The sequence below is a fragment of the Triticum dicoccoides genome, chromosome 3B (genome assembly GCF_002162155.2).
Source record: "Triticum dicoccoides isolate Atlit2015 ecotype Zavitan chromosome 3B, WEW_v2.0, whole genome shotgun sequence".
NCBI classification, from domain to species: domain Eukaryota; kingdom Viridiplantae; phylum Streptophyta; class Magnoliopsida; order Poales; family Poaceae; genus Triticum; species Triticum dicoccoides.
Window position 1 is genome coordinate 341961360 of NC_041385.1, and position 72089 is coordinate 342033448.

General features: G+C 43.6%; 1 long non-coding RNA gene across 1 annotated transcript in view; it reads left to right on the forward strand.

The window, feature by feature from the left end:
* Window positions 1-123, forward strand: part of LOC119281276 — a 1618-nt gene extending 1495 nt beyond the window's left edge. The window contains exon 4 of the long non-coding RNA XR_005138349.1: window positions 54-123. This is a non-coding gene — a long non-coding RNA (uncharacterized LOC119281276). The remainder of the gene's footprint in view (window positions 1-53) is intronic.
* The last annotated feature ends 71966 nt before the right edge of the window (window positions 124-72089 follow it).

Below are 72089 nucleotides of genomic sequence, written 5' to 3' on the forward strand. Positions count from 1 at the left end.
TATGTGTGTGTGTGCATATGTGTTAACTGGTGGCCGGTGGTGTGTGTGTGCAGGGTACTGCCGGAGATAAGTAGTAGGCGGCAAAGTGTTTTGAAGTAGCACCAAGACGGGGCATAAAGATGGCGAGCAGGTATGAGCAGCGAGCTGCTACTGCACTTGTGCGGCTACTTCTGCGAATGAATCTGGCTAGTTATAGCTATTGGTACTAAACTTGTGTGCGTTTGTTATCTTTGGTAGCTAATTTTTGCCGTGTGCAACTACTGAACCTGGTGTCCTCCTACTATTGAACTGTTTTGATGCAAATGTCGCTGATGAACATACTTTGTGTAGAAAAAGCTACAAAAAATCACTTTTTCTGGTTGTAAAAATTTCTAAACTTGCTCTGGTCTAGCAGTTCAACAAATATTGATGTTTGGTTAATATTTTTTATGATCCATTTGGCAGAAAAGATTCATTTGATTTCTGAAGCTTATATACAACACTTCTGTCATAAAATCGTTTTTCATGTCAATGGTTGAGGTGCAAAAAAGAAGTACATGTACATATACTGAATCTAAATGGGGTAAACATGAACAAGTACATGTACATATACATTGTGATGAGTTGAAATCATGCTAGTACCTTTTTTCCGGTCAGTTTAATAAAAACAAAATAACATTGTAGGATAGTACTCACTGTTGTTTGAATGGTGCACTGTTTAGCTACCGCAAATTGTGGGTAGCATTGGTATGTTCAGGGGAACTGTAATTATTTACTGTTTGTCATGCTCTTTAGTGTTTGTTTCTATTCCTGTTAGCACCAAATAATTTTTTGAAAATGTTTATTTTGTGCTCCCACATATTTGTTTTGGGCAGTACAAACACATCGACATAGTGAGTAAGGATGTGGCGCCTCCAATGCGCAAGCCCAAGATGACGACGCCGATCACTAGCATGAAGGACATCAGCAGGTTGAGGATGAAGTACACGACACAGGCAATGAGGATGACCAGAACGTGGAATCCGTACACATAGCAGCAGCTGCAAGTTCAAACTTTTTGTCTATGATGATTCGATTGCTACTTCTTAAAAGAAAGTGCACATGACAGTTAGATGTTTGTGTAAGAAAGGAAAAATGGTTTGAATTGAAAACATTGATTTGTACGAGTTGAAAACAGTGATTAGTTCGATGGTGCTCTCTCCTGCCTATTTTGGTTTATGTCCACGAATGGACACAAAATATATGGGAAATGTTCTATTATTACTAGCATATAAGTACAGAAAAAAGTTCAACACGATGTCCCAGATAAGTTTGAGAAAAAGCTCAAAAAAAACCATCCAAATTCAAAATGGTAAAATGAGATAAGTCCAGAATATCGTCGTAGAACAATGTTGAGTTCAAAAGAAAATAGGAAATTTATACCGAAAATACAGAGTAAAGTCTAGTATGTGAAAACACGCTCAGTACAAAACCCATACATACATCCGTTCAAGTACTCTTTCCCGAACATATATTGGTCCGTTCTACAAAGGGAATACCGGAACTGAGTTTTTCATTTCACATGTGTGGAAAATATTTCTGTTAGATGAAAGGAAAAATGGTTTAATCAAAAATATTGATCAATACGAGTTAAAAATGGTGGTCCGTTCAGAATAAAAGAAATGACAGAAATTCAAATTGTAAAAGTTCAAGCAAAAGGAAACCCCATGCAATTCAAATGGTAAAAAGTACAAGTCGTAAAATTAGAAAAGTTCAGAACATCGTTGTAAAAAAAATTGAGTTAAAAGAAAACATGCAAACCATTTTCTTTTTGAAAAGAATAGCATTCAGTTCAACGATATAAACCATGCAAGTTCGGAAACGATAATATAGTAAACCGTTGAAAAGTTACGAGCAAAACTCTAACGAAAAAACATAGTAAAGTCAAGTCTGTGAAAGCACACGTTCTAAGAGCAATTTTGAAAAAAAATCATTTTTTTAACATTGAGTCCAAAACACATTCAGCACAAAACCATACGGAGATCAGTTCGAGTACTATGTTTCCAAAATAGAAAAAAAAATAGCACAATCGGTAACACCGTATTCAAAACTACTCAATGGAAAATACCTCAGTACAAACATAGACTCAATGGAAAACACGATTAGTACAAACGCATACAAACATCAGTACAAGTACCCCTTTTCGGAATCATTCAAAATTACTCAAAAAATAGCTCAGTACAAACATACACATATATCAGTACGACTATTCTGTTTTTTAGATGAGAAAACAACAGGATCCGTCATGCCGTATTTCAAATTACTCTTAAATGATTGCGAAGTACAGGAAATGTTCAACATGACTAACTTTCGTATTTTCGATAGCTATCCAGCAATATATTATTTGCCCAATTTTGATAAACTTTTAAAAAAAGTCACATTCAAAATCAAATTTGACTGTATTTAAATTTGTTTTTAAACCGTAAGGAATTAGAAAAACTTTTCTATAGGAAAAAGTTGAGCATTTTCCATAGCTTTCCAACGCCATATCATTTGCGTCAATTCGACAAACCGTTTGCAAAAAACCACAAAAATACGTTTCGCCCAGAATTTCACCGTTTTTCAAATTACTTTTAAATTGTATATAATTTGAAAAAACAGTAGATATATGGAAGATGCGGATTTTTACCAGATTTCCAACGCCATCTTATTTGCTCAATTCCGATGAATCGTTTGAAAATTGAGTCCAAAATACGATTCACGTTTTCGGTTTTGAAAAAAACGGTTTTTTCAAACTCCTCTTTTACCGTGATGATTTTGCAAAAAATTCCTATATATTTGTAATGTAGATGTCAAGAGCTTTCCAATGATATGTTACACGTCCCATTCCGACGAAAAGATGATCAGTTCAATGAGATGAAAATTATCAGTACAACCGCGTGAAACCGTCAGTTCAAACAGGGTAACAGAATAATATTCTGTTACGCGTAACAGAATAGCCTAGATGTATATATATATATATATATGTGTGTGTGTGTGTGTGTGTGTATGTGTCATATATTTTCTATGAAAATGCTTTGATATAAGAAAAAATAGAATAAAAAGAGGCAACACAGGATCTTTGTCATCTGCCACCGACGGCAAAGGGCTCTTTGTCGTCTACCACAAACAGCAAAGTGGCCACATGGCAGCAACCTGTGCAACCTGGGAGTTGACCCATTTGGTCACTTGCCATCTATGGCAGACGGTAAAGGCTGGGGTGGTTTGCCATCTATGGCAGACGGCAAAGGGCGAGGGTTTGCCGTCGGTGGAAAATGGCAAAGAGCAGGGAGGAGTGACGCGTCTGTTGACGTCAGATGGCAGAAACAAAGGGGAGGGCATGTTTGCCGTCAGCTGGCAGACGACAAAGCCTCCGGTTTTCCACCTAACGTGGCTAATGTCTATTCTTTGTCGTCCACCTTATTTGTCATCTGCTTCCCTAGGAAAGTTGACGGCAAATGTCTTTACTGTCCGCTGCGCGAAAACAGACGGCAAAGAAGCTCATACCATAACTTATAGTGCCAGACATGTTTGCCATCAGCTTTGTAGTCCTTTGCTGTTTGCCATGGCAGACGACAAATCAGCTGATTCCTGTAGTGATTGCTTCGAATCATCTAAAAGTCCATATGTTCATGCTACAAAAGAAAATATTATTCGATGAACATATTAGGAAGCATTCCACATCAAAAATTCTGTTTTTTATCATTTACCTACTCGAGGACGAGTAGGAATTAAGCTTGGGGATGCTGATATGTCTCCAATGTATCTATAATTTTTGCTTGTTCCTTGCTGTTATATTATAAATTGTGGATGTTTTATATTCATTTTATAGGAACTTTATATCATTTTTTGGGACTAACCTATTGACATAGTGCCCAGTGCTAGTTGCTATTTTTTTACTTCGCAGAATATCCCTACGAAACAGAGTCCAAACACAGCAAAACTATTTGGAGATTTTTTTGGACCAAAAGACAACTTGGGGACAAGGAAGCACTTGGGGGGAGGCCCATGGGGACCACAAGACACCAGGGCGCGCCCAGGATCCCAGGCGCGCCCTGGTAGGTTGTGGGGCCCACGAGTGTATCCTGCACCGCCACTTCGCTCTATAAATACCCAAATATTCCAGAAACCCTAAGGGAGTCGACGAAACACAATTCCAGCCTCCGCAAGTTCCAGAACCACGAGATCTAATCTAGAGGCCCTTTCCGGAAGTTTACCGGAGGGGAACACGATCACATAGGGGTTCATCATCCTCATTAGTGCTCCTTCGATGATGCGTGAGTAGTTCACCATTGACCTATAGGTCCGTAGGCAGTAGCTAGATGGCTTCTTCTCTCTTTTTTTTCTCAATACAATGGTCTCTTGGAGATCTATTGATGTAATGACTTTTTGCAGTGTGTTTGTTGGGATTCGATTAAGTTCGAGTTTATGATCAGATTTTTATCCATGAATATTATTTGAGTCTTCTTTGATCTCTTATATGCATGATTATTCATAGCCTCGTATTTCTTCTCTCAATCTTTGGTTTAGTTAGGCCAACTAGATTGATTTTTCTTGAAATTGGAAGAGGTGCTTTGTGATGGGTTCGATCTTGCGGTATTCCCTCCTAGTTACAGAAGGAGCAGTGAGGCACGCATGTATTGTTGCTATTAAGGATAACAAGATGGGTCTCTTCCTACATGAATAGATCTTGTCTACATCATGTCATCGTTCTTATTGCATTACTCCGTTCCTCCATGAACTTAATACACTAGATGCATGCTGGATAGCGATCGATGTATGGAGTAATAGTAGTAGATGCAGGCAGGAGTCAGTCTACTGATCTTGGATGTGATTCCTATATATTGATCATTGCCTTGGATACCATCATAATTATTTATTCTTCTAACAATTGCCGAACAGTAATTTGTTTACCCACCATGTGTTATTTTATCGAGAGAAGCCACTAGTGAAATATACTCCCCCGGGGTCTATATTTTATCATATTTGCTTTCTGATATATTTTTTACCGCATTTGTTTTCAGATCTATTATCCCAAAAACCAAAAAATACCTTGTTGCACTCTTTCTTTACTTATTTTATTTTGTGTTATTGCGAGGACTATTTACTCAAACTCATACAAACCAATCTATCTTTTTCCCGAGGAGAGATTGACAACCCCTCTTAGGCGTCGGGTTGCAAGTATTTGTTCTTTGTGTATAGGTACCGTTTACATAGTGTAGCTTGGTTCTCCAACTAGATTGATACCTTGGTTTCACAACTGAGGGAAATACTTATCGTAGCTATGTTGCATCATCCCTTCGTCTTTTGGGAAATACTGATGCAGTCTACCCATGTCAGGGGGTCACCTAGCTGCCCACGAGGCACCAGGGCGCGCCCACCACCCTGGGTGCGCCCTGGTGGCTTGTGGGGCCCCTGGTCAGCCTCTGGTGCCAATTTTCTGGTATATAAGCCCATTTTCCCTAGAAAAACAATAAGGAGAGGAATTTTGGGATGGAGCGATGCCCTCTCGAGGCGGAACTTGGGCAGGAGCACTTTTGCTCTGTGACGGAGCGATTCTGCTAGGGAAACTTCCCTCCGGGATGGGGAAATCAGAGCCATACATCACCAAAAACCCTCTCATAATGGGAGGACCAATCTTCATCGACATCTTCACCAACACCATCTCATCTCAAACCCTAGTTCATCTCTTGTATTCAATCTTTGTATCAAAACCTCAGATTGGTACCTGTGGGTTGCTAGTAGCTAGTGTTGATTACATCTTGTAGTTGATGCTAGTTGGTTTATTTGGTGGAAGATTATATGTTCAGATCCATTATGCTATTCAATACCCCTCTGATATTGGACATGAATATGATATGTGAGTAGTTACTTTTGTTCATGAGGACAGGGGAGTAGTCTTGTCATAAGTAATCTTGTGAATTTGGTATTCGTTTGATATTTTGATGCTATTTATGTTGACGTTTCCCTTAGTAGTGTTATATGAACGTCGACTACATGACACTTCACCATCATTGGGCCTAAGGGAATGCATTGTTGATTAGTAATTAGAAGATGGGTTGCTAGAGTGACAGAAGCTTAAACCTTGTTTACGTGTTATTCCGTAAGGGGCTGATTTGGATTCTTCTTTCGTAGTTGTGGATTCTTGCGAGAGGGGTTAATCATCAGTGGGAGGCTTGTTCAAGTAAGAACAACCCCCAAGCACTGGTCCACCCACATATTAAATTATCAAAGTAAAGAACGTGAATCAAACAAACATGATGAAAGTGACTAGATGATATTCCCGTGTGTCCTCGAGAACGTTTTGTTTATTATAAGAGATTGTTCCGACCTATCATTTGCTACAAAAAGGATTGGGATACCTTGCTGCACCTTAGTTAATATTGCTACTTGTCACTTGATACAAATTCTCTTGCCATCAAACTACTTGTTACAGCTAATTTCAGTGCTTGCAGAAAATACCTTGCTAAAAACCGCTTGTCATTTCCTTCCCCTCCTGGTTGGGCTCGATACTCTGAATTATCAAAAGGACTACGATTGATCCCCTCTACTTGTGGGTCATCCGCACTCCATGTAGAAGCAATATTTCCCTTAAAAAGAGGTTTGCAACATGTGAAGCATCGTCTATCATATTACATGGAATAAAGTGTTTCATCTTAGAGAAAAGGTCCACAAACAACAAATACGGAATCTTTTCTATTTCTAGTTTTAGGCAAACCAAGCACAAAGTCCATACTAATATCTTCCCATGGGTGATACGAATAGGATGTGGAATATAGAGACCATGGGATTGAGCATTAGACTTAGCTTTGTGACATGCAGAGCATCAACTAGTGTAGCGGGAGATGTCACAAAACATCTTGGGCCAAAAGTAGTTCTTGGAGAACATAGTGAATGTCTTGTCATGTCCAAAATGTCCCATAAGTCCTCGGCCGTCAGTCTCTTGCAAAAGCAACAAATGAAGAGAAGACTCGAGTATACAAAGCTTGTTAGCTCTCATGAGATAATCATCCTTGATGTAATAGTCTTCCCAACTGTTATGTGTTAGACATTTTGCATAAAGAATGACAAATGAAACATCATGCGCATACAAATCTTGAATGTGCTCAAATCCAATGACATTCAATTGAAGCTGAGTTACAAGCATGCATTTGTGGGAGGGAGCGACTGCCACAACATTTTCCTTTCCTTTGATATACTTGATAACATAAGGAAATGACTCAATGAACTCACTCCATTTGGCATGTCGCTTATTTAATTTTGTTTGACCTTTAAGGTATTTAAGCGTCTCATGATCCGTATGGATGAAAAATTCACGTGGACGAAGATAATGCTCCCACACATGCAAAACTCTCACTAAAGCATATAACTCTTTGTCATAAATGGGGTAGTTAAGTTGCACTCCGGAAAGTTTTTCACTGAAGTATGCGATTGGGCGCTTCTCTTGCATTAACACACCTCCTATGCCATTACCACTAGCATCGCAATGCACTTCGAAAGTTTTATCAAAATTGGGCAATGCAAGTAATGGACCATGTGTAAGCAAATTGTTAAGCTCATGAAATGCGGTATGCTGGGATGGTCCCCAAACAAGTAATGCATTCTTCTTACGTAATGCGTCCAATGGTGATGTAATAGTGCTAAAGTCCTTAACAAATCTATGATAGAAACCAGCTAGACTAAGGAAGTAACACACTTATTGCAAGTTGGTTGGTTGTGCTCAAGTTTTAATAGCATCAATTTTAGCTTCATCGACATGAACATCCTTAGAAGACACAACCAAATCCAGGAAAACAAGCTTGTCAACACCAAATGTGCATTTCTCCATATTAGCATAAAGTCACTCATTTCTAAGAGTTTGCAAAACGGTTCTAAGATGCGTGACATGATCTTCAAGAGATTCACTAAACACAAGTATATCATCATAGTAGACCACAACAAATATGCCAATGTATTTACGAAGAACGTAATGCATCACACGCATGAAAGTGCTAGGTGCTTCAGATAAACCCACAGGCATGACCAATCACTCATACAAGCCAAACTTGGTTTTGAAAGCGGTTTTCCATTCATCACCCTCTTGAATGCGAATTTTGTAATAGCCACTTTTAAGATCAACTTTTAAGAAAATGGTGGATTCGCTAAGCTCAACTAGCATATCGTCAACGCGTGGAATGGAATGCCTATAGAGTGAAGTGATAGCATTTATGGGACGTAAATCAGAACACGTGCGAAAACTATGATCCCTCTTAGGCACAAGAATAACTAGAATGGCACAAGGACTTAGGCTCTCACAGACATGTCCATTCTCAATGAGGTGTTGTACTTGCCTTTGTATTTTCTTGGCTTCTTCAGGGTGGACGCTATATGGTTCCTTGTTTGGTAAAGGTGCGCCATGATGAGGTCGATGCGGTGTTCAATGCCTTGTACTGGAGGTAGTCTCAAAGGTAGCTCATCAGGGAAGACATCCACGAACTCCTGCAATAGATTAGAGAAAACTAAAGGTAGATTCTGAGAGGTGTTAGTTTTTGCCGCTTCATCTTTGCACACTAGGACATAGTGTATAACACTTGATGGGTTCTCACACACTTCTCTCATGTCTCTTTTGGTAGCTAAAAGAACTAAGGTTTTCTTGTCGCTCATCATGGAGGTACTAATTTTTGGCTTGTGGTGCTCCCTCTCTTTTTGTGCTCACTCTCTTACTATTCTCTCCATGATGGGTGGATGCTTGCTTGTCGATGATCACTTGACCTGGCGACATAGGTCCTAACACGTACTCCTTGACCTTCATCTAGAAGCTGTAGTGATTGGTTCGCCCATTGTGGATGACACCGCGGTCAAATTTCCAAGGTCATCCAAGTAGGAGGTTTTCGGGGAAACAACACCTATGGGATCACGAGGATCCCTTCTACGGTTGGCGGGGAGAGAGTTGTGCAAAGAGCAGGTCTAGTGATCAGCGCGAGGGGATTTTTTCCCAGGTTCAGGCCGCAATGGTGCGTAAAACCCTAGTCCTGCTTTTGTGTATATTTAGTGTTCTTGAGTTCTTCAACTAGCTGGAGTGCATGCCCAGTCCAAAAAGTCAAATCCTCCCTCAGTATCCCTCGGGCCTCCTTTTATATGTCAAAGGGGTCGCTACAGTGGCACACAGGAGCTGGAAAGTATCAACAGTGCTTAAGCTTATCGCTACGTGCCCTCTTACTTTATGCGAGGTGGAAATGGAAGTCGTCCTGTTCGTCGCTGCCTCTCCTTGCCCTGACACGCGTCTAGGCTGACGAGGCATGCAATACTAGGATGGTTGGCCAGCTGCTATGCTAGCACGGTGGTAGAGCCTCCACAAAGATCTGCATGCCACCACGCAGGCGCTTGCTTAGTTGTCTTAGGACCTGCATGTCGCCACGCAGGCGTCTGCTTAGTTGGCAGGCTGGTCGTCGCGCTGGAACGGCAGCGAAGTGGTGAAACCTTGTCAGGTGCGGGCCTGGCTGTGGCCCCGCAATTGTCCCCAGCAAGGATCTTGCTGGGGGGCTCATGGTCGTCCCCGGCACGGGTCTTGCCGGGGGTCTTCGCTTCTCTGGTCTCAGTGTAGACTGGCATGCCACCAGTCTTCACAAAGATCTGCATGCTACTACGCATGCGTCCCCGAGCCTTGGCCTTGACGTTGTCGATGGTGTCAAAGCTCTCAGCCTCAACGGTGATGATCTTGCTCGTGCTTCGCCGGCTGCCCTGGCAAGGGCCTTGCCGGGGCTACGAAAGCCACCCCGGTAAGGGTGTTGCTGGGGAAGGTCCAGCTTGCCTTCTGCTCTCTATTCATTAGCTTGAACACTTGTCTTGGTAGCCTTGTGTCCTATCCTTCCGGTGCTCCGCCAAGATTTGCCGCAGGCGTGGCTACGACTGCCCGTGCACAAGTAAGGGGTACAGAAAAGGCCCATACTTTTGTGCACCGACAGGAGCCCCCAGGCCTGGGCCACACATAAGCGCAAAGCATAGTTGGGCCAGGCCCGAAGCAGTGCACGGGCACGCATGGCAGACATTTAACCATTGTAATCTCTTTGTTAGTTGTGCTTCCCCACGATCTGCATTGTGTACGTGACGTGGGGGTCGTGCGTGGAACGGTCACAGAACGCTTGTGTCACCTCATAGTGAATAGTAAAGAGGCAGCCCGCACCTTCCCCATAAAAAGAGGAATTTGCAGAGGCGTTGCTCATTTACCATTACTGCCTTTCCCAATCTAGGAACCGTCATTCCCTTCTTCTTCTTCGAGCGCAAACCAGAGTTCTAGCCCCCTGCTCGCCGCCACCGTGCTTCCATTGCTTCTTGATTCCTCGCCCCTTCTCAGCCGCCATGGCGCCCAAGGCAAGAAAGTTCAAGGGAGCGGCCAAGGCCGTCGAGGGGAAGGAGGTGTCGGAGAGCGAGCTGGTGAAGCTGCGGAAGAAGCACGCCCTCTTCGTCTCGACGGTCGATGCGCTCACCCTCAGGGAAAAATTCAAGTGCATGTGGGGGAGGGTGACGTCAGGGCATACCGCCATGCACATCATCCTTGCTCCCTTCGCCAAGCCAGGTCCAGATAGATATCATTTCTTCATCAATTACTTCTCCTACGGGATTTGCCCGCGCTTTCTACGACTTCTTCAATGATATCATGCATACCTACGGCTTCCACCTTCTGGATTTTACACTGAATGTCGTGGCGTGCATGGCCTTCTTCGCCCACCTTTGCGACGGCTTTGCTGGGGTGCCTCCCAACACGACACTCTTCCGCCACTACTTTGTCCCTCCTATCCAGGCAGGCGGCGCCATCTGCTGCTGTGTCACTTGATCCCAAGGGCTTTGACCAAGGGCACGTACCTGGAGGGTTCCTAGAAGGAGAAGTGGGATGAATGGCGGGGCCGGTGGTGCTGGATCGAGGAGAAGGATCCGCAGGAGTTCTGCCAGGTCCGTCGGAGGCTGCTGGTCCATGGCAATAACTGGGGCGAGCTCGACACCGACGACGAGAAGCTCACGGTCACCACCACCAAGATCCCTCGCCTCATCTCAGCCGGGCATACGCTCGAGATTATTGGGGCCGATTTCATCCACCGTCGTATTGCTCCTCTGCACAATAAGGGGAGGCCGACCTGGGACTTCAAGAATGCGGCACACATCATGAGGCTTCGCACAGGCCTGAATCATAACTTCACAGTGATGTAGCATGCACATCTCTACCAGAGGCTTTTCCAGCTCAAGGTCGATGATACCGGCAAGGCCGAGAAGACCACCAAGGCCGCAAGGCCGACAATCTGTTCAGGTTACTGGCGGGGGTGGTCCCGCTGAGCAACAACTCTTGCCTGACCACCATCATTGCCATGATGCCGGCTTTCAACGTGCATGACCTTGAATCGACCTGGGATGAGCCAAAAGTAGAGCTGGTGCGGAAATTTTTTGACAACTTGTCGGAGAAGTACGTTCATGCCGAGCCACAGCTCATCCTCCCTACCACTGAAGAAGAGGTGGCGTACATTGCAGCCAGGGCGGAGGAGGTAGAACTTGCCGAACAGGCCGGCGGCCTTGGCACCATGGAGGATGAGGCCGAAGAAGCCTAGAGGAGAAAAAGTTTGCTGAGTGGACGGGGTCTGCCGGGGAGCACAGCGGTGCTGGTGCCAGGGTTCCCCTTACTGAAGAAGCGGTCGAGGAGTCGGCCGAAGATATGACTAACGCGGATGACCCCTCAGCCCCAAGGAAGAAACGCGTCCTGCAGCGGGGTGGTTCTGGCAAGCCAGTCCGGCCCGGCAAGGCCACGCAGCGGCAAGAGGTCCATTCGTCAAACGAGGCACGCGGTCGCGGAAGCGGCAAAGGAAGCTGCGGCGGCAAAGAAAGCCGCGGCCGCTGCCTCCTCCTCGACCAAGGCATCACCGCCTGTTCCTTGACCAAGCGGCCCAGGACTCCATCTCCTCCTCCTCCCTTTGCGGACACCGTCCCAGTGGCTGATTTTGACCTTTGGTACTTTAGCCAGAAGAGGAACAGGAGGCCAAAAGAGGAAGATGAGTAAGCACCTTGCCTCCTCATCCATTTCCTGATCTTTTATTTAGATCATCTTATCTTGACTTGATCTTGTCTTCAGAGTGACACGGAGACGCTGGCTTAGCCGGTGGCAAAGAGAGCCATGGCTTCAATGGGCGACGAGCCCCCGGCAAGCACTTCACACGCGCCGGGGGTGATTGTGATCAGCCCGGATACCAGTCCTCAACGCAGCCCCCACTCCAGCCCCTAGCGTGAGTCTGTTACTCATTTTCCGCCGACGGACATTGGAGTGTGTATTTTCAGTGCTGATCTTGCCGGGTTTGCAAGAGGAGAGCGGCAACAGGAGGAGCCGCTGAGGGCCACCTCTCACATGCCGCCCCCGGCAACCACGCCACCCAGAGGTGTGTCCCCGGCAAGGGCATCCACCTATGAGCCCACACGCATGGAGGAAGAGGTGGTGGGCATAGGTGCTGGTGGCTCCGTCCTGGCAACGATCGTTGCCTAGGAGGGAACCACTTCTCCTCAGCTCGTCACAGGTAAGCTGCTTGCCCTCCGTCCCTTGCCATCTCTGCCATGCCATTTTCTTTCTTTTCTTTGTTTTGAACATTGATTTTTGGCTTCGCTTCATTATTCTTTTTGGTTTCCGGACCCACCCTCAACGGACCAGACGGACATCGACGCTGTTATCAAGGAGACCACCAAGGATGCCGAGGCTGAGGCCACCAAAATTGCTGCCGAGGAGGCCGCCAAGGCTGCCGCCAAGGAGCCCACCAAGGGGTCTGCCGGGGAGGCCGGCAGGGCTGCCGTCGAGGAGGCCGCCAAGGGGCCTACCGGGGAGGCCGGCAAGGCCGCTACCGAGGAGACCGCCAAGGGGCCTGCTGGGGAGGCCGGCAAGGCCGCCACTAAGGAGGCCACCAAGGAGCCTGCTGGGGAGGAGGTGGTCGATGACCAACCCTCTTCCTCTTCAACCCCCGCCCCGAGCAAGTACTTGAAGGTGGGCGACGATCTGTTCATCAGCCTCCCAGGGACGGCAAGCACCGGAGCGCCAGCCGAAGGGGAGGTGTTCGACGACGAGGTCCTCACTGCTGCTGCGCTCCAAGTTGTTGATGAACCGAGCGCCAGCAGGAGCAGCTCCAAGGAAGACCAGCTCCTCCAGGCCATGAGCGCCAATTTCCAAAAGCTCCAAGCGCTCTAACCCTACTCCAACCTCATTGAGCTCGTGCATCAAGATACCAAAGCGGAACTTCAAGTGCAAGATGACTTCAAGTACGCCAAGTACTCATCCAAGACCTACGGCTTCTCCAACAACCAAGATTCAACGACTCCTCCAACTTCTACCTCAACCAAGCCATCTACAAGCAACGACGACAAGTCATGTTACAAGAAAACTTCGACAACCTTAGCTCGTCCTCCTCCTACTACAAGCAACTTCAACTCGCGCGCTTAATCATCTACTCCAACCGATGAGACCGTCAAGACAAGCTCCTTCAAGTGTTTTACTTGCGGCGGTCGAGGCCACAAGTCCTTTCAATGTACAAACAAGCGCACCATGGTCCTAAATGACGACGGAACCTATGACTCCATGAGTGAAGAGGAGATGGAAGCCCTTGAGCAAGTGGCCATGCACCAGCGCGTGAACGAAGATGAAGATGATCAAGTCTTTTGTGATGAGGATTCGAGCCCCGCTTTCGTTGTCTCCAAGGTCTTGACTGTTCAACATCAACAAGATGAAGACCAAAGATTCCATATATTCCACACAAAAGCCGACATCAATGGAAGGTCCGTCAAGGTCATCATCGATGGAGGTAGTTGTCACAACTTGGCAAGTGAAGAACTATGCTCCAAGCTCCAATTGGTCAAGATGAAGCACCCGCACCCATACAAGGTCCAATGGCTAAGCGATGCCAAAACTATACGAGTTGAGCATACGGTCCAAGTCTCCTTCCAAATTGGCGCATATGAAGAAAATTTGGAGTGTGATGTCGTCCCGATGTCTGTTTGCCACCTCCTTCTTGGTCGACCATGGCAATTTGACCGCGGTTTCATCTACAACGGGCGTACCAATCACTATAGCTTCAAGATGAAAGGGAATGAATATGTGCTACGACCTATATCTCCTAGTTAAGTGATTGCCGACAAGCAAGCCACCCATCGTGGAGAAAAGAGTGAGAAAGTGATCGACCCAAAATAGAGTGAGAGCCACAAGCCAAAATCGAGTGCCTCCATGATGAGCGATAAGAAAAACTTCATCCTATTTGCCACAAAAAGTGAGATGAGTGAAGTGTGTGAGAACCCATTGAGTGTTATGCACTTTGTCCTTGTGTGCAAGGACGAGGCACCCAGAACTAACACCTCTCATGATCTACCTTTAGTGTTGTCTTCTCTTTTGTAGGAATTCCAAGATGTTTTCCTCGATGATCTACCTCCGGGTCTACCTCCACTACGAGGCATTGATCATTGAATCTACCTCATCCCCGGAGCACCTCTACCTAACAAAGCTCCATACCACGTCAACCCCGAAGAAACTAGGGAGATCCAACGGCAAGTACAACAACTCATCGACAATGGACATGTACGTGAAAGCTTAAGCCCTTGTGCCATTCTGGTTATACTTGTGCCCAAGCAAGATGGTAGTTTTCACATGTGCTCGGATTATAGACCCATCAATGATATTACCGTTCGTTATAGGCATCCCATTCCTCGCCTAGATGATATGCTTGATGAACTTAGCGGTGCCACCATTTTCTCCAAAATTGATCTTAAAAGTGGCTATTATCAAATCCGCATACAAGAAGGTGATGAATGGAAAATCTCTTTCAAAACCAAAATTTGGTTGTACAAGTGGTTAGTTATGCCTATGGGTTTATCGGAAGCTCCCAATACTTTCATGCATCTTATGCATTTTGTGCTTCTCCATTACATTGGAGTGTTTGTTGTGGTTTACTTCGATGACATTCTTGTATTTGGCAAATCCATGAAAGAGCATCTAAAGCATGTCAGGGCTGTTTTGCAAACTCTTCGCAAGGAACATCTTTATGCCAACATGAAAGAGTGCATGTTTGGTGTTGACAAACTTGTTTTATTTGGTTTCATTGTTTCTTTAAAGGGTGTCCATGTTGATGAATCTAAAATTGAAGCAATTAAAACTTGGCCCCAACCCACCAATTTGCAAAAAGTGCATAGCTTTCTTGGCCTTGCGGGTTTCTATCGTCGCTTTGTGAAAGACTTTAGCACCATTGCCGCACCTTTGCATGACTTGAGTAAGAAAATGATCCTTTTGTTTGGGGACCTTTGCAATCTACCAATTTTGATGAGCTCAAATCTTTGCTTACTCATGCTCTAATTCTTGCTTTACCCAACTTTGACAAAACTTTTGAGGTTCATTGCGATGCAAGTGGTGCCGGAATTGGCGGAGTTTTGATGCAAGAAAAATGAGCCATTGCATATTTTAGTGAAACACTCTCCGGTGCTCAACTTAACTATCCCGTCTATGACAAATAATTGTATGCTTTAGTACATGTGCTACATGTTTGGGAACATTATCTTAGACCTCATGAGTTTGTCATACATACCGATCATGAAACACTTAAGTACTTAAAAGGCTAGACTAAGTTGAACAAGCGTCATGCCAAATGGAGTGAATTTATAGAGTCTTTTCCTTATGTCATCAAGTACATTAAGGGTAAGGAAAATGTAGTGGCGGATGCCCTTTCACGCATATGCACGCTTGTCACTAAACTTGAGTTGAATGTTATTGGCTTTGAGCACATAAAAGACTTGTATGCGAATGATCCTACCTTTGCCACTCCTTATGCCAAGTGTTTGACGCATACTTCTTGGGAACGATATTACATCAAGGATGATTATCTTATGAGAGCTAATAAACTTTGCATTCCCGAGTCTTCTCTTCGTTTGCTCCTTTTGCAAGAGGCTCATGGAGCCGGACTCATGGGACACTTTGGACGCGACAATACATTCGCCACGCTCTCCAAGAACTACTTTTGGCCCAAGATGTTCCGCGATGTCTCACGCTTCACCAACCTTTGCTCTACATGTCGCAAAGCTAAGTCTAAAGCTCAATCCCATGGTGTTTACATGCCTCTTCCTATTCCTTATCAACCTTGGGAAGACATTGGCATGGATTTTGTACTTGGGTTGCCTAGAACTCAAAATGGAAAGGATTCCGTGTTTGTTGTTGTGGACCAATTTTCTAAGATGGCACATTTCATTCCATGAAACAAGATAGACGATGCTTCACATATTGCCAATCTTTTTTGTAGGGAAATCTTGCGACTCCATGGAGTACCAAAGACAATCGTCTCAGACCCTGACGTCAAGTTCTTGAGTTACTTTTGGAAGACGCTATGCGCAAGCTCAGGCAAGCTCTTGTTCTCTTCAGCATACCATCCTCAAACCGATAGCCAAACGGAGGTAACAAACCATACACTCTCCACTCTACTTCACGTGTTGATTAAGAGGAACATCAAGGAGTGGGAGGAGTGCCTACCCATCGCCGAGTATGCCTATAACCGTGCAATGCATTCGACTACCGACAAGTCCCCCTTCGAGGTTGTCTACGGCTTCAACCCGTTGTCCCCATTGGACATTTTACCTCTTCCACTACAAGAGCGCACCAACATGGACGCGAGTGCACGAGCAAGCTACCTCAAGAAGATGCATGAAGATACAAGGCACACCATCGAGCGCCAAGTACAACGACTCACGACCAAGCTCAACGTCAACAAGCAACCCGTGATATTCAACATTGGAGATCTCGTGTGGCTACACCTTCGCAAGGACTGCTTCCCCAACGAACGCAAGTCCAAACTTCTACCTCGAGCCGATGCACCCTTCAAGGTGCTCGCACGCTACAACAACAATGCCTACAAGATAGACCCCCCCACGAGACTAGTACAACGTGAGTGACATCTTCAACGTCAAAGACCTCTCGCCATACCATGGTGATGAAACTTTTGATCCGAGGTCAGATCTTTCCCAAGGGAGGGAGATGATGCAGAGCATCCCACGATCATCCCCATGGACCTGTATACATCTCCCACGACACCACTTGGACTCATGACAAGAGCTCGAGCAAAGGCTATTGCAGATAAGGTGAACTCGCTCCTCTCCGAACTCCCACTCTCTACTTATGAGACATGGCTACTACCTCATGCAGAGACTCTATGTGTGATCAGGTGTTTGGAGGAGAGCCACGGAACATCTATATTCGATGGCCAAGACAGCGAGAGCACCAAGCATGAAGGACAAGAAGAAGAGATTCCTCGGAAGCTACAGGATCCGGACGACCGGCCCAGCTCGGACGTCCGACCCGTGGAGGTCGCAACAGCCAAAGGAAAACAGGCCAGCAAAAGCTACAACAGTCAGACGTCCGACCAGGACCGGACGTCCGACAATTCCCAGCGCCCGGACGACCGGCACAACCTCTCCCTAGCCAAAACAGCGGATGACCCACCCCGACCGGATGATCGACAATTGTTGTCCAGAACCAAAACATCGGACGCTTGACAGGTACCGGATGTCCGAACCCTCGTGAGCCTTCGGACGACCGGTTACCGTCGGATCTCCGACATCTGTGCGGCCGCCCGAGTGTTGGGTCAATCCACTTACCTTTTCGTTCCCTTGGACTATAAATAGACTTCTCCCACCTCCTAGCTAGGGTTGGCGTTGATTTAGCTCATTTGTGAGATAGAGCCTCGCTCATCCATATGGATCTACTCCTCGTGAGGGACCGACACCTCTTCGGAGAAGATCCACTTGGATTCAAGACCTCCTTCTAGAGAAGACCATCTTCAAGACCTCCTCACGGAGAAGAACCAGTTACCCTGTGTATCGTCCCTTGTTGGATTTGGATCTTGTACCCTTTTGGTTTCGATGATCTAGCACATGTGTGACTTTATTCTTCTTGGTTGAGTGTTCTCTCGTGTTTTTCCCTCGTTCCCCTCCTCGTGTTCTTCGTGTTCCTCGTAGGGATCCGCTCCAAATATGAAATATCGGCCTCTAGGGTTCTACCCTACATCACACTTATATGATGATAATTGTGACAAAACCCGGTATCATCATAGATGTGGTGGGCTCCTACTTCTATGACAAAAATCATGATAGAGAATGGGCTTTTCATCCCGGGCGGGCCGGAGACGCAGCTGCATGACATTCTTTGGGCCGTCCATGAAGGAAAAAATCATGGTAGAAGCGAGGGTGAGGAAAATATCAGGGAGTTCCCTGTTACTATGGGTGGTCGGGGCCAAGCGATGCACTGTGGTTTGCGCCTTTCTCTTGTGTACGCACGTGTATGCGAGGCGTTGGGCACTAACTGAACCCGGGCAATCGCACTGCTAGCTATGTTACTGAACCCAAGTGATCGATCCCTTGGTTGTTAACTAAACCCGAGCAAATCATTCGCTATTGACTAAACCCGAGCGATTCCTTCGCTGCTACTGCTAACTGAACCCGAGCAATTCCTTCGCTGTTACTGCTAACTGAACCCGAGCGATCGATCACTTCTGCTGCTTACTGAAGCTGACCGAGCCCCGGTGTGAGATGTAGCCAGCCGGTGTTGGTTGCCTCTCAATGAACAGTGATCGTTGCTACCATGCACGTGGTACGTAGAATGAGTCAGGACGTGGTGAATCGAGCCGGTTGTTTTGCTATGGATGAACAGTTCCCGGTGGGGATTGAATGAACAGGACCCTGTGGTAGTAGGTCGTTGCCGCTGGATGAAACAGACCCCAAAGAGGCCGCCGCACCCTAGCTAGTTAGGGGTGGATGAACATGACCCCATGGAACATCTATGAATAGTAGCCAGTGGAGACTGGATGAACAGTAGCCCGTGGATGAACAGTAGCCCATGAAGGCTGGATGAGGTCGACGGTGGATGAACAGTAGCCCGTGGAGGCTGGATCGAGGTAGTAGATGGTGGATGAACAAGACCCTGTTTCAACCGTAGGCGCTCCAACACAAGTCCATTTCCTCTGTTTTGCAGTACACCACACCCCTCCTGATCAACAGGATCCCGTTTCGACCATAGGCACTCGAACACAAGTCCATTTCCTCCGTTTTGCGGTACGCCAGACCCTTCCCAATGAACAGGGCCCTGTTATAACCATACGCGGTTGAACAGAAGGGCCGTTTCCTCCATTTTGCGATACGCCAGACCTTGTTTCGGCTATTCCGTCCAAGCCGGTTGGCTTCCGATGAACACGACGTATTCCATTGCCTCCCGATGAACACGACGCATTACGTTGCCTCCCCATGAACATGACCCAGTTTCTCCATTCCGATCCAGCCGGTTGGCTTCCGATGAACAGGACATTGTTGTTGCCATTCATTGCCTCTCCATGCACACGAGCCTTGGTCGTACGTATGCACGAGTACGCGTTCGAGACCCCACCCGTATGTACGTAAGTGGCCATATTTTTTGGCATCTGGTTGTATGTATGCGTACACATTTTTTACTGGACTGCTTGAACTGTTGTCGCTCCTTACTCGGCCACGGTTCATCGTGGTAGACAAACTGATCGACCGGTATGTTCAAAGATAACGCTATGTATGCTTCGACCGGGTGGGTCCCAGCTGTCAGGGAGGACAAGAAGGCACTTCCTTGCGTGAAAATATATAACTGGCGGGTCCTAGCGGTCAGGGACGGAATCATATATATTTTGCCCATAATAAGGGGGCACTTCCTTGTGTGCAAAGATGTTGTCGATGGGTCCCAGCTGTTAGGGGAAGGCATAAGGAGGCACTTCCTTCCTTGCGAAGATATATGTGGTGGATCCCGGCTTTCAAGGGGAGGAATAATTTTATTTTCGCGTAATAAGGAGGCAATTGCATGCATGCGTCCATGGACCTGGTGTGTCCCCACTGTCAGCCTCTCCACGTACAGTCCTCTTCCGATGACTCTCGTTTGTTGACCACGCCGTGCCGAGCGCACCAAGGCGATGGACGATGGCGAAGCCCTGGATGGCAATGAGCCAGTGATGGGAAGACGCAGCAGTGGAGTTGCAGACGGAGAGGTGTACGAGGGTTAACTGGTTCTGGTGCAGTGTGGTTATGCAGTCGGTGGAGGTGTGGAGCTATGGAGGGATGGCTTGGTCGGTGCTGGGGTAGCTCTTCGTTGAGAAGCGTGCTAAGTAGAGCTGCTAGCAGCCGGAGGCGGGAGCAGGTGGTCCCGGCGGCATTGGAGGAAGAAGACGACATATTGAAGATGAATGCCAACCGTTGGATTATCCAACGGCTATTGATGTCAGAACCATGTGTTGACTAAGTTGACAACGCCTTGCGTGGGCTTCGACCTATTGGCCCACATTTCAGCCTCCAAAAATGTCGCACATATTCAACCCATTTTTTTAGAATTTACAGTCCATTTGCTGCAATGGGTGAAAAAAATAATGTACCATCCATGTGGCCCATTTATTTTTTTAAAACTACAACCCATTTGCACTCTCTAGAAATACATAAATTTGCTAGTCTGGGTGAACAAATAATGTAGCGTCCATGCGGCCCATTTATTTTTTTCTAAAAAAAACTACAGCCCATTTGCAATTTCTAGAAATACACGAATTTGCTGGCCTAGGTGAACAAATAATGTAGCATCCATGCAGCCCATTTATTTTTTCCTAAAAAATACAACTCATTTGCACTTTCTCGAAATACAAGATTTTGCTGGGCTGGTTCTAATTATAATGTTGGATTGGGCGCAACAGTGTTATCAAAAAATAAACACGGGCTAACCATTTTGTTATAAATATATTTAAATAATAAGTGCTTTATCTACATTGGTCCTTAAATCTTACCAAGCTTTTGTAGACAATCACCTGTATTTTCATTTACCTTTAGTAAAAAAACTAAGGATTTTATTGTTAAACGCTTATTTTTATAAGTTCATAAAACATGGGATATTTATTTTCTTATATATGTAAGTATCTGTTAAATATGTGATGATAATAACAATAATATATAATAACATATAAAATAATATAAATATATATAATATTTTTTTGAGAATTATATATATATATATATATATATATATATATATATATATATATATATATATATATATATAATATAGTTCGAAGGGAAACATAAGTTGGACCTGGTGTTCCTATACTTATAGAAAAATAGGACAGACTTGTAGCGACCCGACCTCAACCAGTCAAGCCTCTGTACTTAAATGTTATCCCTAGATTGGTATGCTGACACACACAGTACTCAAGGATTTACAACAGTGGTAAATCACATGTATAAAGTAACGTAAATACTATTACCTCAATCCATATAGAGGAAGTAACAACAAGGTTGTGGAGTTCCCAACAACACCAACGGCAAAGTTGAGTGTAGACAATGTAACCCTATCATTTCACTTACTCGTCATAAGATTCCTGCAACATGAGATGTTGCAGCCATGTAGGTCAGTACATTGAATGTACTGGCAAATTCACACCACAAAGCAATGACGAATAATAGCTATCACTACATGCATATTTGGCTGGTGGAGGCTCTAAGTTTATTTTTGCAGAAGCCAATTTTTTCCTACAACAAAGGAATAAATTTTATTTAACTACCAAGTGTATGTCGTTAAATGAGAAGGTTCCTCCAACTCAATCCCAAAGTAATAATTATAACCCAACAATTTCATTTAATAGAGTGATGAGATCAAATCAATAATTCAAGTACCAGATACTCAAGATGTCCATAACCGGGGACACGGCTAACCATGATTAGTTTGTACACCCTGCAGAGGTTTGCGCACTTTTCCCACAAGACTCGATCACCTCCCTTGAAGTCCCCGCACTGCCTGGTGTTTGAGAACGGGATGACCGAGACACAGTCTTTCAAAAGCATTTACTCTCTACTCCGGCCGGACCGGTACACCTACAACCCCCCTACATCTGCTAGTCCACCTCTTCAAGAGCTCACACAACTTACTCAACTATGCTAGAGCCCATAATGGCTTGTGGTTGCACACGGAAGTTTCTAGTTATGAAATATCATATGATCCCTTTGAGCCTGGGTGGTCTTCCCTAGGGTAATCACACGGGTACTCCGGGATTCCCTTGGGCAAGCACTGGGTTCTCCAGGTGCCCGGGCAAGCCACTGGGTTCTCCAGGGTGCCCCAACCATTCCACCCAGATGTGTGTTAATGTGGCCAGCTTAAGTTAAACCCTTCATTAACTAATCTCTCACATCTTTCATGAATTCTCTCAAACCAAACCACGTCTACTAGCACAGCATAGTAGTATAAGCATAACATAGTAACACCCAAGGGTTTGAATATAAGACAATAGGTTTCTACCTCATCAACTACTTCCCAGTACCCACATGTTATCAAACCTACTCATGCAATGTTTGAGGGTTGACACTAATGCATAAAAACTAGGTATGAAAAATATGATCAAAGTGTGACCTTGCATGTGTACTGTTGATGAAGATCCTTGGCACTCATAACTCCTAATAGTTCTACTCGTGACACTCTGTTCAATCTATCGTAAGAAATTGATCTAGGGTTTTCAAAAAGAAAACCTAAGAAAAACCATAGTTCTTTATTACTAGTTCGGGGTTTTTGACAAAAACCGGCGGTTTTAGGCGGCGGATCAGGTCATCGGCCGCCGGCGTCTACAGCGTCGGTAGCGGGCTCCAGCCAGGCGGCGTGGGGCGGCAGCAGCGGCGGGCGGCGGCAGCAGCGGCGGCGCGTGCAGAGGCAACGGTGTGCAGTGGCAAAGCAGAGGTGACGGTGAGGCGGCTGCAGCGACAAGCGGCGTGCAGGATTGGCAGCAGAGGCGGCGGCGAGCGGCAGCGCGACGCGAGAGAGGCGGCAACGCTATGAGGAGAAGAGGGGGTCCCGGCGCGACTATTTATAGGAGGGAGGGAAGGCGGGTTGGCTTGGAGGAGGGGGTGGCAAAGGCGGCGGCGGCGGTGTCATGCGGGACCCGGTCTCCGGCTCGAGGTTGGGGACGGCGCGGCGTGCTGGGCTGAGCCGCGGCCTGGCTGGTAGCTGGGCCGACCTAGCTCGGCGGAAGAAGATTTTTTTTTCTTTTTTTAAACACTTTTACAGACAATAAAACCAATAAAAAAATATACTATAGGCATATAATATATCAAAATTTTCAGAAAAAAATTTCCTACAACATGAATTTTTTTCTAACGTCAAATAAAATCCACAAAAATTTAAATAAATCAAAGAGTACTACTGTTGCAATAAAACCCCATAAAAATCATTTCTAAAATGCCAAAATGATTTCAAATTTATTTCTCTCCATTTTTCTATTGTAGGGAATCATTTTACCCTAATTTCCATATATTTTATTTTTGGAGAAAAATAATTTGAATAAAACTCCAAATTGAAAATAATTTCAAAGGGACTTTCAATCTGTTTCTTTTAAACTTCCAACTCATATTTCATATAATTTGAAGAAGGCATTTTATCTTCTCTCATGAAAATCATTGAGTTGCATAAAGTTTGGGAGTTTGGTATATTTCCAAATGAAATTCAAATCATTTCAAAACTCGTTTCATTTATTTAAATGGAAGAAGTCATATCATCTTCACTCTAGGGTTTTGTGATGAAATAAATTTGAATTCATGGAGATCATAAATGCAGGGTGAAAGTTTGGGAAAGTCATTTCATTCCCTCTCATTTAACTTTCAAACAGTTTCAAATTTCATTCAAATTCACACAAACAACCACACCACAATCAAACAAACAATCAAAACTATTTATTTAACATAACATTCCAAAATTTAGAATTTTGGGATGTTACAAACCTACCACTCTTAAAATGAATTTTGCCCTCGAGATTCGGATAGGCTAGAAGGAAATAGGTTAGGTTCGAGGGTCTTCTCAAAATCCCTAAATCATCACAGGGGGTCTCGGGTGCTACCACCCTTAGAAGCATGGTTACGGTTCCATTAAAACTCAGGCCGTACATCCTTATTGTTGGCAGTGTCGATTCTTCTTAGATCTTCAGGATAATTTCTTCTATGGGCACTTCCTGTAGTGGCATAACATTTTTCCTCAATTCATGTGTCCTTTTCATCTTGGCACGGTCTTCCTGTGACTGGGTCTTCTTAGCTGACGTGTTTGGCGCCAAATCTAAACAACTATCGATATCTCATGGTGGTCAATGATTTATGGTTTCTCCTGTAGGAAATGGGTCTGGGCTTCATTCTCACCGTATGACCTACGTTTGGCAACAGTTGCCTTGTACAAGGGAAAATCGTCATACCATTCTAAGGTTCAATTTGGCTCAATATCGCCGTCTCTCTACTATAGGCAAGTCACTCAGATTTACCATCCCACACAGCAAGGCGAATAATAAGAATAAGTCGGCATGGTGATCATTCCATTCCGCACCCAAATCATTACCTTGTACATGGTTCAGTGAGTCTCGGATTCTAACACTCGGTCATCATCACAAGCATTGCAGAATTTCTCCTTTCGACGAACCAAGTTCGGATAAATCCATGGCTTCTGCAAGCCAAACAAACATCTATAGTTCCTTCACAACTCTCAGGTTTTGCATTACTCCCATAAGATCGTCGGTTGATAAAGTCGTAACTTCTTCGAGGTTTTTTTTCCTTCAGCAAGAGTGTGCTTGCTTCTTGGCAGGGACTGGGGCCTGTGGGTTATGGCCCAACTCATCACTTATAAACCTTGAACTCATCATCGGGCCAATTGATCATTATTCAAACATCCAACTTCCTAGCATTCTTAAATCCATCCTATTATAGTGTCTCCCTTCCTTCTATTGGTACCAAACTAAGACGTGAATACGCAGACTCATCATGGAGTTACAATTGCTCTATATTACCAACATTATACCTCCTTTATATCCAATAATACTTCATCTCTTCATATTCTTGATGTATCCCACATATCAAGATAAAACTCATACTTATTTTGTCCATAGTCCACTCCGTGGAATATCATTATCTTTTCCAGGGGTCAAGTGTCCTCACAGTTACTACCACCCTTGAAATGCACAAACTCATCCATAGACCATATTTCTCATATCCTTGAAATTGGTCAAAATCTTTCTTCATAGAGTAACAACTCATACAATCCAATTCAGTACCAACCATGCTTACTTTATTGATTCTCAAATTGTTACAATCTCCTGTATTTCCATTGCATGCCTCAACTCAACACCTCAATATAAAAGAAATGTTCCCACTACTACTACCATATTTCCTTATTGCAAACTCAACTATTTAGCACAAGCCTCCTTCTCAATGGGACAATCTCTGGCAAAGTGCCCTACTTCATTACAACGGAAACATATTAATTCTGACAACTCTAAAGGTTTCTTGGTGATTACATAGCCTTGTTGGGTCCCCATCTTCCCTTTTGGGCAATCGTTGAAGTAGTGTCCTTAATCTTTGCACCTGAAACATGTAATATGACTCAGGTCCTTCTTTGTAGAAATTGGGTTGTTCCTGGAATCCAATCTATTTCTCTTCCTGGAATTTCCCGTGCCAATCAGGGCTTCTATTTCCCGTGGGTCATACTCTACTTCCTTTGTCGGGAATGCTACTAGATCCCCCTTCAGACAATTTTGGTAGATGTGTCCTTCTTCTCCACATGAATAGCATGACTTGGTGCAGGGTTTAGTTGGGTCTTCTTCGGGTGTGTCCTCCACCTCTTCCTTCATCACAGGTTCTTCTAAAGTTTCCTTGAGGGCTCCTTTCATTGCTTCTTTCTTCTGCTGGATAGTCCTTTGTACCATGGGGTAAATATGACACTCAGCAGGGTAGTGTGTATTCCCTTCACACAAGAAACAGGTAATCTGCCTAGTTGGCAATTCTTCAGCTGGGTGACTTTCTTGAAAATGAGGGCATTCATCCTTGTGTTCTTTATGGGTGTGTCCTATTTCTCCACAGATCTTGCATGCACAAGGTTTCTTCATATCATTTCCATAAGGTTTCAACTTCCGGGACACAAACCGAGACATTGGCAGAGTCAACTTAAATTCTTCCAAGTGGTCACTATTTGCCATCCATTGATGGTTTGGTGCATCCTCCACCAAGTAGCAAAACCTCTTTCAAAGAACTAAAGAGCATGCCAGGACATAACCTTTCCGACTATAGTGTTATTCTTCATGTGATCTTTCATGAATCCATCAGTCCGTCTCCAATTGAGTAGATCAGAAAATATGAATTCATCTCCATTCATCCTCTATTGGTTCCAAGGGTTTTGGGTAAGGACGAGATAAGGGAGAGGTGAGGAGAGATACACACAATACAAATAATAGTTTCGAAGAGACGAGATTTATTTTGTGTCCCTCGAAAAAACATCAAAAAAATTCAACTCATAATCGTCGCATCTAACATAAGTATATAACAGGGTTTGGTCTTCTAATGGTCAATAAATCTTCAAACTCGTACAACTATTTAAATCTTAAGAGTATCTTGAGGTTTTGGTCTTCCAGCTTGGCTACTTTCAGCTTCCGGGTTCTGAGCCCTTTACGAAATGCTTCCTTGTCGAATAAGGCTTCGAGAAGTTCCGTCTGAAAATTCTTGAGGTAAAACTCCAGATCCCGGTGATACACCGACCAGGGTTAAAACTTCATCTTTCGCTCGTTCTTCAAGGCAATAAGCATAAGCCTTCTACCATCCAATCCTTCCAAATAAATGTATGCTTAACTCAGCATGGTGACGATAGCACAAGCGGGGGATAGCATCATGGATAGCCGTGTTCATGCCCATGTCTCGGCCATGAGCTATCATTCCATAGTTGATCTCATCCTGCCTTGGGGTTTTCTTGACAATAAAAAATTTGAGTTTTGATGCTCCATGTTCTGGTCTTTCTCCAACACACCTTGATCCCGGGTATTGCCAGCTTCAATAGTCTTACAAATTCCATAAGGGTAGCCTTCCTAGGTCATACAAATCTGGAATTTTTTTAGAGCCTTCAAATTCTCCTAGTCTTAGGAGTCTTCAACTGTTGTAGTTTCCATTGTTATAATGCATGGTAAAATCCCCTTCATTTCGAAGTGGTCTTAGTTGTCCGATATCTTTGTACTTCTTGGAGTGGTCTCATCAGTCCAATCTTGGTGTGGTCAAAAGAAGAAAGGAGGTATAGTCTAACTAAAAGGGAATATTTGATAAAGCTCAGAAAAGAAGAGAGGTAAGGAATCCTTTTGAAAATAAAGTTTTAGACAAATCCTTTCCTAAAGGCTTGCCAGTTTCTAGGGGTCACGACCTACAGTCAAGATGTGCTATGATACCATCTTGTAGCGACCCGACCTCAAATGGTCAAGCCTCTATGCTTAAGTGTCATCCCTGGATCGGTATGCTTACACACAGTACTCGAGGATTTATAACAGAGGCAAATCACATGTATAAAGTAACATATATACTATTACCTGAATCCATATAGCGGAAGTAACAACAAGGTTGTGGAGTTCCCAAAAACACCAACGACAAAGTTGTGTGTAGACAATGTAACCCTATCGTTTCACTTACTCGTCATAAGACTCCTGCAACATGAGATGTTGCAGCCATGTAGGTCAGTACATTGAATGTACCGGCAAATTAACACCACACAACAATGATGAATAATAGCTATCACTACATGCATATTTGGGTGGTGGAGGCTCTAAGTTTATTTTTGCATAAAGCCCATTTTTTCCTACAACAAAGGAATAAATTTTATTTAACTACCAAGTGTATGTCGTTAAATGAGAAGGTTCCTCCAACTCAATCCTAAAGTAATAATTATAACCCAACAATTTCATTAAATACAGTGATGAGATCAAATCAATATTTCAAGTACCAGATACTCAAGATGTCCATAACCGGGAACATGGATAACCATGATTAGTTTGTACACGCTGTAGAGGTTTGCGCACTTTTCCCACAAGACTCGATCGCCTCCCTTGAAGTCCTCGCACGGCCTAGTGTTTGAGAATGGGATGACCGAGACACAGTCTCTCAGAAGCATGTACTCTCTACTCCGGGTGGACCCGTACACCTATAATCCCCCTACATCTGCTAGTCCACCTATTCAAGAGCTCACACAACTTACTCAACTATGCCAGAGCCCATAATGGCTTGTGGATGCACACGGAAGTTTCTAGTTATGAAATATCATATGATCCCTTTGAGCCTGGGTGGCATTCCATAGGGTAATCACACGGGTACTCCGGGATTCCCTTGGGGAAGCACTAGATTCTCCAGGTGCCCGGGCAAGCCACTGGGTTCTCTAGGGTGCCCCAACCATTCCACCCAGATGTGTGTTAATGTAGCCACCTTAAGTTAAACCATTGATTAACAAATCTCTCACATCTTTCATGAATTCTCTCAAACCAAACCACGTCTATGAGCACAACATAGTAGTATAAGCATAACATAGTAACACCCAAGGGTTTGAATATAAGATAATAGGTTCCTACCTCATCAACTACTTCCCAGTATGCACATGTTATCAAACCTCCTCATGCAATGTTTGAGGGTTGAAACTAATGCATAAAAAACTGGGTATGAAAAATATGATCAAAGTGTGAACTTGCCTGTACCGTGGATGAAGATCCTTCGCACTCATAACTCCTCATAGTTCTACTCGTCACACTCCGTTTAATCTATCGTAAGCAATCAATAGTAACCACAAATAAGCAATCATGCAAAAGAATCGAAGAAAAGATCTTGAAAAGCTTCGAAAACAAGCAATTAACTCTTGCAACAGAAAACAATTTCTAACATTAGCAAAATTAAGTGAATTTGGCCTCATCAGAAAGTTTAGGTCAAGAGCTTCGATTTGCAAAAAAGGATCAACTAAATCGGAGTTATAAAACTCGAGTTATGAACAAAAGAAGTTTGAATTCAAATTTGTTTGAAACCAAATTTTAAAATTTTAAAAATATGTTTAAGTTTTTTGACTGGAAAGAGGGGATCATAGCGAAGAAGTGGGTGTTGGTTTTGTCTAATTCTGACTAACAAGCAAAAGTAATGCTAGATTGAAGTCTAGGGGCTAAACTGAAAAATAAATAATTGCGGATAGGTCCCTGACTAAAACTAACAGAAAAGAAAAAACTAAATAATGAACGTTCATTTTCTAAACCTAACCAGCGAACATTCTCTAAATAAGTAAACCTAAACAAAACCAGTTTTATATAAAAAACTGATCTAGTGTTTTCGAAAAGAAAACCTAAGAAAAACCACAACAGTTTATTACTGGTTCGGGGTTTTCGACGAAAACCAACGGTTTTGGCGGCGGATCGGGTCATCCGCCGGGGGCGGCTACGGCGTCAGCCTCAGCAGCGGGCTCCAGCAGGGAGGCGCGGGGCGGCAGCAGCGGCAGGCGGCGGCAGCAGCGGCGACGCGTGCAGAGGCAACGACGTGCAGCGGCAAAGCAGAGGCGATGGCGAGGCAGCTGCGGCGGCGAGCGGCGTGCGGGAGCGGTAGCAGAGGCGGCGGCGAGCGCCGGCGCGACGCGAGAAAGGCGGCGGTGCGTATGAGGAGAAGAGGGGGTCCGGGCACGGCTATTTATAGGAGGAAGGGGAGGCGGCTTGGGTTGGAGGAGGGGTGGCAAAGGCGGCGGCGACGGTGTCATGCAGGAGCCAGTCTCCAGCTTGTGGTTGGGGATGGCGCGGCATGCTGGGCTGGGCCGCGGCCTGGCTGGTAGGTCGGCCGGCCCAGCTCGGTGAAAGAAGAAGTTTTTTTCTTGTTTTAAACACTTCTACAGATAATAAAACCAAAAAAATAAAATAAAATATACTATAGGCATATAATATGTCAAAACTTTCAAAAAAAGATTTTCTACAACATGAACATTTTTCTAAGATCAAATAAAATCCACAAAATTTTAAATAAAGCTAAGAGTCCTACTGTTGCATTAAAACCCCATAAAAACATTTCTAAAATGCCAAAATGATTTCAAATTTATTTCTCTCCATTTTTCTACTGTAGGGAATCATTTTACCCTAATTTCCATATATTTTATTTTTGGAGAAAAATAGTTTGAATAAAACCCCAAATAACTCCAAATTGAAAATAATTTCAAAGGGACTTTCAATTTGTTTCTTTTAAACTTGCAACTCATATTTCATATAATTTGAAGATGTCATTTTATCCTCTCTCATGAAAATCATTGAGTTGCATAAAGTTTGGGAGTTTGGAATATTTCCAAATGAAATTCAAATAACTTCAAACCATGTTTCATTTATTTAAATGGAAGAAGTTATATCATCTTCACTCTCGGGTTTTTTGATGAAATAAATTTGAATTCATGGAGATCATAAATGCAGGGTGAAAGTTTGGGAAATTCATTTCATTCCCTCTCATTTAACTTTCAAATTTTTTCAAATTTCACTTAAATTCACACAAACAACCACACCACAATCAAACAAACAATCAAAACTATTTATTTAATATAACATTCCAAAATTTACTCCCTCCGTCCCATAATGTAAGACGTTTTTTGACTCTAGTGTAGTGTCAAAAAACGTCTTACATTATGGGACGGAGGGAGTAGAATTTTGGGATGTTACAAGACCTCTGTATTTTCTTCAAAAAATACCTAAGTTTGGTTGCGGATGTTTAAGAAAAAATGAAACCTAGGATGGGAGGGCCATGGGCCGGTCGATACATGACGGCCCTTAAAAAATACAAACCGACATGTCGTGGGCTGCACATATTAAAAAAGAAAACGTAGATTGGGTAGCCCACAACCCAATTGATGCTTGTTGGCCCACTAATAATAAATGATACATGCCAGCTCCCTGATGACTATCTTCGTTGTAAATTTATCTTCATTAGTAACTATGTTAATAAACCCATGGCCCCCAACACCAGTATAGCATTAGGAGGAAGTATTTTTTCAATGATCCACTTGCTTGCATACAGCCATGGATCTGGTGGGTCCCGACTGTCCACCTCTCCACGTACAGTCCTCTCCTGATTCCTGTTGGTTTTTGAGCATGTCCACAAAGGAGGAGGATGTCGTCTAGGTCCCGGATGAGAACGCATCAGAGCCGGGGAAGACGTGCTACAGTAGTGGGAGATATTGTGCCTAATTTCGAGCTGAAGTACTAGAGTAGCCCAGTGGCCAAGTTCCACTCCCCAACCGCTGCTCCGCTCGGGTTCGATTCCACCTGATACAGTGAAAATATCCACAAATTTTTGCCTCTGCCTCTGACATGTGGGTGCCCACTGTCATCTACGCACACCACCTCCAACAAACTCAACATTGTGTTGTGGGCATTTTGAAAATAGCATATCTATTTGACTGTGCATCATATGAAGATGTGCCATGCATGAATGTAGATCAGCATGATGTTAAGTGGCTAGTAGTTCCATTTTTGACCATGAATAAAACTTCCAACATGATGTTTTCCCTATTTCAAAAGGGCGTGCTAATATAAATGCTCTGCCTCGGAAACTTGCAGTTTCTTACCTAAAACTAAAACTTGCAGTTTCTTCCCTGAGAATCCCATTGTCTGCACTTTTATATGAAACTACATTTTTTAAAGTGCTAAAAATACATCTATGGAATTCATAAAATACTTCATATGTTTAATACTGCAAATTTGAAATTCAAAAGACATTCATATCTGAAAGTACTCCCAAATCTGAAACACAAAACACAATTCACAACCTGCAAATACTGACAACCCTAAGCTCCTCCTTAGTCTGTTTTCCTCCTCTTGCAGTTGGGCTCGGTCGACGGAGACTCCACCGGCTCGCTCTGCCATGGCACCCTCACAATCTTGGATCGATACTCCCACCACCGCAGCCTTACGATCGGATCTGGTGAATCTGTTTGCTCCATGGCCCAGGGGAGAAGCTCTATGTACTCCCCTGCGACTCCCTCTCGGTGTATTGCCTCTTTTTTACTCTTTTCCAGATATTTGGCCAGCACTTTCGCCGTCGCCGCTAATTGCTCTAGGTTGTCAAACCAAGATTGTCTCTCCAACATGCTAGCAAGCTTCACAGGGTCGCCGCATGCGAGCCGCACCTATCGGTTGTACTCCCCCATCAATCTACTTCTCCATAGCACCTTCACTCGCCGGTGGTGGTTTTTGAATGGAAGAGTAGAGGAGCGGCACTGGTTTTGGATTAGAACCAGAGAGGAGCGGTGGTGGTTTTGAAATGGAAGAGGAGGAAAGCGGCGCTAGTTTTGGATTGGAACAATAGAGGAGCAGCGGTGGTTTAAGCGGAGAGGAGCGGCGCTGGTCTAAGTATTTTTTTTTGCGTATTTTTGGTCAAAGTATGGCTCCCAAAGAAATTTCACCCGGTAATAGTATCTAGAACATATCTATTCCAAGGAGTAACACCCACCATAAAAATTGCGAAGAAGAATGGCAGTAGATTGCTTTCAAGTAGATCTATTTTGAGCACTACAAATTCTATACCAAGCATCTTTTAGATTTTCTCCCTCCCTTTGTTTAAAGTTGAGGACCTCATTACCGAGAGTGCTAACAATGATGGGAGGACTAGCCATGAAGCCAAGACAAACGATCTAACGAACGAGCAAACAAGAAGCAAACGAAGCAGACGAATGGAAGAGGGGCGAAAAAAGGCAAATCTTTTCAAAAATTATTTTTGAAGTGGGGGAGAGTAAAACGAGAGGCAAATGGCGAATAATGTAATGCAAGAGATAAGAGTTTACGATGGGTACTTCATGTGTCTTGACTTGGCGTAGATCTCCCGGAAACGGCGTGAGAAATTCTTCCTCCTACTTTTTGAGCTTGCATTGGTTTTTTCGTTGAAGAGGAAAGGGTGATGCAGCAAAGTAGATATAAGTATTTCCGTCAGTTTGAGAACCAAGGTATCAATCCAGTAGGAGATAACACACAAATTATCGAATACCTGCACAAACAATCAAACAACTTGCACCCAACGCGATCTAGGGGTTGTCAATCACTTCACGGTTACTTGCAAAAGTGAGATCTGATAGAGATAGATAAACGATAAAGTAAATATTTTTGGTATTTTTGGTTTATACACCAGAAATAAAAGGTTGCAAAATAGTAGATCGGAAACTAATATGATGGAAAATAGAAGATTGGAAACTAATATGATGGAAAATAGAACCGGGATCCTTAGGTTTCACTAGAGGCTTCTCTCAAGATAGCAAATAATACGGTGGTTGAACAAATTACTGCCAAGCAATTGATAGAAAAGCCAAAGTTATGACGATATCTAAGGCAATGATCATGAATATAGGCATCACGTCCGTGTCAAGTAGACCAAAGCGATTCCGCATCTACTACTATTACTCCACACATCGACCGACTCCTACCTGCATCTAGAGTATTAAGTTCATGAAGAACAGAGTAACACATTAAGAAGATGACATGATGTAGAGGAATTAACTAAAGCAATATGATGAAAACCCCATCATTTTATCCTCGATGGCAACAATACAACACATGTCTTGCTACCCCTACTATCACTCGGAAAGGACATCGCAAGATTGAACCCAAAGCTAAGCACTTCTGTCATTGCAAGAAAAACCAATCTAGTGGGCCAAACTAAACCGATAGTTCGAAGAGAATTACAAAGATATCAAATCATGCATATAAGAATTCAGAGAACATTCAAATAATATTCATAGATAAGCCGATCATAAATCCACAATTCATCGGATCTCGACAAACACACCGCAAAAAAGTATTACATCGAATAGATCTCCAAGAACATCGAGGAGAACATGGCATTGAGAATCAAAGAGAGAGAAGAAGCCATCTAGATACGAGCTATGGACCCGTAGGTCCGCGGTAAACTACTCATGCTTCATTGGAAGGGCAATAGAGTTGATGTAGAAGCCCTACATGACCGAATCCCCCTCCGACAGGGTGCAGGAAAAGGTCCCTAGATGGGATCTCACAGGTACGGAAGGTTGCGAGTGGAGAAGTGTTTTCGTGGGTGCCTCTGGTGGTTTGGGGATATATGGGAATATATAGGCGAAAGAATTATGTCAGGAGGGTCATGGGGGGGCCACAAGGGTGGGGGCGCACCCTCCGTCCTTGTGGCCGCCTTTTGGCTCCTCCGACTTCATCTCCTAGTCTCCTGGTTGTCTTCTGGTCCAAGAAAAATCATCGCGAAGGTTTCATTCCGTTTGGGCTCCGTTTGCTATTCCTTTTCTACGAAACTCAAAAAAAAGAAAAAAAATAGGAACTGGCACTTGGCTCTAGGTTAATAGGTTAGTCCCAAAAATAACATAAAATATAATATTAATGCATATAAAATATCCAAAACAGATAATATAATAGCATGGAACAATAAAAAATTATAGATATGTTGGAGATGTATGAAGCATCCCCAAGCTTAATTCCTGCTCGTCCTCGAGAAGGTAAATGACAAAAACAGAATTTTTGATGTGGAATGCTACCTAACATATTTATCCATGTAATTTTCTTTATTATGGCATGAATGTTCAGATCCATAAGATTCAAAACAAAAGTTTAATATTGACATAAAAACAATAATACTTCAAGCATACTAAAAAAGGTAATTATGTCTTCTCAAAATAACATGGCCAAAGAAAGCTTATCCCTACAAAATCATATAGTCTGGCTATGCTCCATCTTCATCAACAAAATATTCAAATCATGCACAAGCCCGATGACAAGCCAAGCAATTGTTTCATACTTTTGATGTTCTCAAACATTTTGAACTTTCACGCAATACATGAGCATGAGCCATGGACATAGCACTATAGATGTAATAGAATACGGTGGTTGTGAGGAAGACAAAAAGAAGGAGATAGTCTCACATAAAATAGGCATATCAACGAGCTATGGAGATTCCCATCAATAGGTATCAATGTGAGTGAGTATGGATTTCCATGCAACAGATGCACTGGAGCTATAAGTTTATGAAAGCTCAAAACAAAACTAAGTGGGTGTGCATCCAACTCACTTGCTCACGAATACCAAGGGCAATTTTAGGAAGCCCATCATTTGAATATACAAGCCAAGTTCTATAATGAAGAATTCCCACTAACATATGAATGTGACAACATAGGGCACTCTCTATTATCAAGATCATGGTCCTACTTTATAGTAACATTGCCCCTTCTCTCTTTTCCTCTCATTTTCTTTTATTTGGGCCTTTCTCATTTTTTGGCCTCTTTTTTTTCATCCGGAGTCTCATCACGACTTGTGGGGAATCATAGTCTCCATCATCCTTTCGTCACATGGGACAATGCTCTAATAATGAAGATCATCACACTTTTATTTACTTACAACTCGATATTTAGAACAAAATATGACTCTATATGAATGCCTCCGGCGATGTACCGGGATGTGCAGTGAATCAAGAATGACATGTATGAGAGAATTATGAAAGGTGGCTATTCCACAAATACGATGTGAACTACATGATCATGCAAAGCAATATGACAATGATGAAGCGTTTCATAATAAACGGAACGGTGGAAAGTTGCCTGGCAATATATCTCGGAATGGCTGTGGAAATGCCATAATAGGTAGGTATGGTGGCTATTTTGAGGAAGGTATATGGTGGGTGTATGGTGCCGGCTAAAGTTGTGCGGTACTAGAGAGGCTAGCAATGGTGGAAGGGTGAGAGTGTGTATAATCCATGGACTCAACATTAGTCATAAACAAATGTAGCCACTAGACCTCAAACAGTCTACTCTCTGTGCATCAGTGTCATCCCTCGATCGGTAATGCTGACACGCACAGTACTTGAGGATTTATAACGGAGTTTAAATCACACACTTATTACATCGAATGTCTTCAAAGAGAACTTATTACAATAAGACTTAAGGCCATCTAAATAAGATAACAGTGGAAGACATGGAAAATAAAGTGAGTCCAGCAACTCCAAAGGCATAGCTGAGTGAACGACAACGACCTATGGCACCTTACTCATCGTCTGAAAAGTCTGCAACATGGTATGTTGCAGCCCGAAATGGGTCAGCACATGGAATATGCTGGCAAAATAACACATAGAGTAATGAACGGATAAATGCTATCATTACATGCATATATGGCTGGTGGAAAAGCTCTATGGTTACAATTTTTGCATAAAGCCAATTTTTCCCTACAACAAAGGAATAAATTTTATTTAACTATCATATTGGTTGTGAAACATTGAGAAGGTTCCTCCAACTCAATCCCAATTAAACATCATCATTAAACCCAATCAAATTAATTTAGAGTGATGAGATCAACATGATAATCCAAGAACCAGGTACTCAAGATGTCCATAACCGGGGACACGGCTAACCATGATTAGTTTATACACTCTGCATAGGTTTGCACACTTATCCCCGCAAGAATGGATCTCCTTCGTTGAATTTCTCGCACTTCATGATGTTTGAGAAACGGATGACCGAGACACAGTCTTTCAAAAGCATTAACTCTTCACTCTGGATAGACAGTACCACCTACATCCCCTACATCTGCTAGTCTACCTCTTCAAGAGCTCACGCAACATACTCAATTGTGTCAGAGCCCATAATGGCTTGTGGCTACACACGAAAGTTTCTAGCATGAATAATCTTATGATCCCTTTGAGCTTGGGTGGCAAACCGTAGGATGATCACACGGGTAGTCCGGGATATCCTAGGACAACACTGGATTCTCCAGGTGCCCTGATAACCACTAGGTACTCCATGGTGCCTCAACCAATCCACCCAGATGTGTATTTAAGTAGACACCTTAAGTTAACCATTAACTAACAATACTCACATCTATCATGGATACATTCACCCAAACCACGTCTACGAGCATTGCATAGCAATATAAGCATAACATAGAAGTAACTCCCAAAGGTTTGATAATAAAAGGGCAATAGGTTCTACCTCATCATCTACTTCCCAAACCCACATGTTATTCAGATCCTAACCATGCAATGTTTGAGGGTTGAACTAATGTATAAAAACTTGGCAATAAAGGGATATGATCAAAGTGTTACTTGCCTTGCTGATGATCTGCAAAACCTAGAGACTCGTAGTAGCACGCTTCGCACTCCGGAAATTCTATCGTGAACAAACAATAACATACATAAGCACTCTACTAGAAGCATGGGTAAAACTCAAATTAGAAGATCTAACCAGAAAGTTCAACTGAAGAACTCCAATTTGCAAAAAGAATCAAATCAAACGGATCAATGAAACTCAAACTACGAAAGAAACATGATCCGTTTACTAATCTGGGCAAAAGTCAAATTTTACAGTACCAAAATCTTGTTCAGGTTGATTAAAAAGAAAGAGGGCTCCGAGACGAAGATCTAGGTGCTTGTTTCACTTGATTCGAATAAACAAGCGAAAAGATAAACTAAAACTAAGAACAGGGCAGAAATCGTGATCGAAAATAATCGCGGGAAAACCCTGGAAAATAAAACGAGACAAACAGGCTAACGAACGAACGTTCGCTGTCTGCAGCTAACTGATGAACAACGTTCATTAAAATAAATGTACGGACGAACGTCCGCTATTTAACTAAACCGATAAAAAACCGAACCGATCTGAAAAAAACTAGATATAGGGTTTCAAAAAAACTGATAGTTTTCCCGAGAAAACCGGACGGCGGCGGCGGGATCAGCGGCTCCTCCGGTGGCGGCGGACGCCGGCGGACGCGGCGGGGTCGGCAGCGGCTCCGGCGGCAACTCCGCGTGGCGACGATGGCGAGAGGCGGCAGCGGCGGGGCTAGGGCGGCAGCGACGCTAGGGTTGGCGGGGCGGGGCGGCTGGGCTGGCGAGGCGAGGCCTCGGCCTTTAAAGCGCCGGCCGGGCGAAGTGTCCGGCACGGACACGGCCCGTTAGGTCAGTTCAACTTTTTTTTAAATAATCCTGACGCGGAAAAACTAATAAAAGAAATACTAAACAGAGTCCAAAAATTCTGAAATAAATTTTCACGGTCCTCTAATAATATTGCAGACAAAGTGAACATTTATTTGGGCCACTAATGCAATTTTGGAAAATGCATATTTTTCCTAATTCAAATAAAATAGCAATAAAACTCCGAATAAAATGAAATTTGATTTTAATATTTTTGCTCCAATATTTCCTTTATTTTGGAGAATTTAATTTATCCCCTCTCTTTTATTTTTCATTTTAGAAATATTCAAAGAGAAAAATAATTAAAACCAAATGATCCTCTCTTCCAAATTTGAGAAAAACTCAAATATGAAAATAACGAAATTCCCAACTCTCTCCGTGGGTCCTTGAGTTGCTTAGAATTTCTAGGATCAACCAAAAATGCAATAAAATATGATATGCAATGATGTCCTATGTATAAAATTCCAAATTGAAAATTTGGGATGTTACAAACGTACCCCCTTAAGATGAATCTCACCCTCAAGATTCGGGTTGGCTAGAAAATAGGTGCGGGTGGTCCTTCCGTAGGTCTTCCTCTCGTTCCCAGGTGGCTTCATCGTCAGTGTGGTGGATCCACTCAACTTTGCAAAACTTGATAACCTTACTGCGTGTGACTCGGCTGGCAAACTCGAGAATCTTCACTAGTTTCTCCTCGTAAGTCAGATCACTATCCAGCTGAATCGCTTCTAGTGGCACTGTATCTCTCAGAGGAATATCGGCCATCTCTGCGTGGCACTTCTTAAACTGGGAAACGTGAAACACATCGTGAACTCTTGACAATCCTCCTGGCAAATCCAGCTTGTAAGCAACTTCTCCCATCAGTTCCAAAACTTTGTATGGTCCCAAAAAGTGTGGTGCTAACTTTCCCTTAACTCCAAAACGCTTAACTCCTTGAAGTGGGGACACACGAAGATATACTGTATCTCCAACTTCGTAAACTGTGTCTTTGCGTTTAGAATCCGCATAGCTCTTCTGCCTGGACTGAGCTACCTTGAGTCTATCACAAATCAGTTTAACCTTCTCTTCAGACTCCTTAATCAAATCTGGTCCAAACAACTGACGGTCTCCAACTTCAGCCCACAACAACAGCGTCCTGCACCTCCTTCCGTACAAGGCTTCGAAAGGGGCCATCTTGAAACTGACTTGATAACTGTTGTTGGAAGAGAACTTTGCATACGGCAGATTGTCGTCCCAACTAGATCCATAATCTAGCACACAAGCTCTCAACATGTCCTCCAGAATCTTATTGACTCTCTCAGTCTGTCCATCTGTCTGTGGATGAAAGGTTGTACTGAACTCTAGCCTGGTACCCAAAGTCTCATGCACTGATTCCAGAACTTTAGGTAAACTGGGTTCCTCTGTCTGATACAATGGTCCTCGGAACTCCATGTAGACATACGATCCTGGTCATGTATATCTTTGCCAACTTAGCACTGGTGTAAGTGGTCTTCACTGGAATGAAATGAGCTACCTTCGTCAATCGATCGACTACAACCCATATAGAGTCATAGCCTGAACGAGTCATGGGCAACCCCGTGATAAAGTCCCTGCCTAGCTTGTCCCACTTCCATTCGGGTATCGGCAATGGTTGTAGCAATCCTGATGGCTTCTGATGCTTTGCCTTTACTCTCTGACATACATCACATACGGCTACATACTCAACAATATCCTTCTTCATTCCGGTTCACCGGAAATTGTCCTTCAAATCCAGATACATCTTGGTGTTTCCTGGGTGAATCGAATACGGCGAATCATGGGCCTCCTACAGAATCAACTTCCTGATCTTGGGGTCATTAGGCACATATACGCGATCCTCAAACCATAAGGTATCATACTCATGCTCACGAAATCCTTTAGCCTTTTTTCTCATCCTTTCCTTTATCTCGGCAATCTCTTTGTCTGTCTTCTGAGCTTCTCTGATCTTATCCACCAAAGTTGACTGAATTTCCAACGCTACTACATAACCTCTCGGAACTATTTCCAAACATAGCTCGCGAAGATCCTCTGCTAACTCCTTGGGTAATCCTCTGGTCATGAGTGTATTGACATGACTCTTGCGCTCAACGCATCAGCTACTATGTTAACCTTCCCGGGATGATAGTGTAATTTCATATCATAATCCTTAATGAGCTCCAACCATCTCCTTTGCCTGAGATTCAACTCCTTCTGCGTGAAGATATACTTCAAACTCTTGTGATCCGTGTAGACCTCACAATGGTTTCCGATGAGAAAATGTCTCCATGTCTTCAACACATGCACTACAGCTGCTAACTCCAAATCGTGTGTGGCATAATTTTGCTCATGTGGTTTAAGCTATCGTGAAGCATATGAAACAACTCTTCCCTCCTGCATAAGCACTGCTCCAAGTCCTCGACGAGAAGCATCGCAATACACTTGTTAATCTTTGCGTTGATCTAGAAGAATCAACACTGGGGCTGTAACCAAACGCTTCTTCAACTCCTGAAAACTGGCTTCACACACCTTAGTCCAATTGAACTTGGTGTCCTTCTTCAACAACTCTATCATGGGCTTTGCAATCTTGGAGAAATTCTCAATGAACCTCCAGTAATATCCTGCGAGTCCAAGAAAACTCCAGATCTCTCCAACCGACGTGGGTGCTACCCATTTAGTCATGGTGACAACCTTCATGGGGTCTACTGCTATTCCTTCTCCAGATATAACATGTCCGAGGAATCCAACTTCCTTCAACCAAAACTCACATTTCCTGAACTTGCCATATAACTGATGTTCCCTGAGCTTCTCAAGAACTAAACGCAAATGCTCCTTATGCTCCTCTTCATTCATCGAGTAGACCAATATATCATCAATAAACACTACAACGAACTTATCCAAAAAGTCCATAAACACCTTGTTCATCATGTTCATGAAATATGCAGGTGCGTTAGTCAGACCAAATGACATAGCAGTATACTCATATAGCCCGTACCTTGTGGTAAAAGCTGTCTTAGGTATATCCTGCTCTCGGATCTTCAACTGGTGGTATCCTGATTGCAGATCGATCTTGGAAAATACTTTAGCTCCTTGCAACTGGTCAAACAAATCATTGATCATCGGCAGTGGGTACTTGTTCTTGATCATCACTTCATTCAACGCACGATAATCAACAACCATCCTCAATGATCCATCCTTCTTCTCCACTAGAAGTACTGGAGATCCCCAAGGTGACGAACTTCGGCGAATATAACCTTTATCGAGTAACTCCTTAATCTGCTTCTTAATCTCCTCCAAATCCTGGGCGGGCATCCGATATGGTCTCTTCGATATTGGCCCTGTGCCTGGCAAAATCTCAATCAAAAACTCAATGTCTCTATCGGGTGGCATGCCTGGCAACTCCTCTTGAAATACATCAGGGAAAATCCTTCACCACTGGTACTTCCTCCTGTACAACTCTTGATAAGGAATTCACTTGAGTCCTCTTCGGCACATGCCGGGATACATACTTAATCATTCTTCCTTCTGGGGTGGTGAGCATAATCGACTTACTGGCAGTCAATGTTCCCTCCATACTTTGATAACCAATCCATGCCTAATATTACATAGTCCTTCTGACTCCAATACTATTAGGTCTGAGGGGAACATGTAGTTACCAATCCTTAATGGTTACCGATCACACCATAGGCTGGCCATATACTCTGCTCCTGGTGAGGTTACTAACATGGGTGATTAAGGGCTTGGGTCGGCAAATTATACTTATCCACAAATCCCCTTGATATGTATGAATGCGATGCACCAGTATAAAAAAGAACGATTACAGTAAATGACTTAACCAAAAACTTACCTATAACTACATCGGGTTGCGCTTCAACCTCCTCCACGCTAACGTGGTTCACTTGTCCCCTGTTGAAAGGGTTGGGCTTCTTCCCAGAGCTTCCATATACTCTGCTCCATGGCGTAACGTCCATTCTTCCCACACTAGAAACAAGTAATGTGACTTAGATCCTTCTTGGTGGGTGTTGCTGGGTTGGAACGGTTCTGGCCGTTGCTTCCTCCATTCCCATTCCCTTTCTTGGGGCCACTATGGCTATGCGAACTGCCTCCATTAGAATTATGGCCTCCATGGTTGTGGTGAATGTGTCCTCCCGAGTTCGGGGTAAAACGAGGTCTCTACTGAGCTCCTCAATTATACTTCCCTTGTCCATACTTCCTCTTGCGGTTGTCTATCTACTGCTGCTTTCCTTCAATCATGAGAGATCTATTTACCAACTCCTGGTAGTTGTTAAAGGTTGCCACCATCAACTGCATGCTCAGCTCATCATTCAATCCTTCCAGAAACTTCTCCTGCTTAGCGGCATCTGTAGCTACGTCATTAGGGCATAACATGCTAACTTACTAAACTCATCCACATACTGGCCCACTGTGCATCCTCCTTGGTGCAAGTTGCAAAACTCGCGCTTCTTCATGTTCATAGCTCCAGCTGAAACATGGGCAGTGCGGAAAGCCTGCTGAAATTGGTCCCATGTAATAGTGTTAATGAGGTAAGTGGCTGTGAAATTCTCCCACCATGATGCCGCGGGTCCATCAAGCTGGTGTGCGGCAAAACGCACTCTCTCCGCATCTGTGCATCCTGAAGTGGTCATCTCCCTTCCAATCTTGCAGAGCCAATCATCTGCAACAATCGGCTCGGTGCTACTAGAGAACAGTAGTGGATTCAGCCTTAGAAAATGGGCTAAGTGATCAACAGGTGGTGGTGGTGGTGGGTTGTTGTTGTTGTTGTTGTTCCCTTGGTTCTGATTCTGAACTAGTGGTTGCATTAGGGTATTCTGCTGTTGGATCAACTGAGTGAGCTCCGGTGGGAAAGAAAATCAATTGTCATGTCTCGGAGGCATCTGATGGCTTTAGAAAAGGCGAGAAAACAGAATACAATGAGGTCTAGAGGGAAAACACTACCCATATGTACATGAGACAAACACAATCATATCACTTCAATCAATTCAAACAAGGGCATACAATTGGTCTAACTATCGTTACAATAGTGCTCGGACTATACTATATACATGGGGGAATACTACTACTGATATGGTGGTCGACTAGAAGTTTTAATCGGTGGAAGACTCCATGATATCCGCTCCAACTTCATCAACATAATCATCATCACTATCATCGGGGTCTCAGTCGGTGTCGTCGATGATGATGTAGTCCTCCGAGCGGATGTCCTTGGCATCGTTGTCATCTCCTCCTGGCGCGGGTCTCCCATGAATACTCCTAGGTTCCTCGTCAAGTCGTCATTCTTCTTCACTAGTATCATCATTTCCTCCTCATATCCATCGCGTGTAGACTTGAGTTCTTCCTCCAGCTCTGTGATCCTGGTCATTGCCTTCTTCAGATCTATCATGCCTGCGCACATCTGGTTCTCCTGGCGATGAATGTGCTGGTTTAACTCCTGGATTAAAACTGCAATGGATCTGTCCCTCCTGGTGCTGATCATCTCCCATTGCTCATCTCGGCGCCCACAAATCTAGTAGATAGTATCCTTAAGATCCTTGTGATAAACTTCTCCAATGCGTCCCATGGTGATGTGGGCTGCCATGCTCTTTCCTCGACTCCAGGTTGGAGCATCAAAGGAAAATTCTATGGGCTCAATGACTGGCATGAATGTCCTTCCTGGAACTTGAACTCGAATCATCCAACGCTCCTCTTTTGGTAAAGTGGTGATGTAGGTTCCGGTGAAGCTTGGCATTCCGATGTTCAGGTACCTAGTAACTTCCTTCAAGTGGCGTCCAAAAGGGGTGTCTTCATCTGGTTGTGTAAATTTGTTCCTTGAGTCTGCCATCCTATAGAGTAGAAAAGGGATAGGTGTCAGAAATGAGTAGAGAGGAGTGACCTAGGGTTTTAGCTTAGTGGTCGTGTCCTACAGTCATCGTGTGCTGTGGTACCATCTTGTAGCGACCAGACCTCAAACAGTCTAGTCTCTCTACATCAGTGTCATCCCTGGATCGGTAATGCTGACACACATAGTACTTGAGGATTTATAACGGAGTTTCAGTCACACACTTATTACATCGAATGTCTCCAAAGAGAACTTATTACAATAATATGACTTAAGGCCATCTAAATAAGATAACAACGGAAGACTTGGAAGATAAAGTGAGTCCATCAACTCCAACGACATAGCTGAGTGAATGACAACGACCTATGGCACCTTACTCGTCATTTGAAAAGTCTGCAACATGATATGTTACAGCCCGAAATGGGTCAGCACATGGAATATGCTAGCAAAGTAACAAACAGAGTAATGAACGAATACATGCTATCACTATATGCATATATGGCTAGTGGAAAAGCTATATGGTTAGAGTTTTTGCATAAAGCCAATTTTTCCCTACAACAAAGGAATAAATTTTATTTAACTATCATATTGGTTGTGAAACATTGAGAGGGTTCCTCCAACTCAATCCCAATTAAACATCATCATTAAACCCAATCAAATTAATTTAGAGTGATGAGATCAACATGATAATCCAAGAACCATAAACTCAAGATGTCCATAACTGGGGACACGGCTAACCATGATTAGTTTATACACTCTATAGAGTTTTGCGCACTTTTCCCCACAAGACTCGATCTCCTCCGTTGATTTTCTCGCACTTCATGATGTTTGAGAAATGGATGACTGAGACACAGTCTTTCAGAAGCATTAACTCTTTACACGTGATAGACAGTACCACCTACATCCCCTACATCTGCTAGTCTACCTCTTCAAGAGCTCATACAACATACTCAACTATGCCAGAGCCCATAATGGCTTGTGTCTCCACACAGAAGTTTCTAGCATGAATAATCTTATGATCCCTTTGAGCCTGGGTGGCGAACCGTAGGATGATCACACGGGTAATCCGGGATATCCTACGACAACACTGGATTCTCCTGGTGCCCTGACAACCACTGGGTACTCCAGGGTGCCTCAACCAATCCACCTAGATGTGTATTTAAGTAGCCACCTTAAGTTAACCATTAATTAACAATACTCACATATGTCATGGATACAGTCACCCAAACCACATCTACGAGCATAGCATAGCAATATAAGCATAACGTAAAAGTAACTCCCAAAGGTTTGATAATAAAAGGGCAATAGGTTCTACCTCATAATCTACTTCCCAAACCCACATGTTATTCAGATCCTAACCATGCAATGTTTGGGGGTTGAACTAATGCATAAAAATTGGGTAATAAAGGGATATGATCGAAGTGTTACTTGCCTTGTTGATGATCTGCAAAACCTAGAGACTCGTAGTAGCACGCTTCGCACTCCGGGAATTCTATCGTGAACAAACAATAACATACATAAGAACTCAACTAGAAGCATGAGTAAAACTCAAATAAGAAGATCTAACCAGAAATTTCAACTGAAGAACTCCGGTTTGCAAAAAGAATCAAATCAAACGGAGCAACGAAACTCAAACTACGAAAGAAACAAGATCCATTTCTAATCTAGACTAAAGTTGTTCAAGTTGATTAAATAGAAAGAGGGCTTCGATACGAAGATCTAGGCGCTTGTTTCACCAGATTCGGATAAACGAGCAAAAAGATAAACTAAAACGAAGATCAGGGCAGAAATCGCGATCGAAAATAATCGCGGAAAACCCCTGGAAAATAAAACGAGACGAACAGGCTAACAAACGAACGTTCGCTGTCTACCGCTAACTGACGAACAATGTTCATTAAAACGAACGTATGGACGAACGTCCGCTATTTAACAAAACCGAAAAAACCGAACTGATCTAAAAAATCTAGATCTAGGGTTTCGAAAAAACCGACGGTTTTCCCGAGAAAACCGGACGGCGGCGGCGGCTACCTCGGCGGCAGCAGGATCGGCGGCGAGCGGCGGCGCTTGGGTTGGCGGGGCGGGGCGGCTGGGCTGGCGGGGCGAGGCCTCGGCCTTTAAAGGGCCGACCGGGCAAAGTGTCCGGGACGGACACAGCCCGTTAGGTCGGTTCAACTTTTTTTTAAATAATCCTGATGCGAAAAAACTAATAAAAGAAATACTAAACGGAGTCCAAAAATCCTGAAATAAATTTTCACGGTACTCTAATAATATTGCAGACAAAGTGAACATTTATGTGGCCCACTAATGCAATTTTGAAGAATGCATATATTTCCCAATTCAAATAAAATAGCAATAAAACTCTGAATAAAATAAAATTTGATTTTAATATTTTTCCTCCAATATTTCCTTTATTTTGGAGAAGTCATCTTATCCCCTTTCTTTTATTTTTCATATTAGAAATATTTGAAGAGAAAAATAATTAAAACGAAATGATCCTCTCTTCAAAATTTAAGAAAAACTCAAATATGAAAATAACGAAATTCCCAACTCTCTCCGTGGGTCCTTGAGTTGCTTAGAATTTCTAGGATCAACCAAAAACGCAATAAAATATGATAGGCAATGATGTCCTATGTATAACATTCGAAATTGAAAATTTGGTATGTTACAAGAAATCACATACTTATTGCAAAAATCTATTAGTTATCAAAACGAAGTACCACGCGCATGCTCCTAGGGAGATAGATTGGTAGGAAAAGACTATCGCTCGTCCCCGACCGCCACTCATAAGGAAGAAAATCAAAAGATAAATCATGCTCTGACTTCATCACATAACGGTTCACCATACATGCATGCTACGGGAATCACAAACTTTAACGCAAGTATTTCTCAAATTCATAGTTACTCACTAGCATGACTCTAATATAACCATCTTCATATCTCAAAACAATCATAAAGAATCAAACTTCTCATAGTTTTGAATGCACTTTATATGAATGTTTTTTATTATATCACTCTTGGATGCCTATTATATTAGGACTAAATTTATAACCAAAGAAAATTACCATGTTGTTTAAAGACTCTGAAAATAATATATAGTGAAGCATGAGAGTTTATCAATTTCTATAAAGTAAAACCACCGCCGTGCTCTAAAAAGATACAAGTGAAGCACTATAGCGAAATTTCCTAGCTCCAAAGATATAGGGGAAGCACATACAGTCACTACCAGGGAAAAGCCTAGACACATAATCTTACCAGCAGCGCTCCGCAAAATACGACGCTACTACTATTTAGCAGCAGCGCGTGATAGCAAAACGCGCTGCTGAAAGGAAAATAGCAGTAGCGCGTCCACACCAAACCGCGCTACTGCTCTAATTGCCATGACCTCGCCACCCAGCTAGTTATAGCAGTAGCCCCCTATATTGAACCGCGCTACTGCTACAGAAGTTAGAAGCAGCGTGCTTCTAAGAAAATCGCTACTACTAAGATCAGCCCACAAGTTTAGTCCCACCTCGCTCCGTGAACAGGGTGTTTATCACCTTAAATATGTTACCTCTGAAACTATCACAACCAGTTGGTCTTCACTGAACTCTATGTGAAGAATTTGTGGCCGCAATATGAGTCCTCTCCGGTTCCTACCGGAGAGGACTCATATTGACAATTCAGATTGTACACAAAAAGATCATTGATGGCCAATGTATTTTTGCATTGATGTATTTTTGTATACTTACACTTAGCAGTAGCGCTTTATCTGTAAAGCGCTACTGGTAGTCCAACTTAGCAGTAGCGCATAATAGTGCAGAGCGCTACTGCTATTCAGATTAGCGGTAGCGCATTTTGGCAAACGCGCTACAACTATCCCTACCTTATCCCCACGCGCGCGACCGACCCTCTCTCTCACTCATACTCTCACTCTCGCCCGCGCGCCGATAACTGTCGTCGTGCGTCATTGCTACCGCCGCCGAGGTACTCCCCTCCTTCCGTCCCTCCTTCCTCCTCCTTGCACATCCTCCCTCCGCCTACGACCGCCCCTCCCTCCTCCGCCGCCACCCTCATCCATCGGCCTGCGGCCGCCCCTCCTCCCTCCTCCGCTGGCAGCCCTCCTCCCACCGCCCTCGACCTCACTGCCGCCACCCGAGCCCACCCAGCACCGCCGCCTCCCGATCCTGATCCCGCCCTCGCCGCCCCTACCTCTCTGTCACCCCCACCCCCTTTCTCTTTGCTTAGTTAGTACTAGATGTTGTTTAGTAGTAGTAGATGTTAATTTAGGGTTCATAGATAATGATTTTTAGTAGTAGTAGATGTTAATTACTAGTAGTGATGGTACTAGTTAACTAGGGCAGTATGATTAATAGTAGTTGTAGTTGAACTACTTTAGTTGTAGTTGAACTACTTTAGTTGTAGTTGAACTAGTTTAGTAAGTAAAATAATAAACTAGTTGAACTAGTTGAATTAATAGAACTAATGCATTTTTAGTAAGATAATTAATATAACTAGTTGAACTACTTTATTTTTACAAAGAACTAGTTTTTTTCTATTTATAGTAAGTTTATATTTAGTAAGAACTAGTTGAATTAATAAACTAGTTGAACATGTCATATTTGTTGTTATTTTTTAGTTTAAGCAATTATTCGGGATGTATTAGTGATAACTTATACGGTTTTTGCTTTTACAGAAATCAAGGAGCCCCTCCATCATCCCTGCCGTCGTCCCCGTCACCGACCCCCTCCGACATCAAGGTGAGACCAGCCAAATATCCATGTATATCTTGTGTTGCTCAAATAGGATATGTGGTTGCCCAAGTGGCCATTCATGTTTAGTTTACACCTCTGAGTGGCCTATGTTTTGCCGGAGTGTTGATTAATTTCCGTTCCGGCAAATTTCAGGCCCTTGATATGTCCTTTTTAGCAAAGGTCATGCCGGATTTTTCCGTGAATTCTAGCATGACTTGTGCTAGAATATGTGCGGAAGATGGTAGACAAAACCCACTACACCGATGGCTCTGAATTAACTTATAAGGAGAAAAATCATCTGATCGCATATTGTACTCTTATTGAGGATCACAATAACTATTATCGAACTCCTCCAAATTATGGTGAATACGTGCCACTAGTGCACGTGTTGAACCACGGTAACTTCTCTGGAGATACCCTGATAAGATTTTTTACTATTACAACACCCGTGCATCTTTTGCATACTTCTAAAACTAGTACATCATTGCTAACTACGAAGTTATTACTATGTTTTTCAACAGAAACTTCCGATGGATTGTGTGCCTCATCTGATGTATCTGAATGGTCGCCTTACAGTTCTGAACATACTGCCAGGTAAATCTAGGGATCTCACTTGTGCATATCGGATTTGTAAAACCGGTGAACACATGTTCATCAAAGAACGGAAGAAATGTATGGACATTCGCAAGGAGGTTCTTGGAAGTAACATTCAGCGAAAAGCAAGAATTGGAGACAGGCTAATCTCCATTCTCCATAATGGAGAGTTAGGGGCTATCTTGTTTTTTGCTATTTTACCTTACAAAATGTAGTAGGTTTTAATCGAATGTAGTAGGTCCTATGAGGTACAATATGTTTATTATGTGGTAATGTGTTAGAGTTGATAATGAGGAGTACTTGTGATTACGACTAGTGACCAATTTGGTATGTGATGTCATTGATGAAAACGATGATCTTGAGGAGGTGTTATATGGCAATGATGTATTATGATGATAAGTTGTTAATGATATGATGACGATGATGATATTATTATATGATTGGGTGAAAGAACCGCGGATTAGTTTCAAGTGGATGGACATCCACCTGGAACTAGTCCACGGTTCTTTCACCCCGTGATGTAATAACTCATTATGATGTAAAAACAATCTCTAAATTCCTGTTGTATGAAAACTTGTGTAAAGGTGTATGAATACAAAATGAAATAAAAAAGAAATAAAATACTAAATAATAGTAGTAGCACGGGAAAGGAGAAGCGCTACTACTAATTACAAGTAGCGTTGTTCTGGAGAAGCGCTACTACTAAGTCAATTTAGCAGTAGCGTGGGTCTAGGCGCGCTATTGCTAAGCTTTAGCTGTAGCGCCTTATCAGTAGCGCTCCTGCCCGCGCTACTGATAGGCCTAAAACCCACGCTGCTACTAGGCTTTTCCATAGTAGTGAGTATTCTAATAAATCACGATTCATGCGTGTACCTCTCAAAAGGTGTGTACAGCAAGGATGATTGTGAAAAACTAAAAATCAAAGACTCAAAATCATGCAAGACGCTCCAAGCAAAACACATATCGTGTGGTGAATAAAAATATAGCCTCAAGTAAAGTTACCGATAGATGAAGAGGAAAGAGGGGATGCCTTCTTGGGCATCCCCAATCTTAGGCTCTTGGTTGTCCTCGAATATTACCTTGGGGTGCCTTGGGCATCCCTAAGCTTAGGCTCTTGCCACTCCTTATTCCATACTCCATTAAATCCTTACCCAAAACTTGAAAACTTCATAACACAAAACTCAACAGAAAATCTCATAAGCTCCGTTAGTATAAGAAAATAAATCACCACTTGTGGTACTGTTGTGAACTCATTATTTATTTATATTGGTGTAATATCTATTTTATTCCATCTTTTCCATGGTTCATACCCCCTCCCCCTGATACTACCCATAGATTCATCAAAATAACCAAACAACACATAGAAAACAGAATCTGTCAAAAACAGAATAGTCTGTAGAAATATGTAACTCTCAAACACTTATGTTACTCCAAAAATTCTGAAAAATAGGACAACATGGGCAATTTGTGTACCTATCCATTGCAAAAATAATTAGATCAAAATCATGCTTCTGTGAATTATCAAAATTATTTTCCTAGGTGCAAAAGTTTCTGTTTCTCAGCAAGATTAAGACACTATTAGCATAAGCTACCCCAAAGGTCTTACTTGGCACAAACACTAACTAAAACACAAAACCACATCTACCCAGAGGCTAGATGAATTATTTATTGCAAAACAGGAACAAAAATCAAGAACAAAAATAAAATTGGGCTGCCTCCCTACAAGCGCTATTGTTTAACGCCCTTAGCTAGGCATAAAACACGAATAGATCTAGGTATTGTCATCTTTGTTATGAAATTCTTCAATCGAACACTTTTAATCCTTAGGAGATTCTTTGGTTTTATCAACGATCAAACTACTAGGCAAGAAATCAAGAAATTCACTCGTGGCAATCGGTTCCTTAATAATATCAAAAAATTGGGGTGAACACTTATTGTTTTGAGATCTACATTTTCTTTACTAGAAGATTCACCCTTATTCTTAGGAACGTAAATAAACTTAGCAATCTTAGTAGAAGGGAGATTTTTAGTAGTTTTAATAGAGGAAAAAGCGGGATCAAGTTGGTAATAATATCATCTAGTTTGCCAATTCTAGTAGAATATTGATCTATCTTTTCGTTAACTATGGGTTTCTTTTCTCTAAGATTCTTTAAAGTAACTCCTACCTTAGATCCATATTGAGTAATATTATTATGAATCTTTTTATCCAAATTTTCACTCAACTCAACGGTAGCAATTTTATTCTCAATAATATCAAGCCTGTGCATCACATGTTCCAAGGTTAAATTAGTTCCATTGATCAAAAGAGGTGATGGGCCTAACAAATCTATCATGTCATTGTAAGGAAAAGTATGGCTCCCCAAGAAATTTCCCCCGATAATAGTATCTAGAACATATCTATTCCAAGGAGTAATGCCCACATAAAAATTGCCAAGAAATATGGTAGTAGATTGCTTTCGAGTAGATCTATTTTGAGCATTGCAAATTCTATACCAATAATCTTTCAGATTTTCTCCCTCCCTTTGTTTAAAGTTGAGGACTTCATTATCGGGAGTGCTAGCAATGATGGGAGGACTAGCCATGAAGTCAACACAAACGATCTAACGAATGAGCAAACAAGAAGCAAGCGAAGAAGACAAACGAAAGAGGGGCGAAAAAAAGCAAATCCTTTTGAAAATCGTTTTAGAAGTGGGGGACAGGAAAACGAGAGGCAAATGGAGAATAATGTAATGCAAGAGATGATAGTTTACGATGGGTACTTGGTGTGTCTTGACTTGGCATAGACCTGCCCTGTAACAGCGCCAAAAATTCTTCCTGCTACTTCTTGAGCTTGCGTTGGTTTTTCCCTTGAAGGGGTTGTCAATCCCTTCATGCTTACTTGCACCCAACGCGATAAAGGGGTTGTCAATCCCTTCATGATTACTTGCAAAACTGAGATCTGATAGAGATAGATAAACGATAAAGTAAACATTTTTGGTATTTTTGGTTTATAGATCAAAAAGTAACAGATTGCAAGATAGTACATCATAAACTAATATGATGGAAAATAGAAGATCAAAAATTAGTATGATGGAAAATAGACCCGCGGGCCATAGGTTTCACTAGAGGCTTCTCTCAAGATAGCAAATAATACGATGGGTGAACAAACTACTGTCGAGCAATTGATAGAAAAGCGCAAAGTTATGACGATATCTAAGGCAATGACCATGAGTATAGGCATCACGTCCGTGTTAAGTAGTCCGAAACGATTCTGCATCTACTGCTATTACTCCACACATCGACCGACTCCTGCCTGCATCTAGAGTGTTAAGTTAATGAAGAACAGAGTAACACATTAAGTAAGATGACATCATGTAGAGAAATTAACTCAAGCAATATGATGAAATCCCCATCTTTCTATCCTCAATGGAAACAATACAATACGTGCCTTGCTTCCCCTACTGTCACTAGGAAAGGACACCGCAAGATTGAACCCAAAGCTAAGCACTTCTCCCATTGCAAGAAAATCCAATCTAGTTAGCCAAACTAAACCGATAGGCCGAAGAGAATTACAAAGATATCAAGTCATGCATATGAGAATTCAGAGAAGATTCAAATAATATTCATAGATAAGTTGATCATAAATCCACAATTCATCGGATCTCGGCAAACACATCGCAAAAAAGTATTACATTGAATAGATCTCCAAGAACAACGAGGAGAACATGGAACTGAGAATCAAAGAGAGAGAAGAAGACATCTAGCTGCTAGCTATGGACCCGTACGTCTATGGTAAACTACTCATGCTTCATCGGAAGGGCAATACAGTTGATGTAGAAGCCCTCCAGGATCGAATCCCCCTCCGGCAGGGTGCCCGAAAAGGTCCCTAGATGGGATCGGGTACAGAAGGTTGCGGCGGTGGAGAAGTGTTTTCGTGGATATCTCTGGTGGTTTGGTGATAAATCAGAATATATAGGCGAAAGAATTAGGCCAGGAGGGTCATGGGGGGCCCACAATGGTGGGGAGCACGCCCTACCCCCTGGGTGCGCCCTCTGTCCTTTTGGCCGCCTCGTGGCTCCTCCTACTTCGTCTCAAAGTCTTCTTATTGTCTTCTGGGCCAAGAAAAATCATCGCGAAGGTTTCATTCCGTTTGGACTCCATTTCGTATTCCTTTTCTACGAAACTCAAAAACAAGGAAAAACAGGAACTGGCACTGGGCTATAGGTTAATAGGTTAGTCCCAAAAATAATATAAAATAGCATATTAATGCATATAAAACATCAAAAACAGATAATATAATAGCATGGAGCAATCAAAACTTATAGATACGTTGGAGACGTATCAGCCTCATACTGGAAACCGACCCAATTCTCCCCGATATACCTTCTGCCAGTGACGAACATCAGTGTACATCGGTAGTACAAGGAGGGGCCTTGAGACATTCCAATCTCTATTTTTGTGTAGATCAACTAAAATTAAGCACCCCAGTTCCAGAAACACTTAAACATTAACAATGGGACTAGTTGATGAAACGTATACTAACCAAGAGAAGCACTTTTTTTATCAACATTGGAAATGAAATGATAGAGAGAACACTCACTCTATTTGAACTGTATTATTACTTTATTTTATAAGTGGCACTAGGGTCGAGCAGGTGGCAAGCGAGGTGTACCTTGCATCGCAAGGATGGAGGCCGGGGTTGCTTAGACTGGGATGTTGAAGCTGGCTCTTTCAGTCCCTATCTTCCCCCCTGATGTTTCTGTGGTAGCATTTGTGTTGAAATCCAAACTTGGTCGAGCTGGTGCTGAGTCACCCTACCTGCCTAGCTTATGTGGCGAACTTGTCTCCTTCTAGTACTCAGTTCGTTCTAGTAGTAGTTGCATAACTGCCCGTTTACACTGAGATGTTGTCGGATAATGGTTCTCTATGGTTGGGTTAATTTAATGAAATCAGCGGAAACACCTCTTTTGATATAAAAAAATCAGTGGCACTAGCGCTGCCAAAATATTGCCTCAAATTAATAGTGCCACTAGATTAAGGTGCAAAATAATAACATTAATGCTTTATCATGGCAGTGCCAAATAGTAACACAAGAGCAGAGTCAACATGCAGGATCTTTGGCAAACGACCGAACCAAAGAGGAACATACGTCGTGATGGGAACCATATCTGCAGTCAACGCAATCGTAGAAGGGATGACACCAGTCACCAACATGGATGATTCAATTCATCGGACCTTTTTGTGCAGTTCACCTAAAATGAAGTAATGTCCCATGAGCTAGCAGCTTCTTCTTCATTAGTTGCAATAAAATTGAGCAACATCAAGGTTGGTACTGAAGCTCATGGAATGTTAAACTATAATTTGGATATCATTTGTGCAGTTCAACTAAGATCAAGCGTGAAATGTATATCTCTGTTTGCACAAAAAGGTGGAAAGGAGGGTGACTAACAAGTGACGAAACATACATCAAATGAAAAGAATCATGTTCCTTATCTGAATGGCAATCCTACAAGGACAGTTGCAATTTCTAAGGTAGCATCATTGCTAGATATTAGTGTGGGCACTATGATTAACTATGACAACCGTTAAATATGACATTACTTTAATGGTGCCATTGCTTCATTTTACAAGCAACATTACATTAAAAGCTGCTAAAGAGTTGGTATTTGGGCACAAGAGAGTAGATAGACCAGGACAGTTGCATTTCTAACAAAAAGAAGCAACTTATCTTAGGAAATTTAGCACGACATGAAAAATAGTGTTACTGATTCATCTTACTGGAGGCATTACACTAAAATCAACATTGGTTTAACGTGTCCTTACTTTTAACAGTGGGACTGCTACATTTTACAAGTGGCATTACATAAGAGGGTCTCGGGGCAACAAACATCAGAATAGGATATCTGGGTTGGTCCCATTTTTGTTTAGTATAGCCACCTTATACTATGTGAGGCTAGAAAATCTAGTGCTGGACATACTCCGTTGACTTGTCCCCCAGTCCCCACTTTCTTTCCTTTTCAACCAATAGATTGGTTTATATTGAGTTTGTACTGCATTTCCCTTTATTTCCCTATTAGACCAAGAGACCAGTTGGATAGCCAGTCTCTGCTACTTTTCGCCCCCATCTTTTCTCTTTCCACCAAGTCCTAGATTCAGGTAACAAATCTTCCCCCACCCCCAACCCCTTTCTTCTCTGTTTGAACCAAGTAGTACTAGATTCAACTTCATGAAGTAGTTTTACCTCTGGACAGTGAAAATTTAGGTGGAGTTCGAACAGCCGATCGATCCTATCTACGAGGGGGATTGAGAAATAGTAAAAGATACAAATGCAACAATGTGAGGAGCTGGGCCAGTAGAGCAAGACCGGTTTCGAAGGAAGTTATACCAGAGGGTCGCCGGGATGTTGCCACACACTACGATAGTGAGGAAGAAGGGGTCGGAGGCCCTCCCTAGCCGGTGCTACGTGGGACAGAACGGCAAGGCATGCTAATCAGGACGTGCCGGCAGTGGCCGTCGCCGAGGACGGCCGCATGAACATTGCACCTTCCCCGACGGAGGAGATCCGGCCGGATCCGTGACCAGCGGTGAGCAGAGAGAGAGAGTGTGTGTGGGCACCACTGTCGTGTTTAGATCTGGAGAGGACAAGAGAGTGTGAAGAGAGAAACACTAGCAAGCAAGCGCGAAGGCTCCTGCCTATATAGTGGAGTAGTTTTCTTTTATCTACCAGAGCCGGCTTGACCTCGTCACTGACTGTCGAGAAGTCTTCATGCATGTGCCCCGGAGGCGCAGTTGTCGTTATTTTGATCTGAAGCACCGGATTAACATATAACACGAAAAAATGCCACATGACAAGAAACCATAACCTCACTGCCCCAAGGAGACAACATGAATCCCGACGGACAAACTAGACGAGGATCAAAGCTCAAATTAAAGACAAACTCGTAGAAAAGGGGTCAATCGATAGATGTCCTAATTAACGTGCCCCCAATGACCAGCACCTCAGAGGAATGCAGTTGTCGCTGTTTAACCCTTGCAGTGATCTGAAGCACATCACACCTAATATTGCGAGATGAAATAAACCTTTTTTTAGATTTCCCATCAGAACTACATCCCTGTACCACACAGCCTGCATGATATGTAGACAATAGCCAATCCGGCCGTCTGCTGGAGTCTGGTCACATGCTTGGACAAACTGATCTCCCGTGTCATGCAGGGATCATCCAGGCACCGACGTGTTTACAACACTGCTCTGGTACTATCGCCCGTCTCTCTCTTCTATTAACTCAGCCGACTTGCGGGGACAGGGGAGTGTGCCTATGGTCGGTTCTCAATTGCGGTACCATGATACACCTCCATCATATCTATAATTTTTGATTGTTTCATGCCAATATTATACAACTTTCAAGTACTTTTGGCAACTTTATATATGATTTATTTGGACTAACATACTTATCTAGTGCCCAGTGCCCAATGCCTGTTCTTGTTTGTTGTATCTTTCTGTATCACAGAAAATCCATATCAAACGATGTCCAAACATGATGAAACTCTACGGAGAATTATTTTGAAATATTTGTGAATTTTAGGAGGTGGAATCAACGTAAACGGAGGCCCGAGGCCACCACAACCCACCAGGGCGCGCCACCAGGCCCAGGGGCGCCCTGGTGTATCATGCCCTCCTCGAACATCGAATCGGAGTTACAGATCTCTGGGAATTTAAGAAATCGTGAACGGCCAGATCTTGGGAGCGTGAAACAGAAGAGAACAGAGAGGGAGATCCAATCTCAGAGGGGCTTCCGCCCCTCCGCTGCCATGGAGGCCATGGACCAGAGGGGGAACCCTCCTCCCATCTAGGGGGAGGCCAAGGAAGAAGAAGGAGGAGGGGGATCTCTCCCCCTCTCTCCCGGTGGCATCGGAGTGCCGCCGGGGCTAGGATTGTGACGGCGATCTTCATAAAAAATCTTGCTACCGTCATCACCAACTCTCTCCCCCTCTATGCAGCGGTGTAACACATCTTCTCCCCGCTGTAATCTCTACTTAAACATGGTGTTCAACTCCATATATTATTTCCCAATGATCTATTTTGTCCTGTTGGTTAATCGTGATCTTGGTTGGTATGATTGTATATTTTATTTTGGTACTGTCCTACAGTGCCCTCCGTTCTAGCGCAGACATGAGGGCCCCCCACTGTAGGGTGTTGCAATATGTTCATGGTTCTCTTATGGTGGGTTGAGAGAGTGGCAGAAGCTTAAACCCGAGTAAGTGGGTTATGGCGTATGGGAGTAAAGAGGACTTGATACTTAATGCTATGGTTGGGTTTCACTACGTTAATGATCTTCAGTAGTTGCGGATGCTTGCTAGATTTCCAATCATAAGTGCATATGATCCAAGTAGAGAAAGTATGTTAGCTCATGCCTCTCCCTCATATAAAATTACAAGAATGATTACCGGTACTTGTTATCGATTGCCTAGGGACAAATGACTTTCTTATTGACAAAATCTATCTACTTTTACTACCTTGCATTTTATCCATAGTTTTATTCTTGCAGAATAGTTTCATACTTGTTCTAGCTAAAACAAACGTCAAGTGTGCTAAGAGTTGTATCGCTGGTTGATAGAACTTGAGGGAATATCTGTTCTGCCTTTAGCTCCTTGTTGGGTTTGACACTCTTATTTATCGAAGAAGGCTACCAATGATCCCCTATACTTGTGGGTTATCAAGACCTTTTTATGGCGCCGTTGCCGGGGAGCAATAGCGTGGGGTGAATATTCTCGTGTGTGCTTGTTTGCTTTATCACTAAGTAGTTTTTATTTCCTGTTCTAAGTTGTTCTCTATCTTTAGTAATGGATATGCAACACGAAACACCAAAAAAATTAGTGGTACTTTCTACTCATGGAGATGGGGAACCTCCTAAAACCCTCGATGCTCGTTATGTGAAAAATATTATGCACTACTTTGGTAATCCTAAGAAAATCCCATTCAACATGATAATGGGAGAAACGTTGGATCAACGTGAATACTTTAGGGATTATCGCTTGACACAAAAAGGGAAACTTTTATGGGATCAAATTGATATGTTGCATTGGTATGTTTGGAATTTATGCTTGAGATATGATTTTACTTGTTGCTCTAGGATGAATGCTCCACACCTTCCCTTTTCATGCAAATTTAATGATAATGAAACCTTGGCTTCTTATGCTAATGGTATATATGATTACTATGATGTGGAACGAATAGAAGAATTTGCTGCTTTTAAGGGTGCTTATGAATTGAATCTTTGTTTGAAAAGTTTGAAGATTTTGATGGTTCAGTTTATAGACCTGAAATTTTTTCTATCCGTAAATATTGCTATGATAATTATAAATACAATTCCGATATTGATGCATTTATTGAGAAAATCTCCGCTGTACAAGAGGAGACTAATATTTTACAGGAGTCTATGGAAGAAGGAATTAATGAAACTGTGAGCTCACTGGATGAAAAAGATGATGAGGAGAGTGAAGAACAAAAGGAGGAAGAGCGGATTAGCTACCCGTGCCCACCTTCTAATGAGAGTAACTCTTCAACTCATAAATTGTTTAATGTCCCTTCGTTTTATCGAAGGATGAATGCTATGATAATTGCTATGATCCCGTTGATTCGTTTGAAATATCCTTTTTTGATGAACTTGATGATTGTGGCCATGATGCCAATATGAATTATGCTTATGGAGATCAACTTGCTATAGTTCCTTATGTCAAGAATGAAATTATTTCTTTTTGAATTCTCCAAACTACACTATGTCGGAGAAGTTTGCACTGGTTAAGGATTATATTGATGGGTTGCCCTTTACCATTGCACATGATGATTTTGATGAATATAATATGCATGTGCTTACTACTCCTACGTGCAATTATTATGAGAGAGGAACTACATCTCCACCTCTCTATGTTTCCAACACGAAAAAATTGCAAGAAACTGCTTATGCTATGCATTGGCCATTACTTGATGTGCATGAATTGTTCTCGTATGACATGTCGATGCATAGGAAGAGAGTTAGACTTCATCATTGCTTGATTTATGTTGCTTTGTGCTCCCTACTAAATGCCAAATCATTGTTAATTCAAATTGGCTTTGATATACCTTGGAATCTGGGTGGATCCATTACTTGAGCACTTTATGCCTAGCTTAATGGCTTTAAAGAAAGCGCTACCAGGGAGACAACCCGGAAGTTTTAGAGAGTGATTTATTTATGTTGAGTGCTTTTATAAACTTTAAAAACAAAAAAATATAGAGGGGTGGCGGTGTCAAAACTGGCGGATCTCGGGTAGGGGGTCCCAAACTATGCGTCTAAGGCTAATGGTAACAGGAGGCGGGGGACACGATATTTACCCAGGTTCGGGCCCTCTAGATGGAGGTAATACCCTACTTCCTTCTTGATTGACCTCGATGATATGAGTATTACAAGAGTTGATCTACCACGAGATCGTGGAGGCTAAACCCTAGAAGCTAGCCTATGACTATGATTGTCCTTGTCCTACGGACTAAACCCTCTGGTTTATATAGACACCGGAGGGGGTTAGGGTTACACAGAGTCAGTTACAGAGAAGGAAATATCCGAATATCCAAGCTTGCCTTCCATGCAAAGGAGAGTCCCACCCGGACACGGGACGAAGTCTTCAATCTTGTATCTTCATAGTCCAACAGTCCGGCCAAAGTATATAGTCCGGCTGTCCGAGGACCCCCAAACCAGGACTCCCTTAGTAGCCCCTGAACCAGCCTTCAATGATGATGAGTCTGGTGCGCAGATTGTCTTTGACATTGCAAGGCGGATTCTTCTCCAAAATCCCAAGTACATGTTATAACGAGCAGTGTCCGGGATCCCATTAATGTCGCACTCCTCGGCATCTGTACCTTAATAATGGTAGTCTCCACGTGTCGAGCGAATGCGAGAAGTCGGGGCATTTTTACATTTGCCACCCTAACCACGTTAGTAAATCGTCTATTAAAGAGACGGGGTTCCTCAGATCCAAATCACGACATCTTCCCCCAGCGAGTATCCATCAGAGCACGCCCACAAAAATCCATCCCATCATGGCCGGCCGCCGCGGCTCCTCCTCTCGCTCCCGCAGCGCTAAGCGAGGTGATTGGGAGAAGTGTTATGTCTCCCATGGACGATTGGTGGAGTTGCAGACCCAGGGGTTTCTCCCGCCCGCATATATGGTCCCCATCCAAGCCGGACTAACAACTTACAATGGCGGGGAGCAAGCGGAGAGTTTTCCCAACCCATCCAGGGGGAGCGGGTATGCCTTGTTCCTTACTTGCTGAGGGGACTCGGATTTCCAATCCATCCGTTCCTCCGCGGGCTCCTGGAGTTCTACAGCCTCCAGCTGCATAACTTCACTCCTGCTTCCATACTACACATCGCAGGCTATGTCGCCTTCTGTGAGCTATTTCCGGGCTGCGAAGCTCATTTCGAGCTATGGAAGAGGCTATTCTTCCTCGTACCCCGCACTCAGGAGGGGTCGATATATCAAGTGGGCGGAGCCAAAATATGGCGCATCGTCGGGACTGGATACCTGTCCGGTACTCCGAAGAACACATCCGAAGACTGGCCTTCGGAGTGGTTTTATATGGAGGACGTCCCCCTTCCGGACCCTATTCGGATGGGCCTTCCTGAGTTTGCTAAAGCCCCATTGAAGAAACGCCACAGCTGGCACCCCCGAAGCCCCCAGGAAGAAGATAACAGGACTAAAACGCTGGCCAAATCTGGACTAACAATAATCAAGGTTATGTCAATATGTATAATGCGGGGGGTGCAACCACTTCAATATCGGGGGAAGACCATGTGGCACTTCAATGGAGAAGACGATGCCACCTGCTGCGGTCTTAAAGGTCCGGACTCCGCCACCACTCTGGCGAAAATACTGTCTGATTTGTACAAAGGAGAAGAAGAGGAGTTCCTCCGTATTAAGCCACGGGATGGATTTTCCATGTACAACCCCACAAACTGGGTGAGCTGCTATCTTTTACTCAACTCCATTCATTCCCGCATTCTTCATCACAAACATTTACCTTGCTAATTCATAGCAGGAACTGCAAAAAGCTGTGAGGGAGGTCCACAACCCGTCTCCACAGCAGAGGACCCTGACCGTGCCCTCGACCCCCGACTCGAAGAAGATCTGGACGTATTTGTAGAGCTCGTCGATAGGACGTTCTATCAGTCAAGCGGTGACAGTGCCTTGGTAGCCATCATAGCTGACAACCCTGGCCTACTCCCTGCATCACATGTAAGTAAAACCGGAGTCCTACCTTGAGAAGGATCCCTTCATTGCACGTTACCCACCACACATGTATTGCGTTTTACAGGGAAGGCCATTGGGGCGCCGTGCCGAACCCGCGATGACTCGCTAACAAGGGGCACCAAAGCCGGGTAGGCTTAAAAGGAAGGCGGTCAAGACCGAGACACCGTCGCAGAGGTATGAGTAACAACCTTCTCTGTGATTATCGTGTTTTAAAATATAACAATGTCCGTGGTCCCTGCCAGGAAAAACGCTCGCCGAACAGTGTCCGGAGAGCCTGTCGGTCGCGCCTCCACCAGCCAGATTCCAGAGCCAGACTCAGGGGCGGAGGCTAACGCGGGACAACACTGACCGGTCCTCCTACAGAGGATGTGGATAGACTGTCCACTACGAATTTCAAAGTGGAGAGCGCCATGAATCACAGGCGTCGCCGTGCCGTACTCCGCGACCCTAATTTCTCTAAAGAGGCGTTCAATGCCTACTCAGGAGATGCGTACATCCGAGCTGCTCAAGATGGCCTTGCCAGAGCCACGGACCAGTATGTAAAGGATATACGGGTAAGAAAATCTGATAATTATGTATATCACTAGCCCCTGAGACTTGAAATAGTTGGCACAACTCATTTAAGGATCATTGTATGCATAGGTTCTTACGGAGAAGAATACCCAGTTGTCTCAAGAGATGGAGGAGTGCAAAGCCCAGCTACGGGCCGCAGTTGCTGGAATGGAGGAGTCCAAGAAGGCCTCATCTGGTAATACTTGTCTTGATCCAAAAGAATGTATTGACATGTTCCAGTAAGTATTTGGCATGCAGGCAAATCTAACAATAGATTCTGCAGACAACCCCGGAGGTAATCCGGAGATTGTACCAGGGGATGAGCAATATGCTAAATGACAGGTAGAGGCTGGTGAGCACGTGCTTACACGGGTTATTCGAGAGAAAAATGATCTCCGAGATGCCCATACCCGGCTGGGCATTGAACTAAAAGATGTTCGGGCCCAGCTTGCCGACTCCGTGAAGGAGAATAAGAGGGTTCGACGTGGCATTTTTAGTAAGTGCTCGAACGAACCTTTATACAGTTCGGCAAAGAAGTAGGTTAACAGAGTTATGTCTATAGGTATGCTGTCAGGTCGTCCCGAAGAGGAGATGCCTTGATCCGTAGGCGATCTATTGCAAGAGCTCTCGCAACTGCACGAACAAGTTCGGCAAGTGATGCAGGGCATTGCCCAGGCCCTATGGCCCTCCGCCTCCCTGCCCGGAGGCATGAGGGAGCTTGTAGAAATGCTCAAGGGAGCGCGGTGACGCTTCCTATTATGGAAGATATCAGCCTGCCGTCAAGGTGCAAGGGAAGCCTGGGCCATGGTGAAGACATGGTACACCAAGGTTGACCCGAATCACATGGCCAGGTAGTCTGGTATATGACCAGGTAGGATTAGCCGCAAAGTATTCCCAACAGGATTGTATGCTAGACAGCCTGTTGGATGGTATAGAAGAAGAATTTAGTCAGTCTAAGTGACTGTGTACTTCAGATGACATACTTTGTCCCTAACCGGATTGTAAATCATTTGTCATGGCGGACCTTTCCGCTTCAGCCTCCGGACCCGATAGTCCTGAGTTTATCCGAATACCCGCTCAGTTATGTAAACCGGCGGATGTGTGGAAACCAGACGTAGGGGTCATAAGTGCTTGAACAGACAAGTACCCAACTAGCAATGTTATATTACATGGATAGTAATAAACATCTTCCAGGGAGAATAGTTCCGTTAGGGGTTCCTTTCCTTGGGTACGCATGCATTAATATGCATGTCCGAGCTGCGAAGAGAGAAGCAGGATATAAAACATCTGGGGGTATATATTGTAAGTAGGTAAGAACCATCTTTTGTTCACCGACCAAATATTCCCTTAAGAACGCTAGCTTTCAGCTTCACCCAGTCTCAGGTACACATCCGGCTGACCCGATAGTAACAATCGCAGAGGTGCTCCCCTTATGCCCTAGCCAAACTAACAGGAACATAGGGCATAAACACAGGAGCCAGGCAACCCAGCTTGGCCAAAACTTAAGTCACATCGATGCATATAATGGTGAAAAAAAGGTACATATGGAAAAGTGACTCATATGTGGTGGGCATAATGCCCGGAAGATAATTATATTATGCTTCTGTATAAGAAGCCCCCAAGTAAATTGAGCGTGCACTGCGCGATAGGAGTGTGTAGTCGAAGCACACTTGAAGCTTTTAAGGCTAAAAAGGGAAGACAGAAAGAAAGAGAGAAAGGGGATATAACTTAAAAAGAAAGGCGGAGGTAAGGAGACGAACAGAGTTCGGCACTAGGCGTAGAATCTTCGGAGTCTGGCCGCGTTCCATGGGTTCGGCTCAAGTCGATTATCCGATGCATCAAGCAGACAGTACGCTCCTCAAGTGAGAACTTTATCAATGATGAAGGGACCCTCCCACTTGGGCTTGAGCTTGTCCTTTTTATTCTCCAGTAGGCGTATTACCCAGTGCGTATCTGATTCCTTCAAGGATAGCACTAGTCTGGGGTTGATGCCGCTCATAATAAGACCATTTACTTGTTCGACTTGACAGTTTGTTTGGGGCTGATAGATGGAGGCATAATCGAGCTTAATGCGCATGTTGCCGCACCAAGTTTTCACCTCGTCGGCTGTGAAGTTGGAGCCGTTATCGGTGATGATGCTGTGGGGGACACCGTAACGGTGTACGACCCCAGATATGAAGTCTATAACTGGTCCGGATTCGGCCGTTTTAACTGGTTTGGCTTCTATCCATTTGGTGAATTTATCCACCATGACGAACAAGTATTTTTTCTTATGGCTTCCTCCTTTAAGGGGTCCAACCATATCGAGCCCCTAGACCGCAAAGGGCCAAGTTATGGGGATTGTTTGGAGAGCTGTAGGTGGCATATGGCTTTGATTTGCAAAAAGCTGGCAACCGACGCAATATTGGACGGGGTCCTATGCGTCTACTCGGGCTGTCGGCTAGTAGAAACCTGTATGGAAGGCCTTGCTTACAAGGGCCCGAGCTGCAGCATGGTGGCTGCCGAGTCCAGCATGAATTTCAGCCAGTAGCTATCGTCCTTCCTCTTCGGAGAAGCACCTTTGGAGCACTCTGGTCGCGCTTTTCTTATAAAGCTCTCCCTCATTGACCTTGTAGGCTTTAGAGCGCCACACAATGCAACATGCTTCATTTTTGTCCTCAGGGAGTTCTTGCCTATTTGGGTAGGCTAAGAAGGGTTCCGTCCACAGGGCGATGATAACCATAATCACGTGGGCCGAAGGTGTTATTTTGGTGGCGGAGCCTCTGATTACATCAGAGTGTTCGGGATTTGGGGTTGTGTTTGGATCCGGACTGGCATTGCCGGTCTCCCCTTCCCACACTACGGATGGCTTGAACAGCCTTTCCAATAAGATATTAGGTGGGACGGGGTCGCGCTTAGCGCCGATGCGGGCGAGGTTATCCGCCGCTTGATTGTTCTCTCGGACCACATGGTGGATTCGAGCCCCTCGAACCGAGCTGACATTTCGAGGACGGCATTATGGTAAGCCGCCATTTTCGGGTCCTTGTCGTCAAAGTCTCCATTTATTTGAGATATTGCGAGGTTCGAATACCCACGCACTTCTAGGCGTTGAATGCCCATGGAGACTGCCATCCGAAGACCATGCAACAGAGCCTCATATTCGGCTGCATTGTTGGAGTCTATGTATAATATTTGGAGTACGTATTGGACTGTATCTCCGGTGGGGGATGTTAGGATAACGCCTGCCCCCAGACCAGCCAGCATCTTAGAGCCGTCAAAGTGCATGATCCAGTTGGAGTATGCACCATACTCTTTAGGGAGTTTGGCTTCTGTCCATTCGGCAACGAAGTAAGCCAGTACTTGCGACTTAATGGCTCGCCGTGGTTTGTATATTATGTCAAACGGGAGGAGCTCGATAGCCCATTTAGCAATCCGGCCCGTGGCATCGCGGTTATTTATTATATCGTTGAGTGGTACTTCAGAGGCCACCGTGATTGAACACTCCTGAAAGTAGTATCGTAGTTCCGGGGATGCCATGAAGACCGCGTGTGCTATCTTTTGATAATGTGGGTACCGTGATTTGCATGGAGTGAGGATAGTGGATACGTAGTATACCGGCTTTTGAAGCGAGAATTTGTGTCCGTCCGTCTCTCGTTCGACGACGAGCACTACGCTTACAACCTGGTGTGTTGCAGCTATATATAAGAGCATGGGTTCGCTGATATTTGGTGCAGCCAGGATTGGACTGCTGGCCAAGAGGGCCTTTATTTCTTCCAATCCGGATGTGGCCGCATCCGTCCACTCGAAGTGTTCAATGCGTCGAAGAAGGCGATAAAGAGGTAGTGCCTTTTCTCCCAATCGGGAGATAAAGCGGCTTAGGGCAGCCACACATCCAGTTAATTTCTGGATTTGCTTGAGGTCTGTTGGGGTAGCTAACTATGAAAGAGCTCGGATTTTAGCCGGGTTTGCTTCTCTATTGGAAACTGTGAAGCCCAGCAGCTTTCCGGCAGGCACGCCGAAAACACATTTTTCGGATTGAGCTTGATGTCATATGTTCGGAGATTGTTGAACGTAAGCCTCAAGTCGCCTATTAAATATTCGACGTGTCTGGTTTTGATGACCGAGTCGTCTATGTATGCCTCCACTATTTTGCCGATTTGTTTTTCCAGGCATGTATGAATCATGCGTTGATAGGTTGCACATGCATTTTTGAGCCTGAAAGGCATGGTGTTAAAACAGAAGGGGCCGTATGGTGTGATGAATGCCGTTGCGGCTTGATCGGACTCCGCCATATTGATTTTATGGTATCTGGAGTATGCGTCGAGGAAGCACAATGAGTCGTGTCCTGCGCTAGCATCGATGATTTGATCGATGCGGGGGAGGGGGAAGGGATCCTTGGGGCAAGCCTTATTGAGGTCCTTGAAATCGACACATAGGTGCCAGGATTTGTCCTTCTTTGGTACCATCACTAGGTTTGCTAACCAGTCCGAATGTTTTATTTCTCTGATGAATCCAGCCTCGAGTAACTTGGCTAGCTCTTCTCCCATGGCTTGTAGCTTAGGTTCTAAAAAACGCCGAAGAGTCTGCTTGATCGACTTGTATCCCTTTAGTATGTTTAGGCTATGCTCGGCCAGCCTGCATGGGATTCCTGGCATGTCTGAAGGATGCCAGGCGAAGATGTCCCAATTCTCATGCAATAACTTCCGCAGTGCGGCGTCTATTGTGGGGTTCAGTTGTGCCCCGACGGATGCTGTTTTTGTATGCTCCATTGGGTGGACCTGGAATTTGACTATTTCGTCAGCTGGTTTGAAAGAGGTGGACTTGGGTTGTTTGTCGAGTATCACGTCATCCCTGTCCACTATGGAGCGCGGCGTAGTTAGTTCTTCGTCCGCGAGGGCTTCAGATAATGCCTCAAGGGCCAGTGTGGCGGTTTTATTTTCGGCGTGGAGTGCTACATCCGGATCACTAGCTAGAGTGATGATTCCATTGGGCCCCGGCATCTTGAGCTTCATGTACCCATAATGGGGTATAGCTTGGAAGCTCGTGAATGCATCCCGCCCTAAAAGAGCGTGGTATCCGCTACTGAACGGGGCCACCTGGAATGTGATTTCTTCGGACCTGTAATTCTTCGGCGTGCTGAATACCACATCTAGTGTGATTTGTCCCGCATATCGTGCCTCCCAACTAGGGATGATTCCTATGAAGGCCGTGTTGCTTTGCTCGATGCGGCTCTTGTCTATTTCCATTTTGTTAAGAGTTTCCTCGTACATGAGGTTTAATCCGCTACCACCGTCCATGAGCACTTTAGTAAGCCGGAAGCCATCCACAATTGGACTAAGGACCAAAGCGGCTGGGGCTCAGACTGTTCGGAATTGTGGTTCTTCACTGACATTGAAGGTTATGGCCGTGTCATTCCATGGATTTATTGCTGCAACGTGGCAGACTTCAGCGAGGCGGCGGAGTGCTCGCTTGCGCCTATAATTTGAGGTGAAAGTCTCGAAGACTGTCAATACTGTATTGTTATTTTCGGTGGGATGATGCTTTGCGATATTGTTGATGAGGAGATCCTCGCCGCTCTTGGCCACCTGCCAGAGTATCCAGCATGCTCTAAGGTTGTGTGTTGGTATGGTATCCGGTGTGCTGTGAATTTTGCATGGCCCATTGAGCGATCCCGCCAATACGCTTCCACGCCCTATATTGGGCTTTGGTTTCTTTGTAGTTCGATTGGATGACTTCCGAGAGTTCACCCTTTTAGTTCGGACGAGGGGTTTAGTAAGAGTCGAAGGATCCCAGAATTTTGTCTGCGTTTTCGAGGCGCTTTCCATCGCACAGTTCTTCTGTACTATGGCCGCCAAGTCAGTGAAGTGTGCTATGTTACGGCGACTTATGGCGTTGAGGATTCCCCTGTCCGTGTAATTTTTGCAAAAGAATGAAATTGCGTCTTCCTCGTGACAGTCCTTGACCTTGCTCATTACAAGGAGGAATCTGTCCCAGAAGTGATGTACTCTCTCTTGGGGCTCTTTTCTAATGTGGGAAAGATCACTTGTGTCTGGGTGGGTGGGTAGATTTAGGGCCAAACCCTGACCCGATCTGAGACCCAGGGGCAGAGGAGCTTCCGAGCTTGGCAGTTCGGGCTCCGGGATGTTGCCCAATTTTTCTGGCCTGTTGTCCGATTCTAGGTTCGGAGCTTGGGCAATGTCCTCCCGTAGACGGGTATCCGGCTCGGAGAGCTTGGGAATCCGGACATAGTTTATCCTCAAAACAGAGGAGGAATTGCTACATTGCTCCTCCACCACCGCTATCTGATGGGTGACCGGCGGAGAGTTAATCTCCCTTTGGTCGGGTTTAAGCCCGATCTGATCATAGTCCGTAGCGACTCCCAGAGCGGTGATGCGATCCAAGAGCTCGTTCAAGGAGGAGAGCTCCTTTGGATCCATCTGCTCGGTGAATTCCGAGCTAACGTGGAGGCTGTTTTTGATGACCTGAGAATTCATCATCAGCGCGATGGATGAACGAGCGGTCATGACGAAGCCGCCTAGTCGGAGAGTTTGGCCTAAAGCCAGGGCTCCCCCAGAGGTGATCTGATCCTTGATAACAAGGCGAGCCATCAAGCCTTATCGTGACGGCATAGTGGAACTCTCAATGAAAGCACCAATGTCCGTGTCAAAATCGGCGGATCTTGGGTAGGGGGTCCCGAACTGTGCATCTAAGGCTAATGGTAACAGGAGGCGGGGGACACGATGTTGACCCAGGTTCGGGCCCTCTCGATGGAGGTAATACCCTACTTCCTGCTTGATTGACCTTGATGATATGAGTATTACAAGAGTTGATCTACCACGAGATCGTATAGGCTAAACCCTAGAAGCTAGCCTATGATTATGATTGTCCTTGTCCTATGGACTAAACCTTCCGGTTTATATAGACACCGGAGGGGGCAAGGGTTACACAGAGTCGGTTACAGAGAAGGAAATCTACATATCCGAATATCCAAGCTTGCCTTCCACGCAAAGGAGAGTCCCACCCGAACATGGGACGAAGTCTTCAATCTTGTATCTTCATAGTCCAACAGTCCGACAAAATTATATAGTCTGGCTGTCCGAGGACCCCCTAATCCAGGACTCTCCAAGGGGAACTTTTCACGAAAGAGAAGCGATTGGAAGATATGCACTAGAGAAGTGAGGGTCGACCTTGAACACTTGTGTTCATACTCATGGAAACAATGTAGAGTTTTTCATGTAGATTCTCACAAAAATAATTATTCCCTTGTACAATTCCATTGTATTATAAAAATAATGTGCCAAGATTTTCCTTTAGGATGATTATATTGCTTGTTGGTTTGTGCGGTGTAGAAACAGAAACTGTGGCTGTAGCGCGTGTATTTTCATTTTTTTACTGGAATGTTAAATGTTTCTAAAACTTTTCGCACAGTCTTTCTATACAAATTGTTTCTGTTTTCCTAATTTGGTAGAATTTTTGGAGTACCAGAAGTGTGGTGGATGTTCATATTTCTACAGACTGTCCTGTTTAAGACAGATTCTGTTTTTGATGCATTCGTTCACTTGTTTTGATGAAACTATCGATTTTTATGGGAGGTATGAGCCATGGAAAAGTTATATTACAGTAGCTACAGTGCAAAAAGAAAATATGAATAGGTTTGCAATAGTACTTAGAGTAGTGATTTGCTTTATTATACTAACGGATCTTACCGAGCTTTCTGTTGAGTTTTGTGTGGATGAAGTGACCAAAGATCAAGGAGGTCTCGATATGAGGAGAAGGAGGAGAGGCAAGAGCTCAAGCTTGGGGATTCCCAAGGCACCCCAAGTAAATATTCAAGGAGACTCAAGCGTCTAAGCTTGGGGATGCCCCGGAAGGCATCCCATCTTTCTTCAACAAGTATCAGTATGTTTTCGTCTTCGTTTCGTTCATGTGATATGTGCAAATCTTGGAGCGTCTTTTGCATTTAGTTTTCATTTTTATTTTATGCACCATGCTGGTATGAGATAGTCCATGGTTGATCTATAGAACCCTCATTGCACTTCACTTATATCTTTGGGGTATGGCTTTATAGAATGCTTCATGTGCTTCACTTATATCATTTGAGGTTTGGATTGCCTGTTTCTCTTCACAGAGAAAACTAATGTTCATAAAAATGCTTTTTTGCTTCACTTATATTTGTTAGAGCATGTTCTTTTGTAGAAAGAATTGAACTCACATGATTCACTTATATCTATTTAGAGAGTCAACATGAATTGGTCATTTGCATGGTTAGTGATAAAATCCTACATAAAACTTATGGATCACTGAATATGATATGTTTGATTCCTTGCAATAGTTTGGTGATATAGAGATGGAATATGTGGGAGGTACTAGTAAACGGTTGTGGTGAGTAAGAATATTGGTGTTAAGGTTTGTGATTCCCGAAGCATGCACGTATAGTCTCTCGTTATGCTATGAAAGTTGGAGCATGATTTATTCTTGATTGTCTTCCTTATGAGTGGTGGTCGGGGACGAGCGATGGTCTTTTCCTACTAATCTATCCCCCCTAGGGGCATGCATAGTAGTACTTTGCTTCGAGGGCTAATAAACTTTTACAATAAGTATATGAGTTCTTTATGACTAATGTGAGTCCATGGATTATACGCACTCTTACCTTTCCGCAATTTGCTAGCCTCTATACTACCGTGCATTGCCCTGTCTCACCGCGAGACTCAGTGCAAACTTCGCAGGTGCATCCAAACCCCGTGATATGATACACTCTATCACACATAAGACTTATTATATCTTCCTCAAAACAGCCACCATACCTACCTATTATGTCTTTTCCATGGCCATTCCGAGATATATTGCCATGCAACTTCCACCGCTTCCGTTTGATGACTTGAGCATTCATTGTCATATTGCTTTGCATGATCATATAGCTGACATAGTAGTTGTGGCTCAGCCACCATTCATCATTTTCATACATGTTACGCTAGATCATTGCACATCCTGGTACATTACCAGAGGCATTCATATAGAGTCATATTTTGCTATAGGTATCGAGTTGAAATTTTTATTTCTTTTGAGTTATAAGTAAATAGAAGTGGGATGATCATCATTATTCATTTTTAGAGCAGTGCCCCAGTGAGGAAAGGATGATGGAGACTATGATTCCCCCACAAGTCGGGATGAGACTCCGGACAATGCGAGAAGAAAAAAAGGAAAAAGAAAAAAAGAAAAAAAGAAAAAAGAAAAAAGAAAAAAATAAACAAAGAGAGAAGGGGCATTGTTAGTATCCTTTACCACACTTGTGCTTCAAAGTAGCACCATGTTTTTCATATGGAGAGTCTCATATGTTGTCACTTTCATATACTAGTGGGAATATTTCATTATGGGATTAGATGCACACCCAATTAGTTTTCATATGGAGCTTTCATACACTTATAGCTCTTAGTGCATTCGTTGCACTGCAATCCCTACTCCTCGCATTGATATCAATTGATGGGCATCACCATAGCCCGTTGGTTAGCCGCGTCGATGTGAGACTTTCTTACTTTTTTGTCTTCTTTATATTTACCCCTATCATCATAATCTATTCCACCCGTAGTGCTATGTATATCCATGGCTTGCGCTCATGTATTGCATGAGGGTTGAAAAATCTTAAGCGCGTTAAGCAGTATGAACCAATTGCTCGGCTTGTCATTGGGGTTGTGCATGATAAATACTTTGTGTTAAGAAGACAGAGCATGACAAGACTATATGATTTTTTAGGGATAGCTTTCTTTAGCGTTGATATTCTGAAAGACATGATTGATTGTTGGGATGCCTGAGTATTGATGTCTCTATGTCAAATTACACTTGCTTTGAATCACTTATGTCTTAATATTCATGCCATCACTAGATATATGATCAAGTTTATGTTAGGTAGCATTCCACATCAAAAATTATTCTTTTATCATTTACCTACTCGAGGACGAGCAGGAATTAAGCTTGGGGATGCTGATACGTCTCTGCCATATCTATAATTTCTGATTGTTTCATGCCAATATTATACAACTTTCACATACTTTTGGCACCTTTATATATGATTTATTTGCACTAACTTACTTATCCAGTGCCAGTTCCTGTTTGTTGCATGTTTTTGTATCGTAGAATATCCATATCAAACGAAGTCCAAACGTGATGAACCTCTACAAAGAATTATTTTGGAATATTTGTGAATTTTAGGAGGTGGAATCAAAGTAAACAGAGGCCAGAGGCCACCACAACCCACCAGGGCGCGCCGCGCACCCTGGTGTATCGTGCCCTCCTCCAACGTTGGTTCGAGCTATACTTCGGGCGTATGGAAGCTTATATCCAGGAAAAAAATTGTGTAAAAAGATTAGCGCAATGGGAGTTACGTATCTTCAGGA